This window comes from Pseudochaenichthys georgianus, chromosome 8 (assembly GCF_902827115.2).
Source record: "Pseudochaenichthys georgianus chromosome 8, fPseGeo1.2, whole genome shotgun sequence".
Classification (NCBI taxonomy): Eukaryota; Metazoa; Chordata; class Actinopteri; order Perciformes; family Channichthyidae; genus Pseudochaenichthys; species Pseudochaenichthys georgianus.
Genome location: NC_047510.2, coordinates 18,920,841 through 18,990,434, shown reverse-complemented (window position 1 = coordinate 18,990,434; position 69,594 = coordinate 18,920,841). Strand labels below are relative to the sequence as shown.

Sequence of the window (69,594 nt, the reverse complement as noted above, 5' to 3'; positions counted from 1 at the left end):
GCGGACTGTACTTAATGTACTCTGATCCGGTTACTTATGTTGTGGCCGATATTTAAGTAAGCTTTCTTAACGCTAATGTTATAATAGTCAGATTGCTCTGAAGATGGGAGGTGATATTCTATTAATGTTCACGTTCACACAGTCGGTGATTTTTGCCGGCCGTCTTTCCTGCGACGGCAGCTTTTCTGTATTTCCTTTCTCCTGTAATATGACTTGATCGCTTTAAACTCCGCACACTGAGCTCTGATTGGTCAGCAGGCGGTGCTTTCACTGAGTTGAGCTCTTAGCCTGCAACCTAACCTGGTCCCGACCAGGTTAGCTGCTTAGCATATATTACCATGGAGATCTAGCCTGCTAAAAAGAGAACCAGCTTCGTAGGACCGGAAAGCCGGAGTTTTCCCTGAATTTAGCCGGCTAAGCGAAAATCCTGCTTCGCAGTATACCCCCCAGGTTCGGTTGCAGGCTAAGAGATCAACTCAGTGAAAGCACCGCCTGCTGACCAATCAGAGCTCAGTGTGCGGAGTTTAAAGCGATCAAGTCATATTACAGGAGAAAGGAAATACAGAAAAACTGCCGTCGCAGGAAAGACGGCCGGCAAAAATCACCGACTGTGTGAACGTGAACATTAATAGAATATCACCTCCCATCTTCAGAGCAATCTGACTGTTATAACATTAGCGTTAAGAAAGCTTACTTAAATATCGGCCACAACATAAGTAACCGGATCAGAGTAACATTAAGTACAGTCCGCGGCATATCACTTCATAATGTATCATATATCTCCTGATCTGAGTCAGCTGAGCCGTATCTGGCCGTGCAACACTCACAGTGACACATACTGTATGCAGAAGTATTATTTTAAGCAACACATAAGTTGACGAAACACTCGAGACAAATGTAATTGAAGTCAGATCGTGTTTTAGACGGGGCAGTGATATCATAAACCTGTTAATGTACGCATTCAAACACTTTTTCTTTTGCCAGCTGTATTCACCTTGCAGGTGCAGCTCTGTGGCTTTGATCCTGGATAAAGTGTTTAAGTCCTGGATGTTTAAAGTTTAACTTCTTCATTTTTGACTAGTATTAAAGTTCACTTTTCATTCAGGAAGTATGACGCTGTGCTGTCAGTACGCTTCTCCATGTATGTGATTGGTCGAATGCTCCAGATACCACCCCTTTCATGTGAACGCGCACCTAACTAGATAGGACACGGCTGGCTTGAGCGATCCACTTGAGCGATCCACTTGATAACCAGCGTCGTAGTTCAGTTTAGCGAGAGCGCGTATGTTTTGGATTAGGCCAACCGGCTAACTCAAACATATCCAGGTTAGGTTGAACCAGGTTCGTAGTATAGGCCCCAGGTAGTGATGCACAGCTGTGTTTGCTTGTGAGTCTTGGCTCAAAACAAAACCAGCACTCTCTGAAGCAAATCTCTGGTAGATCATCAGAAAGTCATCAAAAAAAATACAAGAAGTTTGTGAATTGCACATCATAAACTTATTAAAGGGGGAGCAAGTATTCATTGATAAACTCTACAAACGGAGATACTGTAAGAAGGAGACCAAGGTGACGCAAAACAATGCAAGGAAGAATGCAAGAGACTCAAGAGAGGTGAGAATATTGGGGGCATTTATCTCTCATGCTCGAGGAAAGGGAGTGGTGATGCAACAGAGTTGAAAGAGTACAAAATGGGGATAAAAGGGGTAGAAAAGCTAATGCAAAACGGGGTCACCTACATCAAACAGTGTTGCATGTCACCGGCACCTACACAAAGAAGGTGGAGTTTCGGTCAGAGGTTTTGTCACGTCGATACAGCAGAGGCTGAGCCCAGTGCTGACGGCGTTGAGTCAGCCAGTGCCAGGTGGCCTTTTGATATGGGCACCACTCCCCTAAATGACTTCTTACAGGAGAGGGAGAGAGCGCCTGACAACAACATCCCTTCAATTAAACCTCTAATTAATGAGAGCTATTTAAAGAAGCCCACTCATCCCCGACGGCAGGAAGCACGCCGACATGAGAAAAGATAAACTGCACATCTTTGCTCTGATTTACCTATTCTCCAAGTTGCCCTTTGGCATTGCTGCTTTCTTACACAGCAAATGTAAACAGCTGTCACAATTACAAAAAAACAGAACTGCATGAGTGTGACCCTGTTAACATACATGTTCTTTGTCATGTATGCATTCTTTAATTAATTTCCTTTTTAAGCCAGTCATGTGTAACGTTTATAAACAAGTAAAGATGACATTCATTAAGCCCCTGTCACACTGTCCCGAAATTGACACCAGATGGACACACGATAAAGGAAATGTTCAAATTCGGCTCTGATCGTAACAACATCGGGCCATTCGTGAGGGCTTCTTAAGCCATCGTATGACTGCCGGTGGGCTCCGGCAGCAACTTTGTGAGCGGTGGCAAAATCTTTGGCATGCCAAAAAATTGCCAAAGGACCTTGCGAAGGTTCATTTTCGTGTTGAATTTGTGTGTCCATTTTGCCCTTTGTAAGGCACTTGTGAGGGCATCTTGTCAAATCGTATCATCTTCGTCTGATCAATCCGTGCCATCAGGCATTTTTCACCTCACAAAGACAATAGAGTGCCACAGTGACGCGTCCTAAAACCCGGAGGTAAACTCCTTCCGGTTCTAATTTTTGAATCATAAATCTATCGATCATGGACATGTGGATATTATCCGGCTGAACAAAACGTGATCTGTCTCTTCAATTTGTGTCAACCACAGACCTTATTTCGAGCTATTTTCCAAAATCCTATGGAGAAATGGCATTGGTTTTTGTCAAAGGAACCGGAAGTGGTAAAATGCTAACTTACTTCCGGGTTTTAGAACGCGTCACTGTGGCACTCTATAGAGAGGCGAAGTCCCTCCCCTTCCGGGGACCTCCATCGGACCTTATTTCAGAAAAAGTATGTATTGAAGTTAATGGGGAGAGAAAACTTATCTCTCAATCCCGTTTGAATTGTGCCACGAATTACACATATGATGTTTGTCAATCTTAAAAAATAAAAAGTCAGTTTGTCCGTTGTAAAACTGTTGAAATATAAGACTATGAAAAATACGCAACTAGAAAGACTACAAATCCCAGAATCCCGGTCCCGCATGCTGGATCTTACGGAACCGACTAACTCCCCTTTTGTGTATGTACAGCTCTCAACATGCCCAGACTTGTAGTGATTTTCACCTCTTTTAATACTTCTCGCCTCATTTTTATTTAGCCTTTATTTATACAGGTGTAAAATCTCATTGAGAAACAAGGTCTCATTTTTAAGAGAGACCTGTTTATTTCACATTTCACTTCATTCTAAAAGAATGAAGTGTTACTTCACAGTTTTACGACACATTTTAATTGTTTTGACTTGCAAAATTATCTTTTAAATTGACAAACATCATATGTGTAATTCGTGGCACAATGCAAACGGGATCGAAAGATAATCTTTCTCTCGCCATTGACTTCAATACATACTTTTTCCGAAATAAGGTCCCATGGAGGTCCCCCGGAAAGGGAGGGACTTTGCCTCTCTATACGAAGGAAACAAGAAGCTGCCCAATTGTCTTATGCAGCATCCACACGGCGGCGTGCGTTAAAGCTTGCCGGTGGGCGTGTCTGAAACTCGACCAACAACCAATCACATGAATCTCCCGCCCCGGACACACAAGCACGCGGTTTGATTGGCTAGCTAGAGCTTGTACTGGCATATGATTTGATTGGCTGACGCTTCCGTCAAAGCTTCAAAAGTAGAACATTGCTCTACTTTTGCTCCCACAATGCAGTTCGGCGAAGCGTGACGTCACCCCATTCAAAGTGAATGGGCAGAAGCGTTGAAGCTTCAACGCACGCCGCAGTGTGTAACCCCTCGATTCCACCGGGTCCGTCTGTGTCGTGTCACAGCTGCGCCGCGGTTTTGGTCCGGCCTCCTCCGGCGTCATACCCTACCGGGCGCGTTTCAGAAGCATTTCAGAAGCGGAGCATCTTGCCTGCCGGCTCGCCGTTTTTGTTGATTTGGGCATATTTCCTGCACAGGCTACTTTGTACAGACAAAGTTAATAATAATTGTAATATTCCAGTTATAAATGACATGAATCAAAGATGTGTTGCTGTATTTTAGTGGTAAAAAAATGCATTCATCATCATAATTATTCTATATATATAATTTACACAGTGCCTGTAAACCGGAGGAGAACGCTGGCATTTCCTCCTACTTGAAAGACTACGGAGGGATAGGGTCTGCACTCTGCAAAATTAGTTTATTTTGGGGATGGGCCGGATGCTGTCACCGTTCCACTTCCTGCCCGGCGCCTCTGCAACGCCTCGCGTCGCGTCGAGCCGTACCCATTGACTAGAGTGGCCCCTATGGAGTGGCCGCGATCTCTGCGAACGCCGTAACACGGCCGTACGGTGTTACGAGCCGTAACGCGGCTGTAACCCCCAGTTTCCACCGGGTCCGTCTGCGCCGCACTGTGCCGTGTTACGGCTGTGCCGCGGCGGTCGTAAAGATCACGGCCACTCTAGTCAATGGGTGCTATTCCACCACACGCGCCGCGTTACGGCTCAGACGTGTCCCAGAAGCGGCTCGGCGCAGCGCTTCTCTAAAATTAGGATGAATCCTATTTTTGCCGCGGCGCAGCCGTAACATAACATCGGGCAGGCAGCCCCCCCTCGCAGGAAGTGGAAAGGTGAGCATCCGGGCCAGGCCCATCCCCCACATATACTAATTTAGCAGACCCCCCTCCTTCATCACAACACCTCCACTACGATACGCACAATGGACAATGAGGTTTTCATCATGGAAGTGGAAAAACACACTATTTTATATGATGTAACCAATGCTTATTACAAGGACAACATCAGAAAGGACAAGGCCTGGTTTTTAGTAGCTGCAGTTTGTGGAGTGGAAGGTAACAACTACATATTAATGTTTTAAAGTTAATTAATACTTTTAGGTACAGTACAGAGCCATTCAGTAGTTTAACATCTTGTGAAAGTCGTTAAAAAACGGTTCAGACGCTATGCTTCTGAAACGCTTCTGGGACGCGTCCGGTGGGTTATGGCGCTAGAGGAGGTCGGACCAAAACCGCGGCACAGCCGTAATGCGGCACAGTGTTGGGGTAACACGGCCGTAACGCAACGCTGACGGACATATAAAGACGGAGAAATTAAAGAATAAAGTGTATGTTTAAATGTTAGCACCCCCCGAAGAAGCACAAGCTCTTACGTTGAGTCTGGATACATTCTAAATCATCAGTAAAGTCTACGACCATATTATTTTCGTGTGTGGTTCAGGTGCCATCGTGTGGCCTTCTGTAGGCATCGTACTTGCTTCGGCCGTTGCTTGGCTGTTGACCAAGTTTGGGGCCATCTCGTGCGAAATTCACAATTCCATATTCGTGTGTCCATCTGGTGTCAATTTCGGGACAGTGTGACAGGGGCTTTACCAAAGCTAAGCTACAACAGAGAATAGATCACAACATGAACCTATACAGAACAGGCAAATGTAATGCAAAATCCTGTATCCCCACAAAAGCATTTTGTCATAGTCCAAACTGTGTGGATTCAAGAGGGAAATCTTCTGGCAGCCTGCAGTTTCTCCCTGAGAAAGAGCTCATTAGCTTCTCTTGGCCTCAATTGAGCTTCCCAGACATCACTTCTCTCATGCTGAATACAAATCCACCTACTTCAACAGGATTGGGACCCCCAAACACTAACCATAGTCATAATAACCCTGACCATCTCAAACCTAAATCAAATATATAGCAACTTAATTAGTTGAACTTTTGGGGGTGGGAGCGTGCAGCGTCTGGAGGCCTGCTACCCGAGGGGATCAATTCAGGACAAAAACATTGTCTCCAAATGAAAATATTTCCTCCCTTCATTGGAGCTAAAAAGCTGGTTATCGACCAAATATACTCTAAAGCAAAAAGTTTTTACAAAATCCCAAGGGTCAGAAACTCTGTTCCAGACTTTGACTGCTTTACAAACCAAGTAGGCAAAGATAGAGTAAAGTTCTCCCGCTATACTGAGTGTTACTTTTATGGTTGTTAATAAGTTGAATTCGCCAAAACTAATGCAAAAAGTTAAATAAAATCTGTGCTCATGACAAAAACTATGAAAAGACCAAATTGAAAATTTGCTTAATTGTGTTTTTGAATTTGTCTGACCCTTTTTAGTGATGGTCCATTCAGTTTAGAAAGAGGTAAAAATGCTTAGTCTTCATTTTAATATCTTTTCAGCTAAATGTCTTCCCTCAGGTAATGACTCCTATTAGCATGAAAAAAACAATTCAACATTAACAAAAACAAATGAACAAGATGTGAAACACTTTTACAAAGCTAGAGACAAATTTACATTTTATAAAACAAAATGACATTAGCGAAACACTTTTACGAGAACTGAGACAAATGTACAAGTCCAGAAACACTTTAACATTTGCCGAAACACTTTAACAAACTAGAAAATCAAACCGGAAAGGAAATGTCCATCATACCAGAAGTGACGTGCAAGTGATTGACATAAACTTAAGTTTGTTTCGGCGGTCTATGGACGTTACGAGTGTGTTTATGGTCGTTAAACATGTTTTGTCCGTTTTGTGGAAACCACCTGGGCCAAGTGACACGGTTTTGCTCATCACATGTACTTTCTCGTGTGCACGAAATACATTCTCGAGCGCACCGGTTCGCCAAGTAGGAAGTGGAGCTGTGCCTTTTACGCACCGCCTTCGCTGTGTTTACCTTCATTAGAACAGCTAAAGAGCGACTGCAGCCTGCTTCGTTTTTATGAAGGAGAAGTCCGGTCACCAAGGCGCATGGTGTGTGTGTGTGTGTGTGTGTGTGTGTGTGTGTGTGTGTGTGTGTGTGTGTGTGTGTGTGTGTGTGTGTGTGTGTGTGTGTGTGTGTGTGTGTGTGTGTGTGTGTGTGTGTGTGTGTGTGTGTGTGTGTGTGTGTGTGTGTGTGGTTAAAACGAAGCAGCCTGCAGTCGCTCTTTAGCTGTTCTAATGAAGGTAAACACAGCGAAGGCGGTGCATAAAAGGCACAGCTCCACTTCTACTAGGCGAACCGGTAACTTTCTCGTGCGCACGAGAACGTATCTCGTGATGAGCAAAACCGTGTCACTTGGCTCAGGTTGTTTCCACAGAACGGACAAAACATGTTTAACGACCATAAACACACTCCTGCTGTCCATAGGTACCGGCGGTCTATCCGCCAAAACAAACTTAAGTTTGTGTCAATCACTTGCACGTCACTTCTGGTATGATGGACATTCTCTTTCCAGTTTGATTCTCTAGTTTGTTAAAGTTTTTCGGCAAATGTTAAAGTGTGTCGGGACTTGTGAATTTGTCTCAGTTCTCGTAAAGTGTTTTAGCTAATGTAATTTTGTTTTATAACATTTTATTTTGTAACATTTAATTTTGTTTTATAACATGTAAATGTGTCTCTAGCTTTGTAAAAGTGTTTCACACTTTGTAATTCTCATTTGCACTTCTCAGCCACCGTTAAATGTAAGGTTCTAACCCTGTTCTTGTGAGTGTCTAGCAGCTCACCGTCCTCCTGGCAAAAGTCTGAGCAGCTGAAATACACCTTCCTAAGTAGATGGGCCTGGATGATTGGAATGTGCCATTCTCAAAATAACAGAGGGGTGTTTTTAAAGGAGCCACTTCATCCAGCACCTCTTTTTGAAGTCTTCACTTCCCTGCAGATGACCATGGAGGGGCCAGCATGATCATACAATCCTGCAGTTGTGAGAGGAAGGCAGTGTTTCTTGGACAGAGGAGCACTCACCATGTTCTGTGTTAGTGATGCTTTGGGCTTTAAAGCATTTCTGTTCATGTTATATATAATTAAGCTGATTCTGATTTTATAACCCATCCTAAACATTGTTAATGTGGTAAATAGAATCCCTATTTTTTTCAACCTGCCCTGCCCTTACCGTAACCAAATCCAAACACTACTCTACCACTTTGAAACTTCACCTATGTGCTTCTATGTTTTAAGAAAGTCATGCTTAAGCCTAAACAGATGTTATGGCTTTGCTTTCTATTTGACTGATTTTAAAACAGGTGCATATGTTTTCCTGCTATTTTCCGTTTTCACAAAAAAGGCACGTTTAAATTGTACATCTGCCTGTGGCAAATATCAACATAGCTGGGGATGGTTGCTTTAAAGTCCACCAGACTTCTGATGTAAAAGTAATGCTTATAAAGAAATATAATTCATTCAGTTGGGATTTGTTAAATTTGACTATAATATGAACATTTAATTTGTGGTTATGTGAAGTCTCAGTTAGAAAATTGGATGACTCAATATTACATTGATCATTATTTACTGGTTATTCAGGATTTGCTCTGAGTGATGAAGCTGAGTCTGTGGCAGTGTTGCACTACTACTGAGCTGAATAAGGCTTGATGGGGGAATTAAAATATGCTTGATTGGTGAAGCTAATCAAAAGCTCTTTGGAACCACAAATGCTGAATGCCTCCAATATGGCACTCTGCATTTGCGCAGTAGAATGGCTGTGAGCGCACAGAAGTAGTAAATATACTCTATGCTAGCCTAAAGCTTTGCCGCAGGAGTGAAGACGAGGCAGTGAATTATTCTGAGGGACTGGCATTACTTACATATCACAAAGCAGTTGCTTAAGCTGAACCTGAAATATAATTGTTTTAATTATTGACCTACTAATCTTGTAAATTGTCTTTATGAATAGCTTAATAGTGAGATTGTATACCATAAGAGCACTCAAAGCTGCTGAGAAGCTTAAAGGTTTCCCTCCAACACTTTTTTTTTTCCTATCGAGCTCTTACATCTTTAATCAACTGTGGGAGGAGGGAGAAATAATCGCCTATTTTGTAACAGCAGCACATCCTACCATAATAAAAAAGTTATAATACATCATTTAAACTGTTATGGAGTCTGACACAGAATACAGATACTAAAGTCTTGCCAAGAGATGGATGTTTACAGTACAGATTTTATGCCAATAGTACAATATAATTCAACTGACATTAAAGGATTGGTTATGATCATCAGGTTGTTGCTCATTAGCAGATCAGCCATGAGTGACAACTTGCATTATATTATGTTGGTAAATAAGAATATGAGCCCTGTTAGTTGTCTTCGCTTCCACTAAAAACAAAAACAAGTACATAATAAATATAAACTCTGAGGTCGAACATCAAGGTTTATCTTTGATGCTGGAGGCATTTCAAAGCTCTGTGTATCCTTCAGAAAACACAGAACATCACCATGCTACGATGAAAGAGTCACATATACTCATCCTCACATTTCTATACTGAAGCTCAACCTCTGCAGCGCGTGATTTGTTTTAATCACTCAATGTCATTGAGAATGGTTTAATTTAAGATAATGTAAAATGAATAAAACCATAATTAGCCTTCTACTTTACCCTTGATGATTATACATTGAAATGTACACGCTAATGAATATTCCTTATCTTTTTTGGACCCGGTTGAGGACAGTAAAACTTTTTTAAGGGAATGCCTACATTGACTATATAATAATGAATGAAACAAAGATCATATTTAATACCGTGTAACAGATATGAGAAACAGTAATAGAAATGCTATATTGTCATCTTGTACAACTAGTACACACAGTTTCTTGCTAAAGCATCTTCCCAGATTGTTCTGCAGGATGTATGTTCCAAACCAGTGGAGCAGCTACCAGTCTAATCCCTTTTGTGAGGTGAGAGATAATAAATGTTCCAACAGGTATGGTAAACTGTGACAGCCTAGGTGAAATTGCCCAATTACCTCTGTTGTCGGTTTTTAAAGGGTAAATATGTAATGATTGTTAAAGGTCAGATAACTACTGTTGTACCTCTCTGTGGTTCAAACCTGGAGCATGTTGCTTTCCTGTCCACACCCCAGTCATGATGGTGTTGTTTCTTTATTTCTTTATTAAGATCCCCATTATCACTAAGGATATGTTTTTCTCCCTGGGGCCACACACACGGTAGCCATATAAGCACACCAAACAAAACAGCTCATCTCATTAAATGAGCAATCAACTCCTGTGTTTTTTTACTTCCTGTTAATAACCTTTCACATACCTTTATTGATCTTGTCACTGGTACATTTCTAAAAAAAAAACGTTCTAGGTGAGCACTGTAACACACAACACACTCTTAATTGGATACTGTTTCTCTCTTATATGCTATTGAGTGTGGATTTACCCTTTAATGTCCACACTAGGCTGAGTCTGGTGCAAGGATGCCGTGTTCTCTCCCAGCTGTAGGCAGACGCAGGATGTTGGCTGGGTCCAGCAGCCTTGTTGAAACGATGACCTTTAACGCATCTTGAGACTAAAGGCTCTGCATACAAATGATGATCTGATTCCTCTGTCATTTGACCAGTTAGTCAACGTCACAGCAGATGCTTCATGCTCCCGTAGTCAGCAGAGCTCCACCTTTTTTGACCAGTGACTTTGAATTTGTATTGGAAATATTGCAAGATCTCTTTGTTTAAACCTTGTGTAGACCAAGTTCAATTTCATTGCCTTTTTGTTGTACTTGTCTGCTGTTGTACTGTGAATGTGAAAGTGGGGAACTTGCCAATTTGCGGTTATTTAATTAATCATATAAACAGTATGGTTTTGAAGCCAGTGCAATTTAATCAGGTATGCAATTGCATGGCTTATATTGAGAGTAGACTCAGATCTACACCACTTTTCTAAGAAATTATGCAACAGTGCCACCTACTGAGAGGGACCAGCACCTCCTCTGATCAGTTGATAGTCACAGGCGTAGCAATGAATTCTGAGCCACCTGGAAGAATTGTGTTGTGTTCCTCTTTTTATTCAATAAAGGAATTGGAATGTTGTCTTCAGATAATGCTATCACATCCTGTCTTCTGTGCACACAACAGCTCAGTCGGCTTTGGTGAACTTTAAAGATTGCCTTGTGAAAAAAGAGAAATCAGATGATTTCGATGTTAGGATTTTAAATATGCATTTACTCTTCATTAAAGTGAAAGAAGAATTAACAGTAAACTGAGTTTGAAAAGCAAAACCTCAAATCTTAAATCCACCCACTGCCACATTAATGTTTTAGTATGTGGGGCCTCTTTAAACCCCAGTGAAACCATACATTTAAGATCCACAGTTTCAAGCTTTAGTTAAAATGACACATGTTCACATGTATTGATTAAACTGTCCTGGGGAGCAGACAATGAATTAACTGAGCTGTTCTAGGAGACAGTACTCCCCTCAAAACCAACACACTGTTAGCTTAAAACATGTATTTTATCAAGTCCAGAAATGACATAACCACTTTTTACTTTGAAATGTGCTTTACATTTATTAAGAAAACAAAATGTCTTATATGCAAACATGGTATATACACAATGCTTTTAACCAGAAAGGCACCAAAGACACATTAGCAGAGACTGCTTCTTGCTGGCTCTATAACAATGTAAAAAAACAGGACGTGATCGTCTTGAGAAGATGAGAAGTAAATCCGAACAAAACATAATTAGCAACGTATTAAGAGACTTGTAGTTTCCTCTCACGATGTAAAAATCTTTATTTGAATGATTAAAAAAGGTAATAAGACAATAGTGGTGTTGTGATAGCTAAAATATATATTATTCATTACATAAATACAATAGTCTTAATGTAGCACATTTTATGTGTGCATTAATAACTCCCTTTTGTGGCTACAGACTGTCCACTATGTGTGCAAGGGGAAACCATTTGAGACCTTCCTAAATTGAAAGTAAAACTTCTGTCAAACTTAAGTTTTATTCATAGAACATACACATTTGTAATAAATTATTTTTTAGTACATTTCTCAGGTTGTAACAGCTATATCTTGTTATTGGTATGTGTTGAAAATAAACTTGACTGTGATTGTCTGAACAATAGAGTGTTTGTGATTTACTATGATGGGAGAGCTGTATCCACATTTGGTCTCTCAAAATAAGAGTTCTTCCCCAAAACCTCAAGATCTTACCCCCGACAAGGAGCAAAGTGACAGCACCATACATCTTTGCAAGTGCTAGTCAAGCTAAGACGTGGCACGCGTGACATGAATGAGAACGGCAGGTCAGTCTTTGCCCAGAAAACGTAAAGAGGTGAGGTAACTTCCTTCTTCTGGCATTAACACTCAGTGTATAGATGGCAGCAGCACTCCTTTCATCCTCCGTCTGTACTTTCTTCAGCTCACTTTTAGCAGCCACGGGATTATTAGGCTGTGAGGTTGAGCACTCGTACCGTGATAGTGCTAAAGGTCCATGCAAATGTTTTTAACCAAAACCAAAGAATGATTCTGACATGATATCAAAAAGTAAAACAACCTTGTGTTTTGGGGAGATAAGGTTACTGGGAAAGGAGGAGGAACAGACTGTCAGCAACAATCCTCTGCCAAGCGTGGGCATCCCCGTCTGGATACACCAGAGGTCCCGCCCATAGTGCTGATGCCTCTTCATGATTGGTCCCATGGGAAGAATTGCATACCGTTTTGGGAAGTGATCATTCCTTTCTTCTCTTGTTCCTATTATGTCTGTCATTTGTTTATGCTGACGGTGACATAAGATGTTGGTATGTAGCCTTCATCCCCATTGCTCCTACGGACACGGGTCCAGCCGTCCCCTTTGTCCTCCTCCACCACAGACAGAACCTCCCCCTCCTGCATAGAGATGGTCCCTTCACTGGCACCTGGAAGAAAGACAAAGTAGGTGGTAGAAAATATCCCTAGTTTGTGCATAAAAGACTACATCACAGGACTCATGATATTATTTTGACTGTGAAAGTTATCATTTGCTGACCAAAAGAGAAGCTACTTAAAGCTAGAGACCATCTTGCATTAGCCCCTTTTCCACTTCCTGTTGATCATTGAATCATTATATTGATCCAGATTTGTGTGTCATTACACCCCTAGTAGTTCCCGCTACAGACCACAATTTGCTATGACGACACATACACACACAAACTCGTAAGGGATAATGTGCTGCGACCTTCATGCCGATCTAGATCCCTCCGCTTCGCGTCGGGCTCCTGATCAGCCTGTCGGTGTTCTTTTCCCCATAATGACCAAGTCGCTGCACATTATCCCGCTTATTACATGGCCACATTCTCAACAAAGTAACGTTATGACTCCCAATATTAATTGAAATGCTTTTATGGATTTAGAAAATGATTTTATTGATTTAAAAAATAGTTGTATGTATTGATTTAAATTGACATGCATCCGCGAAGAAAAATAGTCCGTTGTTACTGTTTGAACTAACGTAGCAACGGCAGGAACTGCTTCGATAGCGTTTTTGAGGAGCTTTCTGATTACAGATTTGAAAACATCGCTGCTTGCTTTAAAAGTAGCACAATTCATGATGTCAAACCTTGGAAAGTATCTAGATATCCCTGCCCTAATGCCAAAGTAACTGCACACTGAATATGTGTCGCCGTTTGATGTCTATGTCTGGACTGCTGCGTAAAAAGGAGGGTTTCTGCCCGTTACTTCTCCGCTGTTTTCTTGTCCCTCTTGTCTTTTTCTTTTCTTCACTGGGGACTCATCAGCCACTAACCATTCCTCCAAATTACTGTGCTCTCCAAATATATTAAAATGAATGTTAAAATCCTCCATGTTGCTATCACACGACAGCGGAAAACTAAAGACAATCAGACCGTTTGCTTGCTTTTCAAACTGTTACATTTGAAAAACAGTTAGAGCGTCTCTTGTCAGTTTGAAAAGCCAACGGTAGGACCTGCTTGCGTTTTTGAGGAGCTTTTTGATTACAGATTTGAAAACATCGCTCCTTGCTTTAAAAGTAGCACAATTCATGATGTCAAACCTTGGAAAGTATCTAGATATCCCTGCCCTAATGACAAAGTAACTGGCAAGTGAATATGTGTCGCCGTTTGATGTCTATGTCTGGACCGCTGCGTAAAAAGGAGGGTATCTGCCCCGTTACTTCTCCGCAGTTTTTCTTGTCCCAGTTCCAAAAGCAAACTGCATGCAGTTTGCTTTTCGGCCCAACTGTATACAGTTCAATCGACCGGACTTCTTTCTGAAGATGTGAGCGTCCTTAACAACGGTCAATAAGTCCTTGACAGCGGTCTGTCTGTTCGGTATTAACAACGTGTCACGTGTTCCGAATTGACCAATCAGAATCGAGTATTCAACTAAGCCATGTAATAAGTAAGGGATAATGTGCTGCGACGCGGTCATTATGGGGAAAAGAACACCGACAGGCTGATCAGGAGCCCGACGCGAAGCGGAGGGATCTAGATCGGCATGAATCATTATATTGATCTGGATTTGTGTATCATTAGTTCCCGCTACAGAACACATTTTGCTATTACGATACATACACACAAAGCCAACCACACACTGTTATAGCAGGTAAATGCACTAACACAGCCAAATACCATCAACGCATCTCAAAATGTCCATGTTGCTCACTAATATTCACATTTATATTTTATATATATATATATATTATAGTTTTTTAGTAACTATTGTCTTTAAATAATATATGGGAGAAATTGTATACACATGCTAGACAGCTTAAACAGCCTGTGACATACCAGGGAAGCTGTACATGGCCGTGCATTTCCCGATAGGGGCAGTCAGTTCCTCATCTTCAAAGTCATCATCAAACTCAGCGTAGATGGCCTGTGAGGTATCTGGAGTGCTCTCATCTGAGTGAGCTCCATCAGGGCTGGAGAGAAAAACAATGGTTTCCTGTGCAGAGCGGACAACACATCATTGCGCTAAACACTGTCTATTAAGAGAATGTAGTGTTACCTGAGAAGATCGTGAGCTCCATTGTTGTTGAATGTATGACTTTTATAGCGCAACGTGTCCCCTCGAACTCCTGCCTCAGCAACCCAAGTCTACAGCAGAGAGCCAAAGCATTAAGGAGAGAACTGTTTATTGTGAAGCATTGAATAGTAGAAATACCAAGTCAGGTCGAAAAATCACAAAAAGCCTCAATGGGCTCACCTCATAATGGTTAGTGATGACCTCATCATCATAAAATTACCTCGTACTTGTTGAGCTCTCCTCTGAGCCGCTCTATATTCTGGGATGTCTGGTTAATTTGGGGTGCCAGACTAGCAGGGTCTCCCATTTGGGGATTTTTTTCATAAACATCTTTCATTTTCCCCAGGGCCTCACTGAAGAAAAGAACAAAGGGGGGGGGGGGGGTGACTTTCAGTAAAAAGCTTAGCACTCAGTAAACAACACTCACACACACACCAGAGTTATACACACTGATGTGCACAACAGAGATGATTATTAATACCCACGTAAACAAAAGTGCACACACCTCTGATCTACTTCCTTTTGCAGCTCTTTGCAAATGTCCTCTAGTTTCTGTTGCAACCGCTTCCTGCGCTGCTCAGGAGGAAGATGGGCGAAGTCCTCTGTCACTGTAGGCTGCAAAAAGTTCACAGGGAAAGGCGTGTTAACACTGAGCGGAGTCTCACCATTGCATGGCGACAGTAACCATGTGAAAAGAAACAGACACCTCCGGACGAACACAGCCTGCTGTTTGAGTTCAGCTCAAAGGACAATGTTTAACTGTCGAAACTTAGATTCAAATATCCTAGTTAAAAATTTGCTAGGCTTATTAATATAAAGCCTTCCATGTACAACAGTGAGCTCAACCAAAAAACACCACCCATAGACCAACACATATGATGTAACACACTTTTTATATTTACTTTTTTTTAACTACAAGTAAATATTTTGGATGGAAACGGTGACCCATTGAAATGTGTCCTCCTGTTCTACCAATCATTACTCCCTTGCTCCACCACCAGGTGGCCACCTCTTCAATACAAACTCAAGACAAGCCTTTAGCCACATAACATGATCATGTATGCTGCATGTTTCAGCTTTGTCAGTTTAATAAGGTAAATTATTGAAATGCCTTGAGCTTTTGTAATGAAAAGGAGGCCATCTTGTCACACAACGGAGACCCCCCCACCAGCTAAGTGGTCCATATTACCATGATCCTGTCTGGAGTAAACTTCTGAAGGAAAAAGAAACAGTATGTGTATAGAAAATGATCATAATAGTTTAGTTGTAAAGGTTTCTTGTACATAATTGTACATGTTTAAGTTTTGAAAATGTTGACAAGACATTCAGTCATTCTTTCATGCGCAGGAACACAGTATGATGTGTCCCTGATGAGTGGAGGTCTTCTGACCCCCAAACCTTCTCCTCTGACTCACCGATCTCCTGAGCGTCCGGAAGGAAGAGATTCTGGGTTTGACTGTCTTATTGATCTCCTTCAAACAGTACGACAGGGGGTCCCGGCCAAACTTGGGGGAATTGGGTCCGTTAGCAGGCGAGGGGACGGGGGGTGTTGAGAAAGGTGGGAGCGTGGATGTAGAGAGCTAGGGTGGGGGGGGGATAAGAAGTACCAGCACCCGAGCATGAGGTATGCAGGCGGTGTACAGGATGGGGGAGAGGGGGATGGAAAGATAGAAAAAGAGGGGAAGACGGGGACGACAAAAACAACAAGGTGACAAGGGAAAGAAAAAGACACCATCAACACCTTAAAGCACACCAAAGGCAGGAAGACAACACTGGAGCAAACTCAGGACACAAGCCCAGAGAGCATGGAAGCACAAACACACATCTGTCTTTTTGGCTTGCATGGACACACATGTAAAGAAAAAAAAAATACAAAGTTAAGTCAGAGAGCACCAGACCACAGCTCCCTCAGCAGAGCCACAGCAGCACTGCACCTACACACAAACTAGCTCTAGTTATAGGTAATAGATACAGACGGAAATAACCCAGTGGCATCATAACGTCTCCTGTCAAGCCGTTTTGTTCTATTGAGGGGACGTGTGGTTGGTCCACTACCGCAGCAGCTACAAACCATTCACTCCAAGGTGTGAAGCCTCATTGTAGAGATATGGTGACAGTGACACACATTTAAAACTAATTGAATAGGTCATCACATCAGACCCGTAATATCTAACTACTTCTTTGGCAGTGTGATCAAGAATGATAATGTAATGTATTGTCTTAAGTATTATTACATTTTCAACTAGGCTCATCTATATACTGACTGCATATTGTGTTTGCTCGGCTCTAATGTGTTAGTTGGGTTATAATAACTGTATCTATAGAACAGTTCTCACAATTGCAGCTTGCATCTACAATGGGAAACAGTCAGGAGCTGATTTTAATAAAATATATTTATAATTAACACAATGAAATAGACCCACTTTTTAAAGAAGAAGCATTCTTTAAATCAACTCAATTAACCTGTACCATTGTTTGATTCTGACCTATATAGATAGAATATCAATTAATATATTAGTGGCAATGTTAAAAATAGCCTGCTTGGTTACCATATTACTCATTTGTGCATATAGATTGCTCCGGGCTCGATGAATGCCCTGTATGACCTCTGAGAAAGAAGTTAACTTGAAAGAAATGCTGAGCAAACTTCAGTCAAACCTCTCGCTGCCAGCTGTAAGTGGATGTGAAAATGCGGGGGTGGGATCTATTAGCTAAATTACAAAGGAGGCTGATGCCTCCTAGCCTTCAATAGTGAACATCTAAAACAGCCCTGAAACACGGTCCCTTGTGTAAATACTGAGAGCCGGAGGTACAGCTCTATCATTAGGTGAACGTCTACTTTTCTTGAGGGTTATGCGAATCTAAGTACAGGAGAGCAGCGAAGAGTGGGAATGTTTTAACCGGCCTGACATAAACCAAAAGCTCCCTCCAGCCAATGTAGTCCGCCTCCTATTCGTACTGCTCTACAGGCCTAATTAGGAGAGCATGACCGATGACACAGAGCAGTGTGCCACACACATACACAGAACAGGAAGAGTGCACAGCCATTAAGACATGCAGTGAGAAGACAAGCAAACACTGCAGGGAAGAAAGAAGGGATGCTTTAGTGGCGAGGCGGGAGGGGGGGGCTGTGAGCTGGTTAGTGGTCAGCTACTCATATCAACAGTTTAATTTTGGACCTCAGCGGGAGTGCTTCTTTGAGATAAAATCCATGATTTGCAATGTAGTGGGGCTCTCTTGACCCTCATATATTCTGAAGACCAAATAAAAAAAAATCTATGTTGACATCCATAGCATTAAAATGCAGTTGGATCTGATCCAGTTTTTCTGACCTGGCAAACATGGTGTCATCCCAATCGTTGTTTTGTGATGAGACATAATGCTAGCTTCTGCGCAGTATAATAGAGGCAGTGTGTTTGTGGGTGCCTGTAGAGGGAAATTCAATGTTGTTTGGCCGAGTGCTGATGAATGCACAAGCACAGCAGAATGCTGACTGCCGGTCAACCTATTGGAAACCACGCTGCAGACGAAGGGAGGGAGTGTGTGTGTGTGTGTGTGTGTGTGTGTGTGTGTGTGTGTGTGTGTGTGTGTGTGTGTGTGTGTGTGTGTGTGTGTGTGTGTGTGTGTGTGTGTGTGTGTGTGTGTGTGTGTGTGTGTGTGTGTGTGTGTGTGTGTGTGTGTGTGTGTGTGTGTGTGTGTGTGTGTGTGTGTGTGTGTGTGTGTGTGTGTGTGTGTGTCTGTGTCTGTGTCTGTGTCTGTGTGTGTGTGTGTGTCGGGGGGGAGGTTTATTCACCCAGTCAGGGGATTGAGTCATGCAAAGGACCTGTTCTAGAAGAGTTATTTTGTATACCAGTTCACTGAAGTCAAATTGAAGATTCATGCAATATTATACTGAGCTTCAGAGATGAGAAGGTTGTGTATATGTATGTATGTATGTATGTATGTATGTATGTATGTATGTATGTATGTATGTGTGTGTGTGTGTGTGTGTGTGTCCACAACCACAGGTCCGTCGTGATTGCTCTCTGCGGAGGGGATTTCCTGGCTCCTTCCTGCTGGCACTGTGGCTCAAACACTAACACTGACTTGTAAGGAGTCATCTACTAATCTGACCTGTTGTTGCTGATCATGGATTGGGGGGCTTGCTAGTGTATTCATTGCACAACTACATTCAAATATTAAAAAAAACATGACTTTTAATGAAAGGCAAATTATGGATTGACCTACCTTACTCTTTTTGCTGAAAAGCCAAAAGTTTTTGTTTCTATTCTTTCCCAGGAGGTCCATGGGGCCTTTGGGCGTTCCCAGGCTGCTGTCAGAAGAGGCTCGGTTGATGCCCTGACTGTAGTCTTCAAACTCCACATCTCCAGGACGTTCAAAGCCAGACTTGTTCTGCTCTATTACAATCAAGGAGTCCTACATTTGATGGAAACAGATGTACAGTTAAAATAAATGAGCTGTATAAATCTAAACTGCACATAAAAATCCATTTAGCATTTTTTTTTTTAGACCAACTCACATTCTTCTCATCAACATTAGTGCCGGCTTTGGTAATGCCCTCTAGGCACTTTCCAATGATAGGCATCACATGCTTCTCTGTGTCTGAGAACAAGATGTATCCCTGCGCCACCTTCCGTACTCGCCTCTCGTCCAGATCTTGCAATTTCTAGAGAACACAAAACAACAGTTTCATCCATGTTTATACAGTACATGCCAATGAACAGATCAAAGTTTCAAATCGAAATGTAAGTATGTGAAAAGTTGAAACAAAATTAACTGGAAGCTGGCTTGAATCAATTTAAATGCAATGTTAATTTTTCTGTTATTGAGATATCTAAAAATCTAAATGTCAGTAAATTGGCTAAATGAAAGTTTCACATTGTGCATGTAAAGTCAAAATACTGAACAAAATCATAGTTCAGCATCAAAATGTCCAACACAATGTTTTTCAATGCAATTATAATATATCCATTTAGCAATATTTTGGCACACTAATAGCAGTTATTGCTATACCGGATATTAACAACTCAAATAAACATTTATGGTAGTAATATGATCGTTTGGCCGTATGCAATTCACTTACATTGAAAATAAGAGGCATATCGCTAAAATAGAACTGGTTCTTTTCCTTGTTGTACTTCTGAAGCTGAGCAGCGTAGTCGTTCTTACACTCCTCCGCTACATGAGCTCTCATATGAGCCTGCTGTTTTGCCTGAAACCACACAATCAGCCCAGGTTAAACAAAGGAATCTGATTCTCCTTTTAATCATGGTAAGTAGTCCTTAAAATGAAGACCCCCCTCCTTTTACTTTTTCAACATCCGCCTTTGTGGCATTGATGTCCTGATCTGTCTTCTCTGCGTACTGTGCTGCGCGCTCTGCTTCTCTCCATTCCCTTTCAAAGCGCTTTTTACTCTGGTGTCCAGAAAGAAAAAGACAGAGAGAAAATAAGAAAGACCATGTTATCATCAGCTAAGTGAGGCCTCAATAAGATATGAGGAGATTAATGTACTTTGAACAAAACATTATTTTATTTTATTTCTGAAAAACAGATAAGGGAGGGAACATCTCCAATAACAACTTAATATGTCTCGGTTTGATGATAGGAGTATAACATGCTTCTCTACTATCAGTCCATATGTTGTTACTGTTGAAAAATACAACTATCTGAACAACCATATTGAACATTCCGCCATTTGCTTACACAGAATCTTTATAATCATTCATAATGACCCCAACAGAATAGGAAATATGTTTAACAGTTAAGCTAATCACAAAAATCTAATGTCACCTATAGAGTGATGGAAACGTGCTAAATGTATTTTAGAACATCTTAAAATGCTGTTTCTAGACTTACACTGTCGAGCTGTTTGTAGGTGCTTTCCAAATTCTGCTGGGCCTTCTTGGCGTCCAATAGATACTGCAAACATTCATAAAAATAGACCGAGTGAGGAGAGGGGAGGCGGGTCATATGACAGAAAGAAAGACAGCCGTATGCAGGGGTAGACACTGAACAAACAATAACCTCCAAAAGCAACACAACACAAGTAACACACAATAAAACAAATACCAGAGTGTTGAAACATCACATCTGCAAGGAGAGCTTGTTAACAGCTGCTGTATTCTGAAATCCAGTGAGACCTCTTCCTGCCACAACAGATCTAGCATCTCCACTCCTCCTTCAAATCTCTATAGACTCCAATTTAAAATCTCCTTTGGCATTTGTTCAGGATGTTGTTAAACATGGCGCTGCAGTCACACACAAGTAAACACACTCTAAAGTTGCATCCATTAGTCGATCAACAAAAAATGATCAAACATCTACTTTGATAATTGAAAAATCCTTGTTAAAGTTTTATATTGTGTTTTGTATACTGTTGGTCGGGGAAAAAAATCCCGAAAAAAAAAGACACTTGATAAAGTCACTTGAAGCTAAAGGATGTTGTGATGGGCGCTCGTGTTCTAATGTTTTATCGACGAAACAGTTAGAACAATATTTAAAATAATCTGCAGATTATTCGACGAAAAAAATTATAATTGTTGCACCGCGTTTTAGGATTAGCCCTCAATTGGGCTAATTGCCCCAACCCTCATTACAGCAACGTGGACAAACTCATGGTAAGTGGCAAGTAATGCTCTGGGACAACGTCAACAAGTTGCCTTTACAAAAGGCATCGCAACTGCTTTTTAACATGCCTAATTCAGTTGTTTTGGTATACTAGTGGGTACAAATATGGACTTCAATGCACTCCCAGTCCGCTCACCGTTTTCCGTTCCTGCTTGAGCTCTTGCAGGTACTTTGTGAGATCGATGCAAATGTTCATCATCATGTTCTCAGCAATTAGCTCTCTCTGCCCCGCGTAGTCATTCATCTCATTCAGGATGTCCACAAAAGACTGGTAGCTGGACAACCTACCATTTAAGAGGAGGAGAGAGAAAAGGGTGGAGAAATATGAACTTAGTGATGGGACCACTGATAAGATGATACAAACAGCAGTGGACCAAGACATAATAAGAAGCTCATGACTTCCTTATTCCTGCTTCCTTTTAGGGGTATTTAAATGCCTCCATCAGCAGTCCCACATTACTGCATTATAGACACTAATGACAAATAAACGTTTTAAATGTGATATTATTTGCTGGTCAGTCCTAACAACAAGATATTCGAGCAAAGGTGTATATCTGAGTAAGAATAATTTAAGCTGACATTGTTTCGCTGTTAAAAGGAAAAGGAAATACTGAACCTCAAAATGTGCAAACATATATTAGTTTTTCTTGGAGATATGCTTTGCAATCGCTCACCTGCACTCTGGTTCATCTTTGCCGCTTCGTTTCGGGTTATATTTCTTTGAAAGGTTCCTGTGGACAGTGAAGGTTCAAATCAAACTAATTGGTAGAGAAATGCTTTACAACTTTCTCTGATGAAAGCTCACTAAATTAAACTATTTATATAAAACCACAGACTATTTTATACAATAGGATTATAAACAGCAGTCCCATCAAAATATTAAAATAGCTTTTCTTCCTTCTTTCACTATCTCTCCCTAACCATATCCTGTCTATCATGTGCCAGTCTGCTCCCACTTCCTCTCCGGCAGAGCTCAGCGCTACAACAGATGTGGGCCTGGAGACTGGGAGAGTGAGCACCGCGGGTGAGGAGAGAAAGAGAGGGAAGCGAGCACACTGCAGCTGGAGAATGAGGCCAGTGTTTCAGAGACAAATCAGATTCTGTCCCTAAGTAGTCATAAGACCCCACAGATATTTCATAAACAGCCTTTTAATATGCACCCATACAAACAAAAGCCAACACACACACGCTGACACAAGCTGCCATGAGCAACACACTCACACACAAAGCATTTGGGGGAGAACAATGACAACAGCAAGGCCTACCTCAGTTGTTTGGCATAGTTTTGCTCAATCTCTGTCCTCTCCTTCACAAACTTCACATACTTCTCCACCAGCTCAAGGCCAGACTGTGTGTGCTTCTCAATGATGTCATATTGGTCCTGGAGAAAGAAGCACGAGAGACAAATAAGGAAAAGATATTAAGCCAACACTCTGCATGATATGGAACATGTGGTGACTTCTGGGTATTAACTGAACGTTCCTCCCGGTTGAGTTTGAGGTCATCTAAACATAATCTTGAATGGAGGGTAATAAACTAAACACGTTGACATTTGTTCCTGCATGTTGGAGTCCACCCACACTCTCCACATGTGCACACATATTGGCGATGACCTCTAAACTTCCGCCTAGCTTTAAATCCCCTGGCAACTGTGTTGTAAAAGGAGGACAGTCAGAAGTATAAGGGGTCACAACAGAGGTCAGAGGCAGAAAAGAGAAGGTATATTTCTTGTATATCTTTATATCACATGCGGGGGAGTGCATCTGACGAAGAGATAGGTTGTTGTGCTCCCTATCTCTGTTTCTTACCCTATATCTAATAGAACTGCTCGGGTCTTGATAGATTGAGTGGGGAAGTTCATGAGATCTTTCTAGAGGGTTATCAAGAATAACTTTTATCCAATGACCTTTTCCCTCTCTGTCTGTGTCTGTGTATTCTCTTGTTCCGATTAACCCAGCCAAATCTTTTTTCTTGTTTTGTATCTATATCTACGCCGGGATCCGGAGTCGAGGCTGATCCTCTTGCTGTAGTCCTGTGTCTTGGATCCTCTATCCTGAGTTCTGGATTAAGTCGTGGACTTCGGGTTGTGGCTGAACCTGTCTCTGCGGTCCTGCCTTGGGTCTCGCCATGCTGCTTCCCTGATGGCTTCCTCAGGATTGTAGCTGACATCCTCGTGGATTCATCTTCTTATTACAGACACATGCATTTCCTAACATTCGGTCTATATGCTGTAAAATGTATTATCTCTTCGATTTACACACGGCATCTATTGCACGTCTGTCCGTCCTGGGAGAGGGATCCCTCCTCTGTTGCTCTCCCTGAGGTTTCTCGCATTTTTTCCCCTTAAACTGTGGGTTTTCTCTGGAAGTTTTTCCTTGTACGATGTGAGGGTCTAAGGACAGAGGGTGTCGTTTTTCTCATACTGATATTCTGAACAATCTGTGCTGTTGTATTTGCTGTAAAGTGTCTCTACTGTAGGCTAATTTTATTTGTACAGCACTTTGGCTCGACCAAAAATCGTTTATAAATGTGCTATATAAATAAAACTTGATTTGATTTGATGTTCCTGCTCATCCAATTTTCCTAAGTTGGGGAGACAATCTTCCAACTTTGTTGTGTTCAAGAATTCTAAGTTGTATTTTGGAAACACATGGATGCTGTAAAGAAAATATGTTGTATTTCTTGCTTAGAGCATTTTAAAAAAGGCTGTTGTTTCAACTTGAAGGGACGTTCACATGAATTTTCCCAGTCTGGGAATCATGTTTGCTAATGTTCTGACACCACATGAATGCAGAAAACATGCCTTAGGGCAATGTTAAGAAGGTACAAATGTGTTTATCCAGATTTTTTGTTTGTTTCTTCATGGTTGAATGTTATTATTGTCAGATGGATAAAAGCATCAACAAAATGTCATGTTATAGTTTCAAATTCTTAGACCCAATTTAACTGAGTTTGCTGACATTTCCTTTTCATTGTACAGTATGCAGAGGTTGATTGTGATTCTCTTGCTCTTTTCTTCCTGATCTGGGAGAGAACTTTATGACACCTTCAAGCTCTGACAAGTCTGAGAGAGCGATAGACGGTATCCAAGCCAATCCTCTCACACGCTCAAAACAATTCCCCCAAGCTTTATACTGCTGACTTTACTATCGAGGAGGGGCATGTCGAAAGAGATTCTTGACAAGTTGGGTCACGTTCATCTATACTCTACCTGTCCTTTAAGTAAAACAAAAATAGACAAAACCTGAATGAATGATGAAACACAGTTAAAGGTTAAGACAGAGGTCTGCAATCCATCACCACAACCACATCTAACCAACAGGCAGCATTAGGGCTTTGATTTAGATTCATTAGTTACAGGGAAAAGCTAATGAGGTTCGATACAGCCAACTTACAACTACAGTTTCCAATTTCCTGAAGTGTTAACAATAGATTTCTTCTTGGATGAGGAAAATAATTGTAGAATAGAAGAATTAGCCAACTTTGTTTGAATCTAGCTCTCAACGTTTAAAGAGTGAGAATTGATGAATGATTTAAGCATGACTATTAGTTGTCTGCATCCAGTACAGCCTCCACACATCAACAGTAGAGCAGAGTAAGGCTACGAAACACATCTACTGACTAAAACAAATGAATTCCACCATTCTGATAGTAGGCAAATGGTATCCATGTTGACTGTTTCCTCTATGTACGTATATCATGTTTCTCCAGTTGAATCCAGCGTTTCCTGGAAAGAAGGGCCTTGTACTCGTGCTATTTTATAAATGGCAGAAAAAGTAGCATCTGATTATCTCTATAAATCAACTCTGACTGCTTGATTCAAAACAAAAGTGTTCCAATTATAGAAAAGCCTCCTCATTAAACTGTCTTAAAAACACATTGAGATAGATTTCCATAAATCACAACAGTGTGTGTATGAAACTGATCCTAGTAACTTTAAATGGTCATGAGGTTTAATTAACAGCAAATGTCCCGTTTCCGGTTAAACTATGCTATGTGTCCTGGCTATTACATTACTACTAATATGCCCTTTGTCCTGGCCTGTACTCATAAATTAGACATTTTGAGTAGCTTTTACATATTGTAAAGCATTCCTTAGAAACATCCAGTAGCACCCTGGTAATTATAGAACTTCTTCTGCACCACAACCTATTTCTGTGGCACAGATTCAGGCTAGGGGGTGAACAAATACTGCTACATAATACTTAAAAATTGAGGACTTGAAGTGTTTATCTAAACCTAGCATGCATAAAACATGTCCACTACATTTTCCAATACATCCCGGAAACTGGCGTCAAGTGAAAGCCACATAACTTTAAAAGGAGTCACCCTGAAAGTCACCAACCTACAAGGCTTGGGTGGAAGTTGCAGCTCTGAGTCACCCTGTCATCTAGAAAGGTAGGGCCTGATCAGACCTGTAGTTCTCTTGGTCTGGTAGCACTCACTATCACAGCTAATGCTAAGACACTTATCTTGCACTCTGCTAGCTTGTACCTTAAAATAGACAATGGATTAACAACAATCAGGGGACAGATGCCATTGAGCTGACTTTGCCTAGGGGAACCAAAACATTAACAGAATTATACCTTAAGGGCTTTGACTAACCAGACAGGTGAGAAAATAGCAAAGTAAATGGAGAGTAAAAATAATATATATATATATATATATATATGAAAAAAGTACTGACGAGAGAATACATGAGTTTGTGTGGAGAGTTTTCTGTAAAACCACTTCATGTGATGAACAGGAAAGCCCCCTACACCCAGATAGAGCCTCTGATTAGTTCTGGGGTACGGATATTTCTCTCACTCAATCAAAGTAGGGCAAAACTAATTAGTCTTTTGCACCAGCATGTAGGATGGAAAAGGGACAGAGGAAGAGGCCTAGGGGGATACTCAGTAATGAGGTCACAACCATCTTTGCAATGCTCCAATTTACATATTCAGGTTCCCTGAGCATGTGTGACTGTTGCAAATGTGTAGCAGTACATGGTGGCAGTCATCAAAGTAATGTGTTCTAAGGTGGGATGTTTCAACAGGGTGTGTTTAGATTCAGGATAGTGTCACTATCAGAACAAGTTAAAATGTTTTAGACTGGAGCGAGCATGGTTTGTTATGACCTAGAAAACAGCCCTCATCTTTTAAAATTACCAGCTGAAGCAGGTAATTTTAATTGCTACATTGGTCAGTGCAATAACAAAAACATACCCTAAGGAATGTGTTTATATAAGAACTCAATTCACCAAGTCACTTTAATTGAAAATCAAGACTTCTTGAAACCAGTTCACTTTTTTGTTTGTTGAATAAATAATCATGAAACTCAGGTGGACACTTCATCAGTTTGTTGTCAAGGCAAATGACAGCAACTGATTCCATGGAGGCAAGGAGTGCCAAACTGTAAACACTGAGACATCATAGCAACCCGCACTATTTAAAAGTCTTTATACGTGCATAATAAATAATATTCTGACACAATTTTCCGCCTGGCATTACAATACACATTTTGCAATGTATGCATGTTTTGAATACGTGCAGGACACATGATATCTACACATTAGATTGTTGTTCAAGTTGCCTTGATTCATATGTGAAGTATAGCAGGAACTGAAAAGGCAATAATACGTTTAGAATGTAAGTACATTTTAGTGCACTGCAGATATCACTATAAGAATACTTGAGGGAAACAATCCTGCAGCACATCCAACCGATGTGCAAACGTGGATCAAATATGATTCCCTTTCCACAAGAGCAAAATGTTGGTAGCAGGTCACTTTTTGTTTTAACTTCTGAAAACTAAAGAAGATTCTGAGAGGAACTGTGTTCATGAATGCACCGTTTTGCAGCAACGCGTCCTCTTCAGTCATGTATCCCTCAACAACAAAACGTTTGGCGTTACCAGACTTTCTCGACGAACTCCATCTAAGAAATCGCTTTATCTCCATCTTAACAAGTATTACTAGCAAAGCAAGCCAGATGATGGACTCACCCAAAGCTCTGTGCCCCAGTCCATGTTCAGCTTGTTGGCCAAGCTGTGTGACTATCCCGAATACAAAGAACTTCTCCAAAGTTATCCCAGGAGCTCGGAGGACGGCCCTGGCAAGTATAATCCCTAGCGGCCCTGACCACTATGCACTACGGTTCTGATTCCGTCAACAAATAATGTAAATCAGCGTCATAATGAGCTAATTAACACGGGCTGGCAATCGTTAGTCCAGTATGTCCAAATATTTTTCATAGCGAAGGAAAGAGGGATAAACTAGCTTTCATATCCGCGTCACTCCCAAATCCTAAATCTTAAAGGGGCAGTGTAGCTTCTGATCCACAGGCGGATCCTGCTACTTTGTTGCCCGTCCACACAGAGTTAACCTGCATCAATAGTTTTAGTTAACCTGATTTAATGATTTTAGTTAACCTGGTTTAATATTTGTTGTTAAACTAGTTTAATAATTGTAGTTAACCTGGTTTAATAGTGTCCCTGAGCGAGGCAAGGAGCTTTTAGGGCTTTGTACTGCCCTCACAGAGCATGGTCACATTCATCATCGCACATTACATCATTTTTAACACCCTGAAAGATTCACATTTCTTCAAATAATGAATGACTCTATTAAGTGTTACAGACAGGTTTCTGTGCTGGTAATACATCATAACTTAAATTCTAAAGTAATGCTCAGATGTTTAGCTCTTGTTAGAATATTTAGAATATTTTAATGTTTCATAATCAAAATCAGTCCTGGCAGTCAACCATACCCTGTTATTTTCCAATGTTTTTTATGTAGCTGTACAACAATGTTTTTAAAATAACATTACTCTTTGATGTAACCAACATTAGCATACATAATAAGCAATGAAGTTGCCAAATAGACACACAACACATCATCAAAGCCTATTGTGTAACTTTATTAAGAATAGAAACAGAGATAGAAAAATTGGTTATACTAAGATTAAATTCACACATTTGAAAAAAATAATCAATGTTATAATACACCGGCTTTGTTAGTAGCACTTCTTAATAATAATAATAATAATAATAATAACTGAGATTTCTATAGCGCCTTTCAAGGGACCCAAGGTCGCTTTACAGGAATTGGGGCGAGCACACACAAAACAAAACAAAACAAAGGTCAGACAGACAAAGCAACAGATCGATTTAAGGGCCGAAAGCCTTGATAAACAGATGGGACTTGAGGGCCCTTTTGAAGGCGTCCAGTGTGGGGATGTTGCGAATCTCCGCAGGGAGAGCGTTCCAGAGGGTGGGGGCTGCCACACTGAAGGCTCTGTCCCCGAAGGTTCTCAGTTTGGTGCGGGGGGTGGTGAGCAGGCCAGAGTCTGAAGACCGCAGGTTCCGGGGTGGGGCATGTGGGTGAAGGATGTCCGATAGGTACTGGGGGGCAAGGGCATGGAGGGTCTTGACAAACAAATGCTCCTGATTAAGAATGTGTACACATTTGTTGCTGCTGAAAACCTATACTCGTCGTACCACACCAACGTTTACATTTAAACACAATATTTACAAACATATTATATAGATGGCAAGAATGACTTTTCTGGTTACGTTTTAATTAACTGATTTCATTGGCTGGTTTCATCTTACCCTTTGAGAAGTATGTTACACTGTATCTTCAGTCCCGTTTGACTGAGGAGCCATTGGGATATCTGAACCATCATTGGCTCTGTCAAGGACAAAACTATATCGCCTAAGTTTTTTATAGTGTTTGAGGACAATGAAGACGACGATGAAGACGACGATGAAGACGACGATCAATCCAATCAGCAACCACCAAGGAAATACACTGATTTGACCTGTAAGACAAACACGATAAAACCAAATTCATTGAACTATGTTTTTACTTCTCGATTCAATAAATAATCCCCACCCCCTCCCACCCCCACCACAACCTATGTATAGCATTAACATCAGAAACCACTTCACTGTACATAGTCAATAATGATACCTTTCATCTTCAGTGTGACAGTACTTGTCACTTCCCCAACTTTATTCGTGGCAACACAGATGTAAAAACCAGCATTGGTAGACGTGGCTCCTGTGATGGTGAGGCTCTTCTGGTGCCCTCTGGTGGTCTCCCTCACATTCTCTGCAGTGGTGTAGTTCCAATGCAGGTCAGGAAGTGGGTTGCCCTCAGCACTGCAGTTAAGAGTCACATGTCCATCCAAGTTCACCTCCTTACTGTAAGTTCCCTCATTCATCTCAGGGGCAACTGCAGAGAGAATGGTAAGTGTTGAGTAGAAGAAAGTAAAAAAAAAATACAAAAATAGATATATGTGAGGACAACTCACAGTGCACCACAGCCGTGTAAGGTGATGAGGTTAAATTATGACCAAGGTCAGGTCTATTTGTTTCTAGTTGCAGCTCAGCCTCGCATTTAAATTCTGCTCCGTTGTAATCTCTCTCAGCAGTGAAATTGAAAATAGATGACATGTTTACTGGGATCCTCCTATTTTCATCCAATACATCTGTGTGTAAAATGTCCGTTCCACGGTACCACCTCACAGTGAGCGTTTGCACAGGAGTCACATTAATGATGTCACATTTAAGTTGGATCTCTGTGCCCACCATCACTGGCCCAGAATCCAACGCAGAGACTGACACAATGTCTGGAGTCTCTGAAAATAAAGCAAGGGACAATACTTAGTAGAAAACAAAACAAAATGATATCCCTAAAATTACAATCCCAGGTGTTCATATATGTAGATATAGATTTTAGGATGATGCACAAAGACTGATTTGAAACATATGGAGATATTTAATAGTTAAAACAAATAATAGGAACATCTAATTTAGGATTCCAATGTTGTTTATTTGTGCTTCTTTCCTTTTCCTCGTGTTTTGTATGGAAGACGATATTTATGTAAAATAGTGGTGTCTTGTTAACTCATGCGAGATTAGCAAAATGTTTAGTGATACAGAAATACAAATGTAATGAATGAATGAATGAATCAAATATATACACCAAATATGCACACACAAATGCCATGATATATTCCATATTTACTTTCTTTTTAAGTGTCACTTAAAATGTATACAATTAAGAATGTCTATAAGCAATGGACATCATTACTTCCCCTCAGGATAAAGACAGAAGATAGGGTGTATCTATAGACTTGTACTCACTATAAAGAGCGATGTCCAGCTCCACATAACACTGTCGATCGATGCCATTATCTCCATAAGTAATGAAGCAAACAGACTTTATGCTCCAGTCTTCCACTTTCTCAAGACTCCAGGTGACAGAAGTACCGTTATCTCTTTTGTCTCCACTTGTAACCTCCCAGCCCAGTTTTATAGGAACTGCAACTGATGTACTGCAGTTAATGGAAACTGGATCTCCAAATCTCACCACTATTTTCGCAGGCGTCAACACTAGTGGGCATCCTGCCATTAAAAAAAACATGTTTAATGAGCGCTTAAGTTTAGCACAACATAATTAAAGTTAGCAACAGGGTGATCATCACATATAATTAGTGATACATTTGAATCATGTAAGCTCATGAAAAGGACACAGGAATGTATCCTACCTCTAGGTGTGTATGGCTCAGGGGTTGTTATGACTGCAGGGGTTGTTATGGCTGCAGGGGTTGTTATGACTGCAGGGGTTGTTATGGCTGCAGGGGTTGTTATGACTGGAGGGGCTGCTGGGATGTTCATTGTTACATGAACATGGATTTCCTTGGTTATGCTTCCAAGAGAATTGTTTGCTGAGCAGTTGTACGTCCCACTGGTGTTTACTCTAGTGATGTTGAGATTATTAGTATCAGATAATTTCTTCCCATCATGTTTCCAGTGAAAGGTGGGCTGGGGTCGCCCCTCTGCGTCACAGTTCAGGGTCACATCATCACCCTCATGCACAAAGAAATCCTCTGATGTGTTCTTGAATTCAGGAGCATCTGCAGAGGCAAATCAAGGCTTTGTATTTATTTAAAAAAAACTAAAACATTGATTGATTCAAATATTTACTTTATGATATGGAACAATTTATTATTCTGTTTATCCGGAAACAACAGTGTTTACTCACAGTTCACAGAAACGATGTATATCTCAGAATCAACAGGAAGTTGTGGTCCGTGTGACCCAAAGTCGAGCTGAGCCTCACACCTGAACTCAGCTCCATGTTCTGCCCTGCTGATGTTGACTGCCAAAGTAGAGGACTCACTTACAGGTGTTGTGGTTGTGTTGGTGAAATTGTCTGTCCGGATTGTTTGATTATCTTTGAACCATCTCACAACGAGGTTTTGAACTGGTGCAACATCTGTTATATTACACTGCAGCTCGAACAGGGTCCCTTCCACCGCACGATTCACTGGAAACACAGCGACCGTTGGATTCTCTATCAAAGAGAAAGTAGATACTGGAGTTACTTCATTATGTTTTTGTATTTTTCAATGTTGTAGTATTCATTTGAAATGTACTTACGGTATATGGTGATTTCAAGTTCTTTGCTGCATTCATGAGTTTCATTCAGAATTATTCTGCACTCTGCTGTCACGTTCCATTCAGACAGTGACACTGACTGGGAGATAACACTTTCCCCAAAGATAACTCTAGAGTCATTGTTTCCAATTCTCCAGTACATCCCATTATGATCCGCCTCTGTGCTGGTGCAGTTTACCTCCACTATCGCTCCATACTTTTCTATAACCCTGGGCACATCCAGAGTGAGAGGGTTGAGCTCAGTGGGGCATATGCTGTCTGCATCTGTTGATAGACAATTGGTAATGCTTTTAATGGAATTTAAAAGAGGACTGTGCTGCTCTCTGGTGGTCCAATTATACTTTGAATTGGGTAGGGCTGAATTCTAGCTCACAGGAGTCTGTAATGGTATAATTTACAAAAGTGCTGAATCACAGATATAGTCATACAGAAATGTAATTTCAGCACTAAAATATGTAGGTTTTTATAACTAAGAGATAAAAGGCAACAATACAAATAGATTATCCTAAAAATGTATGATAACGTTTATTTATTGGATGTATTGTGATGTTTTAGGATTTAAAAACTACCGGATCCTTCCATTTTTAGAAATAGATAGTTATGTACTGTCTTGAAAAAAACCATCTGTGCTATGCTAAAACTCAAGTTAATCTGCCAAAATGTAATTAATCATTTTTATATCAAAATGGATTCTTTATCCACCACACCCATTGCCGTTAATGTGGTTAACAGAAGTCAACGATATAGAGGAAGCTTGTGCCACAATCATTTGAGCTTGCTATGCTACTTAAAATCATATCTTTTTAAATTCCATTACATTTTCCAACTTTTTCACTTTATTATATTTGAAAAGTCAAAGGCGACAACTTCCACTTTTCAAGATTCTCTTTAGATGATCTTTTGAAGCAACCAAACAAAAGGAAATCAATCCATTTATGTTTCTACTTATCATCACTGGCAACAACTGCAGCCTTTCAAACTACCCCAGTAGTGTAGTAAGTATTATCTATAGCTCAAGCAGAAAATGAGGTGTCACATTTAGGACCCACACAGAGCTCCTGTAGAGCATCATTATCACTCACCACACAGTGAAAGCATGAGCATGAGGAGGCCCAACATCCTGAGAGGCAGCATGCAGGCTGTGAGCATGTACCAGGTGGAAGGAATAAGTAAAGTGTGTTTCAGGATGTTCCAGAAGATGTCCAGCTTCAGTATCTGGATAAGATGAATGCTGTCTCGGAGCTGGCCTGTATGGTGACTGCCTGTATGGTGACTACCTGCTGCTGACGGTTACACGTGCTCTGGGGGATGAAAAGAAAGTATACCAGGGCAAAATGTAACGCCCAAGTGTACAGGAAACTGCCAGAAAAAACGGAAATGTGTCCCCATAACCACAAATTCCTCTTGTTGGAGAGCTTTGAAAAACCCCTTTATAATATACTATTCTTCCTCAATATTTTTTGTCACATTCACAGTATATTATCTATTCATTCATAAAAAAAATTGCAACGGACAGAATTAGGCTTATTTTTTTATTAAAAAGCACAGAGCAAATTGAATTGAAAGATTCAAGTTGTCAGGAAATTGCAATAACGGAAAGATGTGTCAACACAGAACATGAAACATCAAACACACTGGCTCAACACTGTACAGGGATAACACTGAAATATATTCTCTAGGCCCTCTACATTTATCTGCATCAGTTCATCATTATTTCCTTCTTACTTATTTATAATGCAACTATGTTATTTGGGTTTGATCATTATGGAAACTCGTTTGAGGGAGTAGGACCCTCCGTGGAACTCGGCCCAGTAGACCCCATCCTGGTAGCGGCTGCGGTAGTGTCCGCCCCGATACCACACACCATTCAGATTGGAGTGGGCACACTTGTGGTACCACCAGCCTCCTTTTTGGTAATGAGCACAGTTACCTGGGGGCACAACAGAGGAACAGGCTTATAAACAGTTCAAGTCAGAACACTAACAGAGAGCTAAGAAACAGGAGCAGAAGGAGCTATACAGACCTGTATAGCTGTCCTTGTCTCGATCCAGAGTGGTAAAAGCCTTGTTGTTGTGCCATGAGAGGGAGTCCCCTGCGTTGCCTTGGTATTGTCCTAACCGCAGTCGATACCAATCGCTCTCCGGTTCCAGGTGGAAGCTGTCATACTCAGCATAAACCTGCCGGCCCTGCCAGTCCTCCATAGCCACACGAAGCTTATACTTGGCCTGTTTAGTCAGCCAGTAGAGGTGTTCAAGGCCGAGCCAGTACTCTCCGTCTAGGTTCCCAAAGCCTTGCTGTAACACACCCACACAACAATTTAATTAGGAGGAAACCTCAGAGTCTGAAAAGTGAAGCCACTGTGAAAGTGATTTGACTTCCATTAGGGGGCATCCCACTGGATGTAAAAAATAACCCTGTTGCATAGAAGTCTATGAATACAATTATTCTCATACCTCATAAGATATTTTCAAGCTCATGATGTAAAATGCTAGTTTTGCGTCTCTTTTAGCAGAGCATGAATTTTATTTTCTTAAAAGTTTTTTCCATTTGAAGTTTAAAAAGCAGCTGTCTTGTGATTCACTAACATAGTTGTCCAGGTTGGAGCACTCTCAATGTTTTTGTCTTAGAAGATTTACGATTTTACAGTTTGATTTCAGTTTAAAAAACTGTATTGCACTTGGTTAGTTGCCTAATGTTTTGTTCAGAATACTCAGTTCCCCCAATTGTGTCATTTCTGGTTCTTAAAAAAACCACATGCCTCTAACAAAAGAATGACAAACCTGAAGTTTCAAAACCATAGTCCTCAAACTAATTTTGAGGACAACGTTGTCATGTTGTCAAATCAACAATGTTGAAATCATGGTTCCTATGTCAACTTCCGGTAAACATTGTATGGGTTATTCCTGACGAAAAGTATTAATCATGTGTAGGTCTTTTTTCCCTAGCTCTAGCGCAGCAGGTCACATTTTCATTTATATCGGATTAATTGAAACAAAAATGGGTACATGCATCTCAACAACTATTGGATGGATTGCTAAGCCGTTTACTATACACAATTATGCCCCCCTCCAGAAGGAATAGGAATAGAATAGGGATCCACAACATGGGGGATCTTTAATACATTGTCTAATGACTGAATATTTGCAAAAGCAATGACATTCCCATGAGCCTGCTACTTTGTGTTTGTTGCTAACTATCAAATGTATGTATTCTAATAAAATAAACTAAGAATCACCTTATACTGTTCCCAAGTCCTGAAGAAGTTTACAGAGCCATCCTGTCTTCTCTGGATGACCGTCCACCCTCCCTCATCTCGACTCTGCTCACACCAAGCCTGCAGCAGGCGGTTGGCACTCTGTGGTCGGAGCAGGTAGATCCCGCTGGTGGTCTCCCCTGATTCCAGGACATGCTGGCAGTCCCGCCACGGCCCTGATTTATGAGAAAAGGATATGTAAGCATGTATGGGTCAAGAAGGAAATACAATATTCAGATATATGTTGTCATATCATATTTGATTTTGAAATACTTTAAATAAGGTATTAATATAGCCAAGCGCTCAGTTGGAGTGACTTTGTTTGGGGAGAAAGAAGTGAAATCCAGACATAATGGATCTCAATCTGTAATTTTTCCTTCTTTTTTTGTAACAGTAAACCTTTGAAATAAGTAACTGAGGATTTGTCCTTCGTCAACGTTGTTGCTTTAAGACAGAGTTAAACTCAGTAGCGACAATTTTGTAAAACACAAGGGTGCCGGTTATAGATAGTTTACGGAATTGTGTTTATTTTAGCATCAGGAAGATCACAAAATACACGGCAACTCCAGCTTATCTTTTGACAGCTAAACCATTTTTCTCCCAACACATGCTTAGTGTCTAGTGTGACAGAGATAAGATAATCTGCCTGGAGAAAATGTATACATGGAGAAAAATCTCCCACACAAATGCCTAATTCCCAACAAGCATGAGTAGTCCATACCTAGTCGCGTTTACATAAGATGTGACAATGTACGTCTTTGGTCTGTACTTTGAGCAAGAACTGAGGCACTCACAATGTGGAGTCCCTTTGTTCTTGACAAAGATTATTAGACGTCCTCTACTTTTTTATTACAAGTATTCCAGTCCAACTATACATTAGTCGTGTCATTTGAAGCTCCAACAAATGCTCTGGTTCACAAGGGTGTCTTCATTATAAAAGTCCTTCTGATAAGAGCTTCTAGCTGTTTTTGACATTGTTTAGGCATTCCCAGCGAGATAGGCCTCCTACCGTCGGGTCACTGACTCTTTCAGCGTCTGCTTATCTAAGCTGCTAAATAACTCCAGCAGAAGATTGATACGCTTAGAGTTTGAAGTCTGATCGAGTACTTCAGCTGTGAGTCGTGCTTTACATACCTGGTGTCTTTGTGACAGGAGAACTAATGAATGAAGGGTCTGTAGGAATGTTGGCTGTAGTGGTGTTAAGGGATACAACTGTTTTTTCCTGCTGTGGTGGAAGAGCACTTTGGTCCCTTTGAACATCATTGGTAATTTCTTTGGCTTCAGAGCTGTAATTACGATCCACATTAGGCTGGCTTTTTGGTGGTTCACTTGTCACCTGTCATGACCAACACAAAAACAAAATACCATGGTCAGTTCCAGTGGAGAAATCGAGTATAAATGTGCAAAAAGCAGACCCCATTTTGTTCCCTACCAGAGGAGCCTGCGTGGTGTCCCAGCTCTGGCACTGCTTCTCCAGGCGAGCAATGATTTGGTTCTGGGAGCTCATCATGGAGGTGAGGACTCCATATTTCTTCTCCAGTTCCCTGTAGTTACTGGACACCTGGAGTGCCTGACATGTTGTAAGGATGAGTTTCATTACAATTAGGATGTTGCTTTGCTGTGACAAGGAGTGAGGTTACCTGTGTTGTAGCATTTAGCAGGAGGGTCTCCACCCTTTGCTGCTCCAAAACGTGGTCTTTCTTGTGTATGACTTCATGAAGCAGCTGGGCGTAGAGCTGGGCAATGCGTGAATTCATGCTGCTGCTTTCTTTTTGCAGGGCTCTTACCTCCATGGCAAGAGACCCCTCCTGCTCCAGTTTGCCCTGGAGCTTCTCCATCTGCTCCTGCTGCTGCTTGAGCTCAGCCCGCAGCGCTGCCACCTCCGACTGGTTGGTATAGGACGACTGTGTGTTCAAACACAGAGCACCTGTCAGTTTTTGCTGTGGGACAATGAAAGTGTAGGAGCAACGGCCTCCTTTTGTTTCTGAAGATCGCGAGGAACGTTTCTGAGCGTTCTCGCCATGAGTCCCCTCCTTACGTCCTCCGACCCCTGGTATGTCCAGACAGAGTGTTAAGAAAAGAGTCAAACCTATTGTCCATGTCTTCTCCATGAAGGTGATGGATTCTGTGGACACCCTGGAAGTGTAGGAGAGGACATGATTACAATTTCCACTGCAGTAACAACACATGATTCAATTACTTAAACTATGTCTTCATAGTGCTGTGGGTATTGACACCAGATGTTTCCTTGGAAAGTAGCACATTTCCCCCTGGCTGGAATTTATTAGCAGGTCAACAGTGAAAGGACAATAGTCAACATCAACCAGCCAGAGTCAACACACCTCCATCACACGTTCAACAGAAGAGTTAGCCCCACATCCAACCACAACAACCACAACAACCACGGTCAACACCATAAACACATGAACCCAATTAGGTCAACAAGGACATCACACACAAGAATCTCCAGTATACCTTTCTCACAGATACAGAAGTATACATCTACACTTCAAAATACTTTTGTTCAGAATTAACTCTCTGGTAGGATTGATCAAATCAATAAGTTATTTCGCAGAGTGAGACTTTGTATGCCAACGCATAACCAGTACAATTCAGTCTACATTCAAATGTATTACATTGCCTTACCGTAGCAGAAGAAAAAGGCTTCAGGACGTCTATGTTCTGCTCCAGTGTGTAGCTGCAGCTCCAAGGACGCACATATGTAAAAAAGAGGCTAACGCTTTTTTTTTAAATCACATGTTAAAAGGGTAACCAAGAGGCATATCAACAAGCAGCCCCTTCCAAATGAACAGTTGTCTGCAGTCCTGTGTGAAGTGAAGATGTGAGCAGAGAAAATTAGGCTCACAAATGTATCGGAAGAAAAGAACAAGAATTGCACTCAAGTTTTGTCAGCAACTAGACTGCCCCTTCTCTCTCAAGGATCTGTCTCAGGATCTCTGAAGAAGAGACATCTAGTTACAAACTATCCAAATGACGCCTCCCAGTACCTGCTGTTTAGCTGGATGTCTCCTCCCTCTGCCATCAACCTGCTCTGCTGCCACAGACTATCCTTTAGGAGTTGAACTAGTGAGGTACTCAAATACACTTGTGTGAAGTAGGGATGCAAGTTATGATTCTCTATAAATGGTTTGTTAATTGTGTCTATAAAATGTCAGAAAGTAACGACAAATGCAGCAAAAAGTACTTAAAGTATTAATTAACTTTGTCACATTTTGTATATTAGAAAATATCCCATGATATTCTCAATGATAAATGTATATCTATGCATCCTTTAATGTCACGTTTGGTTGCGGTGGCGCTTGTTTCCACTATTTTCTCTACTAGTAGCTTTTAGCACTTTAATCCATGATAATGCATCTTATAAAGTGATCATGTGTTTTATATGTACTGTAAAATCGTAGTCTGTAAAGTAACTGCTGCTGTAAGAAAAATGTTTTTATTAGTCTAACAATTGCCTCCTAAATATAGTGAAGTATTAGTACAAAGTATAATAAAATGTAAATACTCAAGTAAATGTACCTCGGAATTGTACTTTCAAGTCTGCAAAAATTTGCAATTTCTGTTTCAGCTTTCATTTGTTGAACAAAGAAATCCAGAACTGTAAATACTTAAAAATATGGACCTGGCCTATTATCTCACGCCAAGCAATTGACCAACTTTTTTCCCCACTACCTACCTGTGTGAGTTGGCATTCTCTTCTCTGGTTTACACGAAAAGCAACAGGAGATCTCTCCTCAGTACCACCAAGGATTACAAAAATCTGCGCACATGTGTCTCCGTAGTACGGAGCCCCTAAAGGGACATGGAAAAAAAAAAAAAAAGAGAGAGACAAAAAAAAATAAAGTCAGGATAACGGATTCGTTTCTCGTCCGTTATCCTGACTTTATTTTTTTTTGAGAAAGTTAACGATGCACCAAGGAGCAAGTGGAACACGAGACAACCATTTCATTGCAGACTTTTATGTTTACGTGGGGAAATGACAGTGCATACATTATTTGAGATATATTTTGAAGTCAGACTTAATTGTATGGACATTTCGGCCAGGGGTGTAGAGCTATTGGTTTAAGCACCGGATTGGCAAACAACAGGAGAGTCTGTAAACCAGTCTGCTTTATTGATCTATGAATTATGTCCGTGACTCTCAGAGTACCTGCTGCCCCGCAGCTATCACACACACACACACACACACACACACACACACACACACACACACACACACACACACACACACGCCGGTACCGAAGTGGGCCGCCCGTTGACAGTTTACGTGGGCTGGGCTGGGTGCGAGTAGCGGGCTGATTTTTAGTCCCAGTCCGCCCATAGCTGTTCAATGAAGGTAAACACAGTGTAGGCGGTGCGTAAAAGCTCTTTGAGCGCTGGTGCTGCTCTTCTCTGAGTTACACGTCCCGCTGCCTCCTGGAGTGACCACACACCCCTGGCCGAAATGTCCTTAAAGTGAAGTCTAAGTACGATATATATCTCAAATAATGTATGCACTATAATTTCCCCACGTAAACATAACAGTCTGCAATGACATGGTTGTCTCGTGTTCCACTTCCTCCTTGGTGCATCGGTAACTTTCTCAAAAAAAAATAAAGTCAGGATAACGGATTCGTTTCTCGTGCGCACGAGATACTAACCCGTTATCCTGACTTTTTTTTTCTCCCTCTGTCTTTTTTTTTTTTTTTTTCATGTCCCTTTAGGGGCTCCGTACACTAGCTTTTAAGTAGGCAGAACATATTTACAATAGCAATTATTTGAATGCTTATTGAAATGTAAGTTAGGTCTAATATTTAAATTGACAACAATTCACAGTCATCTATTGCTAACTGCGTTGATGGTTGATCTAAATGTAGCCTTCAATTCACAACTAAACATTTTCTAAACTGCATTGATGATTCAGTTTTTGCATGCCAGTTCATTTTCATTCTCAATGCATCTTTTTTCTTTAGTAGAAAGTTTAGTAGAAAACATTTTATTTTTAACTCCTTGCTATATAAATGTACTGTGTTTCTACTTTAATGTGGCCCAATTTTACAATAATTAATTAAATGGATTCTTAAATTATTTTGTTAATAAATGATTATTTAAATAATATAATTGTCTGTCAAATTTTGTTTTGCATTAGTAAATAAAATAAAAATGCACAGAGTGATAACAGTGATACTATGTGTTATAGAGGGTATTTTGCCTGGATATGATTATAGGTGTGCCTTGAGATTCAAAAAAAAATTGAAAACCACTGACCTATAGAGTATACAGCAGCAAAAGGGAAATCCATTTCATGCAATAAATGTTGTGATCGGGGAGATTCAACTGTATTGCACTGGTCACACCCAATATGTCATATGAAGGCACATCCGGTGTTGGGTGGGGACACGATGTGAGTGAGATAACAAAAAAACACAAAAAAAGCAGCAGATACTTTTGACTTTTAAATTGCTAGGACAACTGTTAGGTGTTTGCATGTGAAGCTGATGTTACACCATGTTCTTTGGCCAGCATTGTTGTCGGTAAACACTTGAAATACTATCTTTGATATTACAGCAGTCTTGTAAGCTGTAATAGCTGTTACTAACAGAACTACAGACATGTCAAAGATCCCTCAATGATGGGGTGGAAGTGTGAAACCTAAAATTAAATTCTTGTTTGTGATAACACAGCAGCTGACAATGTAAACTTGCTGCCATCTTAAGGAGATAATTACAACTTGTGATTTCAATACCTCCTGTACTTAACAGTCTAAAATAAAACATAGCTTTTGTTTGACTTTGTTTAATTTTTACCTCCCTGCTCTCTGTTGCCACTTTTAAATAAAGCTTCTACAGACAACTCTCCTTTCCTCTTAATACTTGGAATGTGTTCATACAATTCTTAATGGCTTATTAATAATAATAATAATAATTGAAATGTCATGTTTCATTTAGGTCAGTGCTTATCTTGACAAAATCATGTATTTGTGTTATCCTGCTTTTACAAGTTTGTAAGATGTATGATTGAATACTAAATAAATGGAAAAATATAAACCTGAGGCATTAGTGACCTCCTCATCGCTGGTCGAGATGAAGCATGAAGGTGTCCCTCTAGTTATCATAATGAGGAACTGCAGAATTAAAACACTTGCTTAAATATTAATTTAAACAATGCAGCAGGCAATCACAACTGAACAAAATTGATATTCATTAAGAAATATTAATTGTTTGCTGTTGCTTCAAATCTAAAACTCCAAATGTTTATTGAAAATTGCAAATGGCAAAACAAGTGGCTTACTTGGGATAGTGCAATGAATGACAAAGGCACACTTGTAACTATAAGCGGTCTTTTTGTTTTCATTGTACTTTTATTTTAAAACGTGTAAATTGCCTAGGTTATTATTATAATCTACCTCTCTGATCATGCTGAGGGACGCGGACCCTTTTTCTCTAGGAACTATTTCATAACACGTGAGCAATCACCCCGGACACATTAGTACGTGACACACACCAGCAGAACCACCATGTGGAAGGCGTCGCGCTGTCTTCGCAGTTGAATCCACGATGGTTTAAATTGTTGTTGATTGCATTGTACGGTCATAATGAACGTACTTGTTTCGATATAATTAATATAGAGTTGCAACTATCTATGTTATTATTGTTAACTAAATATAACTGCTCTACATCTCGTTGAAAAATGGGGAAATCAAAGGTAAGTGACGGCCTGTGCGCATGGGTTAGCCTTAAGGAAAGATAGCTAAACTTGTATTTATATTTGAGTCTATTTAATTAATAAACATGTGATATATCTTATACGAGAAAGATAAACCTCAGTTTGTGGTGGATTTGTGTAACTGTTAGTAGAGCTAGTTAATCGTGTATGTTAGCTTACTTTTAAAAAAAATCTAATTAAACTGTAAACTCATCGTAATTCAAAGCAAAATCAAACAATAATCTGTCAAGTGTCATGTAACTAAATGTATTCATTATAATTAATATATTGCTGTTGTGTTTTTTCAGACCAAGAACCAAAAGAAGTCCAGAGCCACAGCTAACCATGTGGCCGAGGAGATTTACGGAGCTATCCCCCACTCCTTCGTGTTTAACCGGGGACAGATCGGGAAAAACGTGGGTCAGCTCATCGAGGATATGCGGAGAGTCATGGAGCCCTACACTGCGGAGTCACTGAAGGTCGGTGGGGTTTATTTGAGCATTTTTAATGAAATGTGTATATATATATATGAGCTTTTTCTGATATTTGTAATCTGCAAGTATCTTTGTCATTTCCTCTGCTCTTTCACTTCAACTATATCTAATGTTGTTTTTTCCTTTTACCAGGTTAGGAAAAAGAATGTGCTGAAAGACTTTGTGGCTATTGCAGGACCTCTGGGAGTAACACACTTCATGATATTCAGCAAAACTCCCACCTATGTAAACCTGGTAAGATTACATAAATAACCTTTTTTTTTTTATAACAGCTCTTGGGTGCTGAAGAACTTTTTCAGTTTTGTCATGATTCAGCCTGATCCCCATCAAACCATTTATTTTTTTGTGCTTTCAGAGACTGGCACGACTTCCGAAAGGTCCGATGCTTAATTTCAAAGTAGTCAAGGTAATTGTATGAACTCATCCTTGAAATAGAAGTACAAAAGGAAAATGGGCTCAAATGATGACAATTTAGTATGTGACTGTAAGTGATGTTTTCAAAGTAAACGCACTGATGTGCCCAAACTGCCAATGTAATGTTTAACACTTAAATGTTTCCATACATTTTTGAGGACTCTTTTCTTCTTTTTCTAAAACTCTTTTCAGTACTCCCTTGTCAAAGATGTGGTTTCATCTCTGAAGAAGCACAGGATGCACGATCAGCAGTTCACACATCATCCTCTATTAATCCTCAACAACTTTGGATCTGATGGCATGCACGTTAAACTCATGGCCACCATGTTCCAGAACATGTTTCCTTCCATTAATGTGCACAAGGTATGTTTCTTTTTTAACAATAATACTGCCTTTTTGTGGTTGACTCGAGATTTAAAGCCCTGTTGGCATCATGATGATCGTATAGTCTTCTGAGATTTCCTTTGAAGATGAATCAAAAGTAAACGCTATCTGATTACTAAATCTTTGAGCATTCAACATTGTAAAAATGTATAATGACTTCTTGCAACCAAAAACAAAGATATTGTTGTTTTCCAGGTAAGCCTCAACAATATCAAGAGGTGTGTGCTGCTGAATTACAACCCAGAGACCCAGGAAATAGAATTCCGTCACTAGTAAGTACTTTTTGTTTTTGCCCTGTTTGCTCTAGCAAAGGGCTTGACAGCAGAGATGTTGGGCTCACATGATGACAGATTTCGACATGACTGTTCAGTGATGTATGTTCAAAGTAAACGCACTGACGGGCCTCAACACAATGACCATATTTATTTTATTTGAGTAATTGTTAGACTGACCCACATGATCACGTTTCCAACCTGCAGCAGCCTGAAGGTTGTCCCTGTGGGAATGAGCCGTGGAGTCAAAAAGCTGATGCAGGAGAGGTTCCCCAACATGGCCAAGTTTGAGGATATCAGTGAGCTGATGATGAAGTAAGGTCCTTTTCAAAATGCTTAGTGAGATGTAGCTGTTCTAACACAGGGATTCAAGTTATTTGTTTCCTTCTGCAGAATTGATGATTTAAATCTGATCAACTATTGTGTTGTCTACAACTCTCAGGGGGGCAAACCTTTCAGAAAGTGAGGCAGAGCAAGACGGGGAGCACAACATAACTGAACTACCACAGGTCTACTCTGGCCGAGGCAACATGGCCTCCCAGCAGAGCGCAGTCCGTCTGACCGAGGTGAGCATCCTGAGGAAGTAAAGCTGTTAAAAACAATCTTGGTGCCTGAGTGGAACCTGAATTGTTGCACTGTGTTCTCCTCAGATTGGTCCTCGCATGAGCCTGCAGCTGATGAAGATACAAGAAGGCATGGGAGATGGGAATGTCCTTTATCACACCATGAGTGAGTGCACTACTGTCCTTTTATTCACCTTTCTTTGTGATATATTCAGATGCACATGATGACAAAATCATTATGAATTCTGTGATTTATCTCTAAAAGTAAACGCTTACTGATGCATCCAAAGTGTACACAGTATAATGTACACTGGGTATACACTGTCTTTTAATTTGAAGTTATTTTCTGTGTTTGCAAGTCTCAAAGACGGAAGAGGAGATACAGGAGATCCTGAAACGAAAGGAGGCCCAACTTAAACAGAAGCAGGCCCGCAGGAAAAAGCAGGAGCAAGATGTTGCTCATAAGAATGAGAAACGAGAAGACCACAAGTAATATATTCTCTTTTTCTTTTTTTATGAGCTTTTAAGATGGAGCTGACAAAATGAGAATATGACCTTGTACATTTGTCAATGTTTTATCTGGTTAAAGTATTAAATGGAATTTCTTTACCCTCTGACAGGAAAAAGAGCCTGGAAGGCATCAAGAAGAAACGTGCTGAAGAGGAGGCCGAAGAGGACAGTGAGGTAGAGGATCCTGGGAATCAAGATGTCCGGCCGGCTGCTGTTGAATCTGATGATGAGGTGGAGTACTACAGACAGGCTGTAGGACAGGATCCCGATGAAGGTGAACATAATTGCTGTCCTTTAAACCATATGCTCCTGGGTATTTTTTGGTTTGTTTATTGACAATACTTTTTTTCATTTCAGACATGTTCCCAAGTACCAAGAGGAAGCATAGTTCAGAAAGGACTCATGGACCTGCAAAGAAGAGGAAAATGTCCCCCGGTAAATCGTTTGGAAAAGACAGAGATTCTAAATCGCCCAAGACAAATGGTCCAGGAGGACATCGGAGAGACGGGAACACTGGAAAGGGATGGAAGAAATCGGGGGACGGGGAGAAGCCATATGGAAGGAAAATGAGTCCTGGTGGAAAGTCATTCGGAGCAAAGAGAACTGGCGATAGGGAATCATTTGGTGGGAAGAAGAGATTTGAAGGGAACAAATCGTTTGGTGGAAACAAAAATAAGGACAGATCTTTCAATTCTAAAGGTCCAAAAAGCAGTTCGGCCTTTAGGAAGAAAGGTGCAGGAGCAAAGCAAGGCTTCAAACAGAGGAAGGGAAAAGGCTGAGCCCCTCCCTCTTCTTTCTGGACATTAAATGTGTTTATAATGCTTGACCACCAGGTGGCAGCAGCGAGCCACCAGTGCCTCAGCAGAGAGTGATGCTTGTGAGACTGTTTATTGCTGAAAATCAGCAGAGGAATGTTCTATATTTTTCACACTGTATAAATGAATATTGAAATTGTTCCTGTTCAATAAAATGTTAAGACGATTGACTTGGTGAATTGTATTGTAGTCTTCAGGTGATCAGTGCAGTCATTTATTTTCCTTCAGGTTTGTGTAATAATTTGATTGTCTTTACATTTCCATTCCATAAGGCAAGCAACGTTTTGTATATTGTATATTATATACCACATTCAAACAAGATAATGTAAATAACAATACAAATAAAAGCATAAGCACAGTGCAAAAGAAACTCATTGCAACATGTAATTTTTAAAAAGGCCAAGAGAATAAATAAAAGTAGACTCAATGGATATAAAATTGGGGTGCTGGGTAAGATATGAATAATTATAATTTGATGGATGCATGAGGTCTATATGAAAAGGTCTCAGATTTAGCATTACAACTCGCGTTTATTGCCGAAACACAGCATTTTAAGAATGTGTTGTCACTACCTGATCTTCCGGGTCACTACTTATTCAGGATCCCTAAAGGTCGCACCCATTTCTTTTTATTTAGTTTCGCTGATTCTCCATCCGTGCCTTCATTTGAGGAATTGATTGTAAGTAGCTAAGCATTATATCTGATCAGTATGCTATAGGTTACAGTATTGGGGGTGGGGGGGGAATTGTATAGCACACCAGGCATTTATCTTCTTTTGGATGTGTAAAACTAAACTGGTCTTATGTTAGTGCGTTTTTATGGAAAGCATTTAATAGGATATAGAAAATGACACGGTAATATGTAGCAGCTCACTTTCACTTCAATGTATTTCAGAGTAAATGCAACTTATTCAAAGTGCGAGTTTGTCTCAAACCAAAGTACAAAATGGAAATGCGTAGGCCTACATGTCTTCGAATTATTTTATATCTCGCTCGGATTTTAAGTAGCCTCGAAACTCTATTCACAGAACATGTAAATTACGGTTTAAAAAGCCTTCCTAATTTAAAATATGTTTCAGCAACACGGAAGACAATTGACCTTGTGCTCAGTGTGCTGTTACAATTGCTCCTGGGGGCAGATGTACATTTTTTTAGTCAGACTGATATTTAAAAAAAATATTTTACGGGAGCTGCCAGTCTCTGCCTCACTCCCGTAAAACAACGAAAAATCAAACTAACAAAACGTACAGACTTTTTTTTATTAGGTTTTCTCGTTATCCGTCCTTTGATTCAGACAACAACAACAGAAAAAAAGCTCTGGTTTTCCGTTTTAAATTAAAAAAAAGGCTTGTATTTCCGTTTTTTGGATTTTGGTTTAAACGAAAAATCAAACTGACAAAAAGTACACGGACCGTGTTTGTCAATTGCATCGGATGTGTGTCTTCAGTTTTGCTTCTTCAAATTGCGTGTGTGTAAGAGGAAGTGTCTTGAGGTTGATAAAAGCCCTGTGACAAACTCACATTTCTCATCTTAGATTCAGATGCCTAAAGTGATTATGATGGTGGATAACCTTTTTTCAGTTTCATTACAGATACCACAAAGGGAATGAACTCATCTTATGAGCCACTTTACAGAACGCTGCAAGCCGAATCCTTTCGGTAAGATAAAGCTTTCATCATTTAAATGTCCTCTTTTCTAAATAGACATAGAGAACATTTCATATCGTAAAAATGGTTATCTGCATAGATGTAAGCTTACTTCTTATAATTAACTTCACAAATATAAAGTGCACTTAAACTTACAAAAAGAGAATATGACTTATTGCAAGTCACTGAATAAACATTCTTCAATTTACAGCAATGGTACGATCTGTGTGAAAGAAGCTTGACAACAAAATAACCTTCAGCTGAGATCAAGATGGAGAAGAACTCCTTTCACTGTGAGGGGTTTCAAGTGGCTCTGCTGCCCTCGATGTATGGGGTGGAGTTCATCGTGGCCCTGGCAGGAAACATGTTTGCCCTGTGGCTGCTGGTGGTCAGAGAGAAAAGGAACTGGCACACTGGGGTGGTCCTGTCCTGTAACCTGGCCATCAGTGATCTGCTGTATGTCCTGACCTTGCCTTTGCTGATAGTCTACTACTCCCTGGGGAAACACTGGGTCTTCGGTGATGCCTTGTGTAAAATCGAGAGGTTTCTTTTCTCCTGTAACCTGTATGTAAGCATCTTTTTCATCATGGCGATAAGTGTGAACCGATGTGTGGCCATCGCTTGTCCCTTCTTCACCCGGTCCTATGTAGAGCCTGCCCACGCCAAGGTCGTCAGTGTCATCATCTGGATTGTTGTGGGAGTCATTTCCTGCCCTGAGTTGAAATTTGCCTCAGTTAACTTCAATGTGCAGTTTGTGCACAATAACAACACTCTGTGTGTGTCCGCCTTTCGCAATAATGAAAGTCCTTACTTCTACTACAAAATATTCCTTGCTGTGTTTGGTTGTGTTCTTCCCTTTGCTGTTACTTTCACTTCCTACTTTGTGTTTATTTCAGTGATTTGGAAAAATGTCAGTATAACCACCCTGGAGAAACGCAAGATAGGCCTGTTGGTCGGATCAGTGATTGTGCTGTATGCCATTTCATTTGTGCCTTACCACATCCTTCAAATCTATCACTTGCATCTGAAAATCAATAAACAAACAAACTGTTGGGTGTACGACATGTATCAGGTGTCCAAGGGACTTGCAACTCTGAACATGTGTATCCATCCCATCCTATACATGGCTTTGTTTGACAGTATAAGAGTAGCATGTTGTGGGAAGAGCTCAGAGGAAAAACAGCTGGGGGTGATAAGAAAGTAGAGCTGCTGATGCTTGATAATCCACACAATGTCATGCTGTAAAACTAGCTTTTATTTTGTGCGTTGTTAATGCTGACATTTCTTTTTATATTAACTTTGAAACAAAAATAAATCATCTGAAATAAAGAATGACTTGTTGTTGTAGGGTGCCTTGTTTTTAGTCAAGTCAGCGTTGTTGGTAGCAGTACGTTTCATTACAGAGCAAACTCCCCACTTTTACATGATTGAACAGTGGACCTTTTGATAAATAAAGTTTAAAAATCAGTGTAATAAATTAAATGAAATCAGTCATCTCTGTGATGAATTCTTCAAAAATGTTTAATGAAGCGATGTCGACTTATGATATCCTAATCACATAATTGATATTAGTTTAGTAGGCTATAAGGTATTCAGATAGCCACAACCCAAAAAAAAAACATAATACACAGAATCGTAGGAACATAAAACATATCAGCAGAAATAGTTTTTCTTTATCTCCCTGAAAGTGTGAGCTGAAATCCTAAAATAAAACACTTCTCAGATAAAACAGTTGTTTGGTGTCTGAGTGGGAGCTGGTTACTGTCCCTATTCCTTTCTATAGTCCAACCTATATCAAACATATTTACGATGTCAAACATCTTCATCAAATTATAAATCTGAAAGAAAATACGACATGATGATTGATTACACATTACTTTCTGTCAGCCCTACAACAGGACTCTTATTGTGAAGCTTAAATGTAACAGACGCGGTCCTTTTATTGTGAAGTTTAACCGGAAGTGTTTGGATTGGCGGCTCGACTACGCTCCTCGGCTAGCACTTCTACGCTCTTTACGGTCCTGAAGCTAAGCTAGCCGAGAAGATGCCGTCGATGGAATACGACGAGTGAGTGCTATTATAAACATTTCATAATTTCTACTTGTGCGAGAGGTCTTTATCGATACATCTAATGTTGCTTGTCAATCTGTACTTTCCAGTTCCAAGCCCAGCTGGGCAGACCAAGTGGAGGAGGAAGTAGATGAAGGTAAGGAGCTAACATTAGTTAGCTAAAGCTAGCTCCTCTCTGTGACCGGAGGAGGAGGCCGGCTAGGCAGCTTCAACTTCCACGTGGTTGCTGGCTTTAATACTAGAGAAAAAAAGAAACGTAGCTGTGTTGTCCGGGTATATTATGTTCAAACGGCTTGGTTATTACGTTTGCGTCACTGACATACAATAATGATTGTATTGATGAAAAGTGTAGCTAGTCGACATATGCTAGACAGTGACGTCGGCAGTGTCATACACTGCTAACGGCAAGATGGCTAAAAGTTAGCAAGATAGCCTCGTCCCAGGCCTTTGTAATATGTAAACATCGATGAAATAAACATACTAACCGAAACGTGTCACTGTCTTTATAAGGATGCGCATTTTCCATTTGGTTGTAAAGCAAGTCATTAGTTCAGAGCTGGAGATGTGTTGTCTGCATAGGACAGTGAAGTGTCGCCAAATAAACGTTTTGTTCATTTTGTAGTGGACCAACACATGCAAAGCCTCTTACAAGAGTGCATAGTTTTCTTTTCCCTCTGGCTTGTCTAACTTGACTGTATATATTTTTGATCAGGCACACTACCCCCTCCCAAGGAAATCATCAAAGGAAATATTAAGACCATCACGGAATATAAAATAGATGATGATGGGAAGAAGTTTAAGGTAAGTTGAGCTTCACTAAGGTATACATTCTTGCATCTGTCTAGAGATAGTTCATAATGCTGCAGTGCTTTGGCAGCATAACAGGCTTTGACATCGGCTATAAGACCTTATGGTACAGAGGAGTTCATTTTCAATAAAAAAGGATTAGTATGGTTGTAGACTAATGCATGCAAATGCTGTTAAAATAATTTGTACTGTGATAATCAAGTAGTGATAAATTGAGAATGTTTTTTTTGGGCACAGTTGTCAACTGCTTATTTTTGATAATTTTGAGCTGGAACAGTCATCACTATGAAAGTGATTATATAATACTATACAAGCTTTAAACTGTAGTACCGCAGTAGTTTCAACACAGAAATACAAGCATTTGGCTTCTTTTACATATTAAATGGATTTAGCATTCCTTGCCTATTTGTCCCTAAGATTGTGCGGACCTTCAAGATCGAGACAAGGAAAGCCTCAAAAGCTGTTGCCAGGAGAAAGGTTTGCATTTACGTCTATTTGCCTTCACTTCAAATTGATTTAGATTTTGGGTTAGGTCAGGGTCCATATCTGATATTGTTTGCTTGTTTCAGAACTGGAAGAAATTTGGCAACTCTGAGTTTGATGCAAAAGGTCCCAATGTTGCCACCACCACAGTCAGTGACGATGTCTTCATGGTGTTCATCTCCAGCAAAGAGGCAAGTATGCTTTGGGACTTATAAAATGTCGTGCTGCTGCTTAGTGATGTGTTGCGGACCACATAAAACATGCTGAAATGCATTAATACGGTATTGATTTGTTATTTTCTTGGTTATGCTTGTTACTGAGTTTCTCATCTTACGTCTTGCAGGACTTAAATGCCCAAGACCAGGAAGAGGATCCCATGAACAAATTGAAAGGACAGAAGATTGTGTCTTGCCGTATTTGCAAAGGCGACCATTGGACCACCCGCTGTCCATACAAGGACACCCTGGGCCCCATGCAGAAGGAGCTGGCTGAGCAGCTTGGGCTTTCCACAGCAGACAAGGACAAGCCTGCTGGCTCTGGTACATCCACACGCTATTCAAATCATTCAAATTTAGATCTGTCATTCCTGATCCACTTGGTTTTTGGACCTTTCTAAAGTCATGACTAATATGGCCTGTTTCTCCGTTGCTCCACCAGGAGAGCCTGAGCCGGCACAGCCTGCGCAGAGCAAGACTGGGAAGTATGTCCCCCCGAGCCTGAGGGATGGAAGCACGCGGAGAGGGGAGTCCATGCAGCCCAACCGGAGGGGAGGATGTACGTTAAATCAGACTTTCTATATGCCAATTCTTTACATAAATCATTTTTCATCAACAAAGCTTTGCCCAGTATTGATGCTGTATTTTTGCTCCCAACAGCTGATGACAATGCCACTATTCGTGTGACCAATCTGTCTGAGGACACCCGCGAGACGGACTTGCAGGAGCTCTTCAGACCATTTGGCTCCATCTCCAGGATCTATCTGGCCAAGGACAAGAATACTGGGCAGTCCAAGGTCAGTGCTGAGCCTCAACAACACAAACACACCTGCTATTTACAAAAACAATCGGAGGAAAGAAGGAAGCAAAGTAGCAACACTGTCGTGCAGGGGTAGCCAACACGGCACTCAGTCGCCCGCAGGAGCAACGTGAGGCGCCCGCAGGAGCAACGTGAGGTGCCCGCAGGAGCAACGTGAGGCGCCCGCCGGGCACGTTCTAAAAATAGCTCGCCAAGAATATCCAAAATGTATAAAATACACAAAACAAAAAAGGAAATGTAATTAAAAGAATCTACCCTATGCATAAACGAAACCTAAATCATAGCAAACTCTATCTACTTACTACAACTCTATATCTAACTAACACCCCCCCACAATGAATATCGACCAATCACGTTCTTGCTTGATTTGCGGGACCAGCGTTGCAGTCGGGAAGAAAAGCAATGTGGCACATCACCGCTGATTTTCCTTCTGGCAGAATCTACACAACACATCAGCCCCATTGAACAGCCTATCATGCCAGCCTATACAGCACATGAGGGCCAGAGTTTTACTCTGTGTGTTGTAACTTGCATATATATTTATTCCACTTGACGCACACACACGCATGGCGTAATCTCCAGGGGGGACATGTCCCCAGCACTTTTCGAAATCCCGTTTGTGTCCCCCCACTTTACAAATATGTTTATTTTTTTTTTAGCGCAAGTCACACAGTGTGTGTGTGAGAGAGAGAGCACCCCTTTATCTATTTAGTATAGATAAAGTAAGAAATCATTCCAATATGTACAATAGAACAGTACAAAAAACTGTTTAAAAGGGGAGTGATTAGTAAAATATGCATAAATAAAAAGAAAGAATGCTAACTAGGTAACGCAAGATAAGTTTAAATGATTTGTTATTGGTTGTGATCATATTCTAAAGATGTTTGGATTATTCAAAAGTATACAGCTCCCTTTCATCCGAGTGTTGAGAGCTGTATCCATACATTCATTTTGTGCTCAAAGTGCACCAGATTGATGCGTTTCACTTCAACATTAAAAAAAAAAAAATCTTCCCGGACCCCCCTAGAGGAGGTGAGGTCCCTCCTAGAGGATGTTAGGTCCACCCCCAAATAAAGCAGGTTAAAATAATTAAATTGAATACATGTTCTTTTAGTAAACACTGAAAACGGGTCCCACAGACCCAAACAGCACAGAAAGGTTAAAGGTAGCATAATAATGTTAAAATATATACACTGCAAAAAACAAGAGTAAAAATAGCCCCCAACTTGTTTTATTTTTTGAAAGTAGCCCTCATCCTAAAAAAGGATGGTGACCCCTGCTGTAGAGGTCACTCAAAGTATGTACTATTGAGTTTTCGCACAGATGACAATGACCATTTTAAACATTTCTATAGAAAACACTACATTTACAAGTGTACTAAGAAATAATCACACACAATTGAATTTAGGAAACAAATGGACTAACTAGTAGAGCAATAAAAACAGTAGAACCTTTTTTTTTTTTTTTTTAAATGTTTCTCTGTTTTAATTGCATGTAAGCTGGATGTATAGTCTTTTTTATAGTCTCATACTTGTGTTTTGTTTGAAGATAATTATGACCTAAACATGGTTATAATTCAATAGAAATAATAATGGTCAGAAACACAGCCGGTTACAGTTGTACCATCCATCAACCGCCCACTTTGTTCTCTCCAGGGATTCGCCTTCATCAGTTTCCACCGCCGGGAGGATGCAGCGAGAGCCATCGCAGGAGTGTCAGGATTTGGATACGATCATCTTATTCTCAATGTTGAATGGGCCAAGTAAGTAACTTCAGTTGTCAAATAAGTGTTATGTTTTTTTTTTATTATTCTTGCTAACAACCTTATTTATTTCTCTCTGCAGACCGTCAAACAACTGAGGAATCCATCAGAATATATTCCAGGATGACGCCAGCTTTTATGGTTTTGGTAAAACATGGCTGTTACCTAAATAAAGAGAATCACAATTGTCATCACCATTTCCTTGTTGTTTTCTTCTAGTGTGCGCTTTGTAAGCAGGCTTTACACTTACTGAACTTTCACTTATAGTTGGAGATTAAGTAGACCCGTGTGTTTCATACTCTTTTTAAAGGAAAGGGAACACAGATTCTTACCACTCAAGCCACACGTCTGCTTTGCATGTATTAACCTCAATCAGTAGAACTTTAGGTGAGCAGTTATTTAAAGAGTGATCCGTTTCAAGCCATATCAGTACAGTATTCTGACTGGTATTTCATTAAATATTAAATGTTTGATTCGACCAGACAAAACACTTGGATAAATCAAATCTTTAAAATGTAGGTAGCATATTTTCTTTGAAACATTTCCTATTGTGACATACAGGTATTTAAGACGGTAACAGACTGCAGCATTGTATTTATACATAAACTTAGTCTTAGCCGTTTTTACCTCAAGATCGACAACTCAAAGTACTACCTGCTCGTATTTACATTACTTTAAAGCAGAGGTGTCAACTCAATTTCGTTGTGGGCCACATCAGCATTTCTGGCAGTGGCTCAGTCAGTAGGGGCTTGGACCGTAGGGTCGCTGCTTCAAGTCCCCGAACAGACCTAAATATGGAGTGTGCACTGCTACTTGGAGAGGTCCCAGTTCACCTCCTGCCCTGGTGTCCTTGAGCAAGGCACCTGACACCCTGCCAGTTCCCTGGGCGCTGTGCAATAGCTGCCCACTGCTCCTAGTACTAGGATGGGTTAAATGCATAGACTGTATATGTAAAGGTTAAATGCAGAGAACTAATTTCACTGCTCTGCGTGTGACCATTAAAGAGGGTTTAATCCCTCCTTTTCTTCTTCATTATGGATGCACCCAAAGGGCCGGTCGTAACTTTAAAACGTATTGGATTATCGGATAGAGTAAAAACTTAAGTCTGAAAGCAGAAGTCTAGGGAAAATAATTGCAACTCTTCAGTGGCATGTCACAAAATGAGATGCATTATGGGACATGTAGTTTATGGGCAACGTGCTTCTGGAAAGCGGCATCTAACCCTATAACAAGCATTCTATTCTTTGCACGCCACATACAATTGATTTGGCCTGCAGGCCTCAAGTTTGACACTCCTGCTTTAAAGGATTAATCCGTGGCTATACTCGAACTATTTTATCTTCAATGGGAGAGAAAACTAAAAATATGGTTTCAAAAGGTTGACATTTTCAATTATTGATGCCTTGTGTTCTGCTAACTGCTCAAACTTTAACATTTTGTTAATCCATATATCCACTGTATGCCCACAGTTTGAAGCTTAGATTATAAAGAATAATGAGGCTGCGATTAACTCGGGTCACAACTACATTTTTGCAGGAGTTAAAAGTTTAAAAACGAAATGTTCTTGCTACTTTGGGGACCAACATCACACATGAAAACAGATGGGGTTATTAAATCCACACGTCTAAGCTTCCAAATCACAGCCAATTGATGCACTTGGTAGGCGAGTAGGTACTGTGAAACCCGCCTTAGGCTATTTTGAAGTGAGAGGTCAAGCAGTGTCTGTAAATGTGGCTAATCAGCTCTTCCCAGTTCACTCTAGCTGGAGGGCAGCCTCTTAAAGACAGCGATCACGGACTCATGCAAGTCACAAATACATTTCATAAGAGCTTTATTTGAAATATTACACATATAAAAACTACATACAATTTGATCCCACATGAAGTCTACCTTTCTCAACACAATGATTAAAAGCACAGTTTAAAACAAACATGGAATGGCACTGCACTGAATGTTCATGGCGGCCACTTAGTGACGCAGTTAAAAGCCAGATTATTTAAAACAAATGATTCCCTGACACGCAGCATCAGGTTTGTTGAGCAGACCTCACTTGAAATGGAACCAGAGACTAATCAGAGGCCTCCATCTTCTCTTGTTTGACAGTCTCTGCAGAGAAGGAAAGGTGATAAGGATTTATCTTCACTTGTAAAGTCAATCCTGGAAAGTTACATTCAAATGGATGGCTCACCTGATGCTTGTTCTTCCTTCAATCTCTGCATGATACACTTCTTAAGCTCCAGGCCGATGGCCCTGGAGAGGGGGGGGGGCACTGCATTTCCAACCTGGCAGAAACAACAACATTTGGCATTCTGTTGTAGTTTTGTTACTAGCAACATGATAAATGCAATTCCAAAATGTCCTGCACGTGTCTCCTTGGTCTACTCAGAATAATTACTGACCCACAGCATTTGGTGGTCCTTTAACCAGACCTTAAGCCCTGATGAACAGCAGGACATCCTAAAACTGAACTGCCGGTGTCATTTAGGATAAAAAGGAAGACCATTTCCTAACTGCCTGCTTTCAAGGAAAGTTACCTGTCTGTGTTTGTCCAGGGTGCTTCCAAAGAAGCGGTAGGTGTCGGGGAATCCCTGAGAGCGAGCACACTCCCTCACACTGACCACTCGGTGCTGCTCAGGGTGCAGGACGCGGCCCTGAAAACAAACGCGCTCAGATTAGGATGCAACTACAGGATATCTGATTCAGGGCTTGAAAGACAAATGCACCGACGTCCTTTTGTAAAATGTCCATAATTGTAAAATGTCCATAATTGTAAAAATGTTAAGCAATTTCTGATATCTGAGTAACCCAGACAACTCTTACATTTGACAGAATTCTGTTTTTTATCCAATCTACACAAAAGGCAGGATGTTTCAAGGGAGTGTATTTATAAATGATTTTATTTATAGAAAGTTGAGGTACCTGCTTGCCCATGGGTTCAGGGTTGGTAACCGTGGTGCTGAAGAAGCCGTCCCACTCCAACCTGCCGTAGAGTCCGGCCCAGTGATTGTGGCGGTTCCCGGTGTGGGGGAGACACCAGGGGATCAGGGTGTTAAACTGCCGGTCTGCAGGGTCGCAGGGGGTCCCTACAATGACAAACATGATCAGAGATGCCTCCACACTGCAAATGTAATCATTAATAAAGTAGTAAACTCAACCTCCATACCTGCTGAACACGCGCAGACCCCTCTGAGGGCCCCGGTGCTGCTGCGGCCATTCTTTTTATCTGGGTGCGCGAAACGCAGTTTCTTGGAAATGGTGCCATCTCTCAGACGGACCTCCATGTTGGGCAGGTCCCTCCAATCAGAGCCCGGCGCCAACGGGATGTGACGCATTCGCCCTTCAACCAGAGCACTCATGTCCTGACAACAACAAAGAGCTCTTGTTACAAACATAGCTTTGACATACATTTAAAGAAGTAGGATAACGTTACAATCCAACATTAACATCACGTTAAGATGAATATTTATATAAAGTGAGAGACGGCTCACCTTGCAGATATGATCTCGGAGGATTGGCTGGTACTGTGTGCCTCTGATCTGCCTCTGGAACCAGGACTGAGGCTCTCCGTTGTAGGAAATCTCCAACGATGCTGCACCATTGCGGATCTCTGGCAGGTCCGACATGGTGTCTCTGACGGTGATGGTTCTGTAGATTCCTCCATTACCTCTGTAGACAGAACATTACATTTAAATGACCTAGAATTACACACTAATGAATAGTACTGTAGGGGAAGTTTTCATTACCTTGTGACATTACTGACGTATTTCTTTTCGTCCACCACCACGTTGAGAGAGCAAGCTCTAGGAGCGAACACATGCAGCGGCTCAGGGAAGCGAGGCAGCTTCTCTCCAGGAGCCGCAGCCAGGACGATGGCCCTGCGGCGGGTCTGAGCAACGCCGTACTGACCGGCCTGAGGGGGGGGGGGGGGGGGGGCAGCGTTCAGCACGTTAGTGATGGAGCAGACTTCTGCAGTCATAAACATTGGCATACAGGACTATCTATTTCATTAATCTGGGAGGGAGAGTCATTGGTTAGTCTGCTTCTATATGACATCACATATTCTTAGTACGATCCGCCATCAGCCAGTCGGGTCGGTCCAAAATGTGATCACTTTACAATTAGACCATTGTGTGTAATGGTCATAATTAGCATCTGATTTCTTTGCGTTATGGCCAAAGATGTTTTGGGAGGTCAGTTGCATTGAATTTAAAAGATGGCCAAAGGGGAGGTTTGTACACATTTGAAGAAATTCCCTGTTGGCTTCTACTCAGAATATGAAATAGTCAAATACATTAGGAGTTATGAGGCACTGTGCTGATATGCTTCGCTGGGAGGTTTACCATGTTAGAGGGAAAGGCATCCCCGCAAATGCCAAGAGTCAGAAGCACAACTTATTTTGAATGTCATTAAGTCCAGACCGGAAGGAAAAGCGTCCCTATAGTCAGACCCACCTGAAGGACACCAAAAGTACACTGGTAGCCCATGCGCACAAGACAGCGTAGAGTCAGCTTCAGAACCATGGAGCTTTTAAAGGAGACGAAGTTCCTCACATTCTCAAGCAGGAAGAACTTGGGTCTGTAGTAATCACAGTAGCTGCAAGAAAGGAAAACACATGTTCAAAAAGGTGCACTTACTGCAGTGAACTTCATGTCAACAATACATCTCAAACGGTCAAGATGAGAATGTGGCCCGACACTGACCTGATATAGGAGACCACGAGCGAGTTCTTGAACTTGGAATAAGTGCGAGAGTTGAAGCGGTTCATCCCGCTGAAGCCTTGGCAGGGAGGGCCCCCACACAGCATCTCCACGTCTCCTTTCTGGGGTAGTTTCTGGCCGAGAGAATTGGTCTTCTCACCAGACATGACCAGCTTCAGCAGGACGTTGCAGTCCTCAGTGAACACTGTGGTGCCGGGGTTGTTGAGCCTGAAGGCCTGAGCGGCGGGCTCCCACATCTCTACGGCCCACAGAGTCTCATTCATACCTGAAACAAACCAGCAGTCGTGTTTTCAGCATTACATTGAAGGATACAATTACAGTTGTCCATTATTCTATGCGTGTCATTTTGTCGATTGGAAAATATTCATGGTGGCACAGATCCAGCACTTACCAGCCTGGTGGAAGCCTTCAGAAAGGCCTCCGCAGCCGGAGAAGACGTCCAGCGTGCGGTACTTGGGCGCTTTAAGTGACTGTGAGTCATTCTGAGAGTCCTGAGGCTCCTGTGCCGCTGCAGCCTTTCCTTTGCCTTTACCTATAAAGATGAGCATTTTCAGTGAGCCTGTAAACAATAAGATCAAGGAATCTTTTTTTATTTTTAATCAGGGATTTTCACCTTTGCCCTTGCCCTTCCCTTTGCCTTTAGTGACAGCCGAGCGAGCATGATTTGGAGGGTCTTCAAAACCTTTTGTTTTTGCGTTATAGGCCTGGGAGAGAGGTACATGTATAAGATCAGACACATCATTGAAAGCTGTTTTCATATAAGATCATTACAGTGCAGCATATACAGTGAATTCATGCAATGTTAATTGCTTATTGCAGCTTTACGCTTCCTCCCTATGCAGTGTTAACACCAACATGCTCGCAGTAAGGAGTTATTTAAAGATATGCCAACTTTAACAAATGGAACACAGAAACAAATATGACCAAATGTACCTCCAAGAAGTAGAAGCGGTCAGGTCCACCACTGGAATAGTCCTGGACTGACTCATTTAGGTCTTCTGAATATTCTACTTGACAGCGGCCGAGCACCTCAGTCATGCTGACCGTCACCTCTTCATCACACCAGTACAGCTGATTGATGTCTGTGTGGTAACTGGCTTTGACTCCTTTGTGAGTGTTCTCAGGCCTGGGAGAGGATTCAAAAGCTAGTTCATTCTGAGAAATCATTTGTTACAAAAAAAAAAAACCTTGAATCCAAACCAATTTAGTTGCAATTTGTTTTACCTGTAAAACTTGTAGAGCCGCAGTTTGACCTCTGAGGCATCGGCTTTCCCGTTGCTACGCCTCTGACAGAGGATCTCCTTGATGCGACCGATGCGGAAAGGCTCTGGAGCATCCTGGTTGGATCCCTTGATGTAGTCGGAGGACTTCCTGTAATATTCTGGATACAGGTCCTCGTCCACATCCTGTTTCCTATGGGAGCGCTTCACGGGACTGGCTGGCTTCACACTGAGAGTCGAGAACAGAGGCAGCGAGTCTCGTATACAGGTTTGTAATTGTACAAGTTTGAGTATATTAAACATTTGGATCGCCTTCACTCACCTGAAATTAAAAGCGTCAGGATGCAGGTAGACGCCGTCTCCCACCTTGAACTGATCCCCCTTATAGCAGGCCAGGGCATAACAAACCTTGGAGTCATGGTCCTTGTCCAGCAGGGGTTCAAACGCACGAGGGGTCTTCTGTTCCTTTTGCTCGTTAATCCTAGCACAGCTGTGACAGAACCTAAGAGCGAGGGTGACAAATCCACAACGAAGGGTAAAAAAACAAGACTGAAAATAAATAACTCTTGCAACTACATGTGGCTGGTGCTTACCCGAACTTGCAATCCTCTGTTGGATTGGTCTTGGGAGGAGACTCAAAGCGAGCGTAGTCTGTGTCATACCAGAACTGATAGAAGAAACTCTTCCCGTCATCCTCTATCACCTTGATTTCCTCATCCATCCCACCCTGATCAAATAAATGAACACGTGAGCATGAGAACAAATTACAAATGTTCGTGCAGTGAAGTTAACGTACCTCCATAAACCAGTTGTCAGACGGGGCCCTGTACATGACGTTAACTTTGCCTTGCACATAGTTGAGCTGCATGTCCTCACACTCGTCCACAAGCATGAGCTCCAGCGGGTCAGAAGACTCTCCCAGCACGGTTTGAGTCCCACGAAGGAACCAGTGGGCATGGAACATCTTCCCGGTGTGGTCCTCCCACAGTGATGCAATCCTGACATTAAACACAACATTAGATGCATACGAGCCAAAGTTACAAAACCTTATCATAGTCCATCAAGTCTAAAGATGTCTTACCTTGCCAGATAGAGGGGCACTGAGGGGTCTTCTGAGGAAACAGAGACACAGTCGCCCACTTCCAGCTCTTCATCATTCACACAGACCTTCCTGTAGTACTTCTTCTTTGCCTCAGTCTGAAGGGGGTTGGAGAAAAATACATTTAATATAAAAACACACAGCAAACAAATACTTCGTTACTTTGTACTTAGAGAAGTAACACACCTGCGCTGGCTCTCCGATCCACGACAGCTTGCACTGGGCTTGCTTCTTCCTCTTGACTTTAGTAACCTTTTTGGCCTTCACAGGAAACTCTTCCTCTTCAATGGTCTCATCATCCTCAGCCTCCTTTACGGCAAGGTTTGGGCATCTAACAGAGGGACACATGTCATGAGGAATTAAGGACTAAAGTAGTCCCATGTCCTTGTCACAATACAGCAATAAAAAGCAAGGGTGCACATTCTACACATCAAGCTACTTAAGGGTAGCCTTTGGCTGAAACCACTTCTCAAACATTCCGAAGTTGGATATTAAGGATGTTTGGACTTATCGGCTCAGGAGACAATCTTACCTTCTCTGCTTACAAGCCTGCTTGCTTTTGCCACTTCCACCAAATTTGATCATGTCCTTGCAAGCTGGACACTTTCCACAGTCAGGAGATTGGCATACCTGAAGGCATACACAACATGTTTTAATTACAACTGCCAAGTACACAAGAAACATCAGATAATGTTAGTTTAGTTCTACAAAAAGAAGCAGCCCACTGTTCAGACACTACTCACCTCACAGACGCCACAGCGCTGTCTCTTGAGCCCACCATTTTCTTTATCATTCTGCTCTATCTGATCAGAGAAGAAGGTATCAAAGATCTGGTACACCAGCGTGGTAGTGGTCGCCTTAGTTGGTCCCTTGTCTTTCTCGATCTTTGTAGGGTGACGAATGGACTGTCTTCTGGCAGCTCTCCTGTCAATAGAATATGTTCAGAGGAAAAGGTCTGTTGGGCTGGGCATAAACACCTGATGATATGTGGAGCGATGGCAATAATGAAGCCCCTGGCTGTCAACACACCACAGCATCAGGCCATGCAACGTAAGGAACAAGCAAACAAAACACACATTAAAGATGAAGGCAGAGTTCCCGTTAGAGTTAACCTGTGAGATTATTATTTTATCTCCCATTGTAAAGCATCCTTGGGTTTCTTGAAAGGCGCCATTAAAAATCGAAATTATTAAAAGCTTTGCAAAAGACTTCTTAGGAAGATTCTCCAAGGGCATAATAGATTAGTGACCCCATGGGGTCCAAATAGTGTTTCAGTTCTCTTACTAAAGGCATATAGGATGCCCAGGTGTAATTTAATAATTGACTAATAGATCTGGGGCAGAATACCCTAAACCCAAAGATTAAGCAAATCAGAATAAGCATCCAATAGAGCCAACATCCTTACAGCATGGTTTGAGTTACTGAGTAATAAAAAGCCCATATTCAACTTTGCAATAGATTTCTATTTGAGCAGGAAAACCCCTTAGTAGATGATGCTAAAGTTAGAAGTTTGGCTGACTTTCCTTTAAGGAGCTCAAGGTTAAATTGAAAAATGACTTTCCTTGTATAACAATTTCTTCACAAACTGTGTTGGGTTTTATAATTCCATTTTTTGTTTAAATTACATTTCACCAGAACCATGAGGGTTGCATGACTTCAATGTAAAAAATAAAAATAAAAGCAATTTTACTAACGGTACTTTCTTACAGTTACGAAGACAGCTTTGTTTTATACAAAACACAGAAATAACTTTTTTGTGAGTTCTCTTCAAAGCCTACAGACACATATTTTTCAATTAGTTTCTTAATCAATGGTAACTAAGTGAAGATCAATCTTGGACACTTGTCACATAGTGAGAATTCAAATAAAGCAGTTAAACAAAAATAAACTACAAAGTCAACATCTAGCGTAAACGCTATAGTTACTTGATCCATACAGCTTCTAAATGCATTACAGTAAACAGTAAACACACCACGGTACAAGCTAAGGATGCATGTGGAAGGCCTACCTACCAGTACAGCAGCATGCTGCATTAGGAAATGTCAAAGGAATGTTAGACATAAGGGATAACGAGGAGTGAGGAGCAGAAATATAAGCACTTTGAAGTGTATAACTTCAAAACATTGAAGCACTCTTGTTACCATAAGACTACTTTTATGAAACATTTCAGTACAAATGTTAAAGGTGGGGTAGGTAAGTTTCAGAAACCGGCTCAAGTGCACTAAAATTTGAAAGTGCGCAGCCGAAAAGAATCCGCCCCTTCCTTCAGACTTCCTTACAGAGCACCTCCTCCAACACACATGAACGCGCATGACGTCGGCAGACTGGTGAAAGTGGCCGCATGTTGCTGGCGAGTCATTGAAGTACTGCTGCAATGCACGCCCAATGACGGCACGAGATACATTTGTGCGTGCACGAGATGGAAGGCTGACAGACAGGGCGGTTGTACTTTTTACAGTATTACGGGTTCCACAGATGAATTTTTTTTATGGATTTTTTGTCAAAGCACTGAAGATATTCATTGCTATCGGGATGTTAAGAGTATTCCATGGAATATAACAAAAAGTGTATATCGAGCCGGTTTCTGAAACTTACCTACCCCACCTTTAAGGAAGCAGTTCAAAATAATTCTCAAGACATACCTCTTTCCCAGAGTGACTCCGGCGAGTTTGATCAGGTCCCTCATGCAGGGAGTAACTATGATTGGCTGCTCATCAGTGTCCCCGGCCTCATCGTAGCTCTCCACCTGCTCCACCACAAACTGGGCATGGCGCAGCAGCGTGTCCTCTGTGAAGCGGTTGAAGTTCAGCCCCGCAGGAGGCACGGTGGTCTGAGGGCAGGAAACAAAAGTTGACGATTTTCCTTCCACGAACGAATGTTCTGCTATCAATCGGGAAATATTGGCTTAACAACACCTGCATTCTTTTTTATCGTGCCCTGATATGAGCAACATTATTTTTGAGTATTGTTATTATTTAGCCTGCAAATTGTCACCATTGTGCATTGACATGTCAGATGCTCTACACTGCAATATTTTACATTAGAAGAATTAATTGAACAATTAGTTTATTAAAAAAGTATTAAAGAAAAAAGCTTTGTCAATCACACCATCAATGGGATATAGGAATCATAACTATAGAAAAGTGAAACAATCAGATTTCTTAAAGGTCCCATGTCATGGCCATTTCCACTGATCATAATTCCATTGTTGAGGAATACTAGAATAGATTTATACTGTGCAATTTTCCAAACTCACATTGGTTTCGCATACAGCATCTCTGTAAAGTATGTGTATTCACTCTCTCCACTAAACGGCTCGTTGCAGCACTTGCCCCCCCCTCCCTGTGAGCCCAGTGTGCTCCGATTGGTCGGGACCAGTCGGGACGTTGTGAATCGCGCTAAGCTCCGTGGAGGTGTGATTTCCTTGTTTAGCGATACACAGCGAAACTCACCCCGAGCTAGGGCTGTGCAATTAATCGTATTTTAATCGCGATTACGATTATGGCTTGCGACGATTATGAAAACAGCATAATTGACAAAATACTATTATTTTGCTGGGTGCGCTTTCGCCCCTCCCTAAAAGCCCACTCGGCCACGTGGGAGTGACATGTGTTGTGAGTGTTCAGCGCGAGCGAAGATGTCAGAACAAGAGCAGCAACTCGTTAAAAAGAAAGGTAAAACTATTTCCACTATTTGCAAGTACTTTGCCATTACATTTCACATCGCTAAAGATATGTGCCCAGTTAGCACTGTTAGCAACCAGGGCTTCAAGCAACTTGTTAACACGTTGGACAAGCGTTACGCGATGCCGTCTCGGTATTATTTCAGCAGGTCTGCGCTGCCTGCACTATATGACAAATGCCGTGGGGAAGTTGGGAGAGATGTGGCTTCAGCTGACTACTTTGCTACCACAACAGACCTATGGTCTAGCCCAGGGGTGCCCAACCAGTCGATCGCGAGATGTGTCTAAAAATAGAACAACAATATTCTGTTTTATCGTTAATGTCCATAACATAATCTTCCTGTGCCAGAATAATGCACTTGAACACATCAAAGCTTTGTGATTGGCCGGCGTCACCCCATGTGTCGGGGCGTGGCTGAGGGTCTTCAGTACAGGTAGCTTGTCTCCTGCCTGCGCTCATCTCTGAAACCAGACCATGTAAACAGGCTGGTGTTTCTTGCAAAAAATCTTTAAGAGATGACATGAGCAGCCCTACCAGCATTTGCCATGGTGGCCTAAACATTTTTATTTGGTCTTAAATTGTAGTTCAACATTTATTTCCTGTTACTTCTGGACCATGACGGTTGGCCAGCCTTCAACGTTTAACTGAGTGGAATATGTTGAACATGTTTTACCAACATGCTATATGTTAAGGAGTTCTCAGTAGGTTGTGACAGTGCACTGCATCATATTTGATTTAATTTATTTTTGGTCTAATTTATTTTTATTTATCATATTAATAATATATGTTTAGTATGGTTTTGGAAGTGCGCTCCAACATATTTGTTGATCTTGTTTATTGGTAAAATATTATTTGTTTTAAAGTTCAATAACTGGTCAATGAATAATCGTCAAAATAATCGTGATATCAATTATTGACCCAAATAATCGTGATTATGATTTTTGCTATAATCGCACAGCCCTACCCTGAGCACACACAAAGTCACAGCCGAAGTAAAAACAATAAGTGTGGCTTGATATTGAGTAAGAAAAAGGTTGATAAACGCTGTGAGAATGGGTCTGCAGAGAGAATTTCGCCGCGATCCCAACTGTCTGTTATCAGCCTGCAGCCAGGGAGGAGAGATCAGCTGAGCTGCCTGCACTGAGTGTGTGTGAGGAAGTCCATGGATTGGTCAATTTGGACCAATCAGCGGGGGCTTAACGTAACGGCTCCGCGGACGTAACGGATTGGTCCATTTAGTTCCGGGGACGACATGACATCATGATGTCCCCGGAAGAATCAAATGGACAATGACGTATCTCCAACGAGGCGTTTTGGGGAGGTATTTTCTGTTTTAGAGTTTTACTCCCTACATGGTGTACTTTGAGGGTTTTTACTCTGTACACCGTTTACATGCATAAAAACCTTCATAACACACAAGGGGACGGGTACTAACCGGAAAAGCATGACATGTCACCTTTAATAAATTGCATTGTTGCATCACATTAATCACAGACCCAAGAATAAAAAGGACCATGATGAATATTGCAGCTTGTCCTAATTCACAAATACATTATTTTGTAGGAAAAAGTCTTCACCTCAATCTTGTTGAGAAGGTCCTCATAACTAGCATCACGATTTTTCTGAAGGAACTCCACCACTATCTTGCTCATATAGATCTTCTCCTGCATCACAGCAAATATGGGAGCATACTCCTCACTGGACTGCATCAGGATGTAATCGGCAAAAGCTAGATAATGAACATAGATAACCATTAGTACTTCATACAGGGTGAAATCAATCAAACGTTGGAACAGGAAACTTAGCTACCTGTAGTAAAACCAATTAAGGCTTTTTCTCCACCATCAAAACCAGTGATCCACCAGGCGTTGATGGGTCCAAGCTTCTTGGAAGGAACCCCGCCTGAGATAAAACCAAAAAGAAAAGTTACCATCTGGTTGATTGTAATGGCTAAAAGAAAAATAAACATTTACGAGATCTTGAAATGTGGGATTTACCATCCAAGCAAGGGTTGTCATCATAGATGGGTTTGACCACACAGCTGAAGTAGAGCTCCACATTCTTCTCAATCAGGCCAGAGTCAAACGGACAAAGGTGGCCCCGCTTGTCATAAATGCTGCAAGACGTAAACAAGGTTACACTACAACTTACTCGGGGCTGCAATACAAAAACACGTGACTGTATAAAATAGGGACATGCGTGTTCCTCTGAACTGGATCAACATGCAAAAGTGTCACTGGTGAAGAATGGCTTACCTGAAGTTTGTGATCCTGTGCTGTGGCAGATCATCATAGCTCTCAAATCCATCCTCATTCGAGTCAAACAGGGAGAGGCGCTCATCTGTTAACATTTCTGGTTCATCCAGCTGAAGAAGAGCACAGACATTTCAGGTTTCACATTAGTTTGATAATTTAGGTAATAACATTAAAGTAATAGAGGGTTTCATTAAAAGAAAAAGTTACACAGGAAGTAACAAACTAATTCTCACCGCATTATCAGGATCCCCCTGAAAGAACTTAAGGTCAGAGTCATCCAAGTATTGTCTGCAGTCTGTACATTTGGGGGGTGGTGTCTGTTTAAAGAAAACCAAAAAAAGACATTAGAGAGGTTTGACAGTACTAAAGATTAAAGTTTACATAAACTGTAACAGCTATGACACCGAGCAAAATTAAGACACGCCATTACCTTTGCAGCAGAAACTGGCTTGGTTGTTTCAGTCGGCGATTTGTCTGGAGCAGATCTGAATTAAAGAGAAGTATTAGTATGTTCCATTAGTGTTAATAGCCATCATTCATTTTCAGGTCTTAACACTTACGTTTCAACTGATTCCACTTTTAGACGTTTCTCCTCCTGGCCCTACAAGAGATTTAGGTCAGTGTTATATACGAGACGAGTGGAGACAAACACGTTTGAAAATCACTAGTAGACAAAAATGCTTCACCTCCTCAACATCCTCTTCCTCTTCCGTAACTTCCTTTTGTCCATTTGTAGATTTTTGTCCATTAGTAGCTTCGACATTCAAGTCTTCAGACTTGCGCTTCTGACTACAAGACATTCACAGAATACAGATGTATGAAAAGTTTGTTTACATTTTTGTCTACACTTGCTGAAGTTGTGAACAAAGCACGACAATATAGAAAATCATATACGCACACTTTAGAGAACATTGACAGGATGGTTGGCTGTTTTCCAGAGTTTCTTGTAACCCTGGAGCTGGCTGGAGACTCTTTAAAAATAACAAGATTGAGTTGTTCCTTTAATATCTTAACATATTGTTGCTCATTTCCATCTTATATTGCAGCCATTATAGGACAAATGTTAAAAGGAATTCTAAAACGTACTTTTAGTGTCAGAATTTGCTTTGCTCTTACGGCCTCCCTTCCCTTTGGAGGCAGTTGGTGACTTGACTGCCTCTTCTTCCTCCTGTACATCCATGGTTACATCTTCAGTGTTCTCATCTTTTTGGGAACCATTTGATGAGCCATTCGTCTTTCCATTCTGCTCCACGTCATCCACATCCTTTTCAAGATGAAGCTCTTTTCCCAGCAAGGCCTTTACTTTAGAGATGTAGATCTCCTGAGGAAAGAACATTGCAATACATCACACAATTAGAAATGATAGGCAGTGACATTTCAGAATTGTAAATTGTTTTGAAATGTTAAAGTCAATTACCATTGAGATCTCGGATTTGTTCATCTTGTCTTCCAGGCTGGTCAGTTGATCTTGAGCATCAACATGCAGGAAGTCCTGAACCAACTTGAGCTTCTCTTTCACATGATCCTGAGAGGCATTTTCAGAAGAAATAAAAGATGAAGTCAAAAATGACAACTTAAAATAAAACACTGTGAAGCTAAAAAAGACCCTTTAACTATTGCTGTTGACAAGTATAGTAGGTTCATGATACACATTGTACAATCCTATCTATGGCCCGTTTAGATTGTTGTGTCGACTGAAATTGATGTTAAAATGTGTCACCTGGAGACTGACTTCTTGTAGGTAGAAAAAAGTATTGCCTGTTCTCTTTATATATCCTTGGTGATATGCACCAAGCTATATATCAAAATGACAGTTAAATACATGTCTGTCAGCACATGTTTTGCATCACCACCTTGACTTGAGGTGACACTATCAAGACTCAAACTTCTGATTTTTCACACTTTTGAGAGCAATACGTTCTGAGATATATAATCTACTTAATTTGGTGTGTTTGTGTGTAGCCCTTGGAGTTTTGTCTAGTTACATTATGTGATGCTAAGCATCTGAGAAACTCAGTCATGCTAACAGAATATAATTGAATTAGTTTCCATTTAAGGCAGAATATTGTGAATCTACAGTCTTATGTAATCGTCTTTGGAGCTCAAAACGGAACGGAAGTCATTAACAAGACTAATTAGTGAACATCTAGAATTACACTTCATTCATGCAGGCTTTCAAGAGCAGTAAGTAACATTAGAAACAGACATAACCTACCTCCTCCGAATCTCCATCCTCGCCCAGCACCTGCAGCCTGTGAACAACGAACCCAAAGCTTCGTTAGTGCCATTTTGAAACACATTTACTAACATGGTCGTGGTAATAAAGCCAGTGTGGCTGCAGCTAGCAGAAATAAAAAGGCAGCAAAACTTCCTGAGTGGCGCCAAACCTCACACGCTGCTCCGTCTATTGACAGCCTAAACATGCTAAGTGGCTAACAGGATGCTAACTCTGTATGCAGTACCAGCTCTAACTGTCAAGTGACAACAAGCTAACGCTAGGTGCAGATGCTAGGATAAGCAAAATAGTAGAGGAGAAACAACCAGAGCAAGTGTAGAGCAGAGAGTTATACGGGTTTTATGTAGCTTTGGCGTTTGGACAAGACAACAAGCTGCATGCATGCTACATCAATACATTATTAGCAGAGAGGTTACAAACGTTAACGTACCTTTTCCTGACATCCTCTGGCAAAGACAGGGAAGTCCTGGATGGCATGGTACACAGCTAGGTTAACGTTTGAGATAAAACAATAAAACTGCTTTAAAAATCCGTTAAAACAATGTTAAAAACGCCGTTTGTAACTACAGCGCGTCTCCACAATGACTGTCTCTCGATTGCTGTCTCTTGCAATGGATGCTATAAAGCAATTCGGGCGCGCGGGCCGTCTTTTCGCGGGGAAACCCGGGTGTTGTGGACTGTTCCACTGCTGGTGTCTATGGGTGAAACACTTACAATACGTTACAAAATATTTCCCTCCTGAATGCATTTTTGGGGTTTCAAACCAATGTCGTATAGCATATACATTGTAATACAACATTTTGATTATCACAAAGTTGTAAAAATAAAGAAATATACGTTTCATGAGAACAACAACTATCTCGACTTACCTCTACTGTTTGCAAGATGTTGTTGACAACTGACCAGGCGGAAGCAATCTGAATGTTGTTTACTAATGAGCTATGTTAGCAAAAATCCCTGCATTTCAAATGAGTTTTATGAGGGCGACTATACTTTTGAATGATAAAACGTAATACAAGACAATGTTTATCATGTGAATTATAGAGTTTTCGCCTTACGTGCTCGTTTACACCTGTAGATTTCTACTAACTAGATTAGAAGATATTTTAGACAAGCTCACTACGATCATGGATTTATAAAGTGAACGACTACACTTTAGTAAGCATATGTATGTAAAATGTCAAAAGATTAACTAATCACTTCCTGCTGTTATGTGTCATTTCCATTCAGAATCTGGCTTCAACATTTTCTTTTTTTGTGTAGATTCAGATAAAAAATTAAGCAACTTTTGGGTCATTCCAGAATGGCCC

The 69,594-nt window shown here is 41.0% G+C and overlaps 6 protein-coding genes across 18 annotated transcripts; 2 read left to right on the top strand and 4 right to left on the bottom strand.

The window, feature by feature from the left end:
- Positions 1-11,284: 11,284 nt before the first annotated feature.
- Positions 11,285-27,668, bottom strand: trip10a (thyroid hormone receptor interactor 10a). Of its 3 annotated transcripts, XM_034089476.1 has the most exons (16): positions 27,401-27,668; positions 22,681-22,796; positions 22,090-22,146; positions 21,552-21,699; positions 20,645-20,707; positions 20,098-20,202; positions 19,872-20,000; positions 19,308-19,454; positions 19,016-19,204; positions 16,204-16,368; positions 15,978-16,001; positions 15,294-15,403; positions 15,009-15,141; positions 14,771-14,859; positions 14,551-14,684; positions 11,285-12,681 (listed from the first exon to the last, which is right to left on the bottom strand). In XM_034089476.1, the coding sequence occupies exons 1-16, from the start codon at positions 27,422-27,424 to the stop codon at positions 12,530-12,532; spliced, it is 1,785 nt and encodes a 594-aa protein (XP_033945367.1). In that variant the 5' UTR covers positions 27,425-27,668; the 3' UTR covers positions 11,285-12,529. The 3 variants fall into 3 exon arrangements, with proteins under 3 accessions (XP_033945367.1, XP_033945368.1, XP_033945369.1); XM_034089477.1 differs by lacking the exon at positions 15,978-16,001; XM_034089478.1 differs by lacking the exons at positions 15,978-16,001; positions 16,204-16,368.
- A 622-nt stretch (positions 27,669-28,290) lies between these two features.
- Positions 28,291-33,159, bottom strand: LOC117450522 (vascular cell adhesion protein 1). 3 transcript variants are annotated; one of them, XM_071204186.1, is made up of 9 exons: positions 32,944-33,159; positions 31,844-32,125; positions 31,446-31,757; positions 30,949-31,317; positions 30,545-30,805; positions 29,710-30,036; positions 29,367-29,630; positions 29,006-29,214; positions 28,291-28,819 (listed from the first exon to the last, which is right to left on the bottom strand). In XM_071204186.1, exons 1-8 carry the CDS (start codon positions 33,008-33,010, stop codon positions 29,021-29,023), a joined length of 2,076 nt encoding a protein of 691 aa, XP_071060287.1. In that variant the 5' UTR covers positions 33,011-33,159; the 3' UTR covers positions 28,291-28,819; positions 29,006-29,020. The 3 variants fall into 3 exon arrangements, with proteins under 3 accessions (XP_071060287.1, XP_033944226.1, XP_033944225.1); XM_034088335.2 differs by having other exon boundaries at positions 28,291-28,795; XM_034088334.2 differs by having other exon boundaries at positions 28,291-29,214.
- A 220-nt stretch (positions 33,160-33,379) lies between these two features.
- On the bottom strand, positions 33,380-40,424 carry angptl6 (angiopoietin-like 6). Of its 9 annotated transcripts, none has more exons than XM_034088370.1 (8): positions 40,383-40,413; positions 37,761-37,939; positions 36,755-37,250; positions 36,547-36,684; positions 36,249-36,450; positions 35,097-35,290; positions 33,885-34,155; positions 33,380-33,791 (listed from the first exon to the last, which is right to left on the bottom strand). In XM_034088370.1, the coding sequence occupies exons 3-8, from the start codon at positions 37,223-37,225 to the stop codon at positions 33,607-33,609; spliced, it is 1,461 nt and encodes a 486-aa protein (XP_033944261.1). In that variant the 5' UTR covers positions 37,226-37,250; positions 37,761-37,939; positions 40,383-40,413; the 3' UTR covers positions 33,380-33,606. The 9 variants fall into 9 exon arrangements, with proteins under 9 accessions (XP_033944261.1, XP_033944262.1, XP_071060122.1 ...); XM_034088371.2 differs by having other exon boundaries at positions 37,761-37,848; positions 40,383-40,400; XM_071204021.1 differs by lacking the exon at positions 40,383-40,413 and adding an exon at positions 38,812-38,933.
- A 1,191-nt stretch (positions 40,425-41,615) lies between these two features.
- Positions 41,616-48,251, top strand: LOC117451696 (suppressor of SWI4 1 homolog). The gene is made up of 14 exons (XM_034090092.1): positions 41,616-41,819; positions 42,128-42,298; positions 42,446-42,547; positions 42,669-42,719; positions 42,920-43,090; positions 43,307-43,383; positions 43,591-43,698; positions 43,826-43,949; positions 44,034-44,112; positions 44,306-44,435; positions 44,567-44,730; positions 44,814-45,233; positions 45,290-45,333; positions 47,170-48,251. Exons 1-14 carry the CDS (start codon positions 41,805-41,807, stop codon positions 48,118-48,120), a joined length of 2,607 nt encoding a protein of 868 aa, XP_033945983.1. The 5' UTR covers positions 41,616-41,804; the 3' UTR covers positions 48,121-48,251.
- A 610-nt stretch (positions 48,252-48,861) lies between these two features.
- Positions 48,862-53,264, top strand: eif3g (eukaryotic translation initiation factor 3, subunit G). Its single transcript, XM_034088879.2, has 10 exons — positions 48,862-48,983; positions 49,076-49,122; positions 49,699-49,787; positions 50,211-50,270; positions 50,363-50,467; positions 50,620-50,815; positions 50,934-51,050; positions 51,152-51,288; positions 52,967-53,073; positions 53,156-53,264. Exons 1-10 carry the CDS (start codon positions 48,961-48,963, stop codon positions 53,169-53,171), a joined length of 897 nt encoding a protein of 298 aa, XP_033944770.1. The 5' UTR covers positions 48,862-48,960; the 3' UTR covers positions 53,172-53,264.
- Positions 53,265-54,887: 1,623 nt separating this feature from the next.
- Positions 54,888-68,921, bottom strand: dnmt1 (DNA (cytosine-5-)-methyltransferase 1). The gene is made up of 34 exons (XM_034089132.2): positions 68,715-68,921; positions 68,264-68,300; positions 67,466-67,573; positions 67,135-67,369; positions 66,947-67,019; positions 66,735-66,837; positions 66,609-66,649; positions 66,479-66,533; positions 66,282-66,365; positions 66,049-66,158; positions 65,791-65,909; positions 65,603-65,695; positions 65,371-65,522; positions 62,753-62,940; positions 60,854-61,034; positions 60,643-60,740; positions 60,297-60,441; positions 60,093-60,208; positions 59,808-60,009; positions 59,605-59,738; positions 59,334-59,513; positions 59,016-59,240; positions 58,725-58,917; positions 58,405-58,495; positions 58,183-58,323; positions 57,774-58,056; positions 57,525-57,666; positions 56,817-56,983; positions 56,562-56,739; positions 56,237-56,432; positions 55,993-56,156; positions 55,608-55,724; positions 55,262-55,355; positions 54,888-55,179 (listed from the first exon to the last, which is right to left on the bottom strand). Exons 1-34 carry the CDS (start codon positions 68,759-68,761, stop codon positions 55,142-55,144), a joined length of 4,530 nt encoding a protein of 1,509 aa, XP_033945023.1. The 5' UTR covers positions 68,762-68,921; the 3' UTR covers positions 54,888-55,141.
- Between the last annotated feature and the right edge of the window lie 673 nt (positions 68,922-69,594).

Coding starts and splice junctions, on each gene's coding strand:
- trip10a (XM_034089476.1), bottom strand. CDS start 27,424: ATGGACTGGGGCACAGAGCTTTGG. Junction 22,797..27,400: donor ACTGGGGCACAGAGCTTTGG/GTGAGTCCATCA, acceptor TTCTTTCTCCAG/GACCAATATGACATCATTGA. Junction 12,682..14,550: donor GGCCATGTACAGCTTCCCTG/GTATGTCACAGG, acceptor TCTTTCTTCCAG/GTGCCAGTGAAGGGACCATC.
- LOC117450522 (XM_034088334.2), bottom strand. CDS start 33,010: ATGCTCACAGCCTGCATGCTGCCTCTCAGGATGTTGGGCCTCCTCATG. Junction 30,806..30,948: donor TGAGCCATACACACCTAGAG/GTAGGATACATT, acceptor TTTTAATGGCAG/GATGCCCACTAGTGTTGACG. Junction 29,631..29,709: donor TTACACGGCTGTGGTGCACT/GTGAGTTGTCCT, acceptor TTCTCTCTGCAG/TTGCCCCTGAGATGAATGAG.
- dnmt1 (XM_034089132.2), bottom strand. CDS start 68,761: ATGCCATCCAGGACTTCCCTGTCTTTGCCAGAGGATGTCAGGAAAAG. Junction 66,650..66,734: donor AGGAAGAGGATGTTGAGGAG/GTGAAGCATTTT, acceptor AATCTCTTGTAG/GGCCAGGAGGAGAAACGTCT. Junction 61,035..62,752: donor GGAGTCACTCTGGGAAAGAG/GTATGTCTTGAG, acceptor TTCTATTGACAG/GAGAGCTGCCAGAAGACAGT.
- eif3g (XM_034088879.2), top strand. CDS start 48,961: ATGCCGTCGATGGAATACGACGA. Junction 50,816..50,933: donor GGACAAGCCTGCTGGCTCTG/GTACATCCACAC, acceptor TTGCTCCACCAG/GAGAGCCTGAGCCGGCACAG. Junction 51,051..51,151: donor GCCCAACCGGAGGGGAGGAT/GTACGTTAAATC, acceptor TGCTCCCAACAG/CTGATGACAATGCCACTATT.
- LOC117451696 (XM_034090092.1), top strand. Junction 42,299..42,445: donor ACACTGCGGAGTCACTGAAG/GTCGGTGGGGTT, acceptor TCCTTTTACCAG/GTTAGGAAAAAGAATGTGCT. Junction 42,548..42,668: donor CTCCCACCTATGTAAACCTG/GTAAGATTACAT, acceptor TTGTGCTTTCAG/AGACTGGCACGACTTCCGAA.
- angptl6 (XM_034088375.2), bottom strand. CDS start 37,225: ATGGAGAAGACATGGACAATAGGTTTGACTCTTTTCTTAACACTCTGT. Junction 36,685..36,754: donor TGCTAAATGCTACAACACAG/GTAACCTCACTC, acceptor ACAACATGTCAG/GCACTCCAGGTGTCCAGTAA. Junction 36,451..36,546: donor ACACCACGCAGGCTCCTCTG/GTAGGGAACAAA, acceptor TGGTCATGACAG/GTGACAAGTGAACCACCAAA.